General features: G+C 59.7%; 2 protein-coding genes across 3 annotated transcripts in view; one reads left to right on the plus strand and one right to left on the minus strand.

Moving 5' to 3' along the window:
- Positions 1 to 9083: 9083 nt before the first annotated feature.
- On the plus strand, positions 9084 to 35118 carry PRKCD (protein kinase C delta). 2 transcript variants are annotated; one of them, XM_012934216.2, is made up of 19 exons: positions 9084 to 9274; positions 12068 to 12181; positions 23952 to 24074; positions 24764 to 24963; positions 26551 to 26611; positions 26722 to 26887; positions 26984 to 27015; positions 27869 to 27954; positions 28183 to 28312; positions 28670 to 28770; positions 29337 to 29448; positions 29564 to 29685; positions 29814 to 29987; positions 30116 to 30207; positions 30751 to 30813; positions 32045 to 32183; positions 32308 to 32496; positions 32959 to 33087; positions 34415 to 35118. In XM_012934216.2, the coding sequence occupies exons 3-19, from the start codon at positions 23960 to 23962 to the stop codon at positions 34565 to 34567; spliced, it is 2064 nt and encodes a 687-aa protein (XP_012789670.1). In that variant the 5' UTR covers positions 9084 to 9274; positions 12068 to 12181; positions 23952 to 23959; the 3' UTR covers positions 34568 to 35118. The 2 variants fall into 2 exon arrangements, with proteins under 2 accessions (XP_012789670.1, XP_054991507.1); XM_055135532.1 differs by lacking the exon at positions 9084 to 9274 and adding an exon at positions 9735 to 9920.
- A 24523-nt stretch (positions 35119 to 59641) lies between these two features.
- TKT (transketolase) overlaps positions 59642 to 68001 on the minus strand; it is a 21716-nt gene continuing 13356 nt past the window's right edge. The window contains exons 5-14 of the mRNA XM_055136899.1: positions 66614 to 66805; positions 65473 to 65591; positions 64309 to 64502; positions 63762 to 63926; positions 63005 to 63161; positions 62792 to 62922; positions 62181 to 62264; positions 61998 to 62091; positions 60808 to 60930; positions 59642 to 59906 (exon numbers count right to left, since the gene is read on the minus strand). Coding sequence (XP_054992874.1) covers positions 59731 to 59906; positions 60808 to 60930; positions 61998 to 62091; positions 62181 to 62264; positions 62792 to 62922; positions 63005 to 63161; positions 63762 to 63926; positions 64309 to 64502; positions 65473 to 65591; positions 66614 to 66805 — 1435 coding nt within the window. The 3' untranslated portion in view covers positions 59642 to 59730. The remainder of the gene's footprint in view (positions 59907 to 60807; positions 60931 to 61997; positions 62092 to 62180; positions 62265 to 62791; positions 62923 to 63004; positions 63162 to 63761; positions 63927 to 64308; positions 64503 to 65472; positions 65592 to 66613; positions 66806 to 68001) is intronic.

The following is a 68001-nucleotide window of genomic DNA, read 5'->3' on the forward strand; positions in this document are numbered from 1 at the left end:
CAGAGAAGCAGAGCTGCTCGCTCAAGGCCACACCAGCTGGGAGCAGAACCTGCAGCCTGGAGTGCTGTATGGTCACCACCCCAGGTGGTGATCTGGCCTCGACTGCCCCAGGGTTTCATCCCTAAGGCCAGGAGGCTGCGCCCACAGAAGAGACCTGGGGTCTGGCCCTAGTGGACACTGCCTGAGCAGGGTCCTTCCCTGAACTCTAGGGCCACCCTCACTTTGCAGGCAGCCTGAAGTGTGAGAGGCTAGGTGTGGGGTGGGAGTGGGGGTCTTGTTCTTTATTAGGGGCCACTCCCAGCAGGGCTCTGCCTGCTTAGCTGTCAGTCACGCACTGGTAGTGCTCGGGGTGCCAGTGGGTGACACCCAGTGGAGTTGTGGGAGGAGTTGGGGAGCACGTGCATTGCTGGGGGGTTGAGTTCAAAGCTGTGCATGTGTGAAGCACACTCTCTTCGGCGTGAGTGATCTCCCAGCCCCAAGACATGCTGTTTATTGTAGGGGCAGGAGGGTTGCAGGTGGGGGAAGGCAGCTGGGGGGCTGCAGGTGGTGCTCAGGGACCATGCAGTGCCAAGGAGCAGCCACGGGCTCGTGCAGGTAAAGCCCGCGTTCCAGCCCACGGAGCCTTTGGCCCGGTCCCAGGAGAGGCTGCTTCAGTTGCTCAGCCTCTCCCTAGCAGAAGCCAGGATTCTTCTAGAGAACACTTCACAGGGGCCTGGAAAAATTCTACAGCCGGCCAGAGGCACGGCGCTCACCCAGTCCTCTCCTCATGCATGTCCATCCAGGCCCATGAGACCTTCATTTTGTCACATTCATAAACTCACTAGCCGGGCTGGAGCGATAGCACAGCGGGTAGGGCTTTTGCCTTGCATGCAGCCGATTCGGGTTCGATTCCCAGCTTCCCATATGGTCCCCCGAGCACCGCCAGGAGTAATTCCTGAGTTCATGAACCAGGAGTAACTAACCCCTGTGCATTGCCAGGTGTGACCCAAAAAAGCAAAAAATAAAAATAAAATAAAAAATAAATAAACTCACTAGCTCATGTCCACTCAGGCACACAGCAGCCCGGGATGAGCTTGAGGGATGAATCCTTCCAGAAGCCTCATCCCAGGTCTACTAGAAAGTAGATAGAAATTAGACAAGACCAAGGACACCAGCAGCCCCCTCCCCTCCCAGATTCTGAGTGTCTCAGAGCTCTGAGACCAGGCTCAGCAGCAGGTCCTGTGTATCTAGTCCCAGGGGAGGCAGATTGGGGGACCAGTGGATGAGATCAGCCCCCACAGAAGTGCCTACAAGGCAGGTGGGACCGGCTCCCAGAGGCATCCTGAGGTTCTTGGCTGCCCTATTCTCCCTCCCTCACCACACTAGACTCTACCTGATGTCTAATTCTCTCTAACCTCATGTAGGTAGGTCAGGGAAGGCTTCCTGGAGGAGGCAGTAACTGAAGCCCAGATCCATATGAAACCTGATAAGTTAGCTAGGCACAGTGTGCCATACTGAGGAACAGTACGGAAAAAGGCCCAGACGAAAGGCAGAATGTTGCCTGCTATGAACTAGAAGCTCCTCTCCCTGGAGCTGGGGAACAGACAGGAGGCTGGGAGGCTGGGAGTGGGAGCCTCAGGGCCGTGCATGGACTCTGCCCTTTATCCCGAGGGATCCGTGCTCAGCTTCAGGACTAAGCACTAAGCACTTTCTGACGCTCTTAGAGGACCGCGGCAAGCCGTGAGGTGGCAAGTTTACTCCCACACCATCCCACACAGGGAATGCGCGCCAGCACTCCGTATTCCTGCTCTCTGGTGCCAAAAAATGTGTGTGAACCACGCCCCCACCTCGCCCCAGTCACTGGAACAACAAAGAGAGAAGGAGTGGGGGAATGAGATATGTTTTAAAATGTTAAAACAAGAGAAGGAAAAGCCCCCTGTGGCTTGGGCAAGGACAGTGGCAGTGGGAATCAGAGAACGGAGTAGACACAGTGGGGAAACCGAGGCACTGAGAGGCCAAGCATCCGTTCCAGCATGTATAGTGTATGGGAACTAACTGGGCCCTCCCTGCTTTCTGTGGGTGATGTGGAAAGAGGGAACATGGGCATTTCCAGCACCCCCTTCCCTCCAACTAACCTCCGCCCCAACACACACACACACAGACACACACACACACACACACACACACACGCACCCCAACCTCAATTCCACCATTTCTGGTCCGGCACTCAGATCCACTCACTTCCCACTTCCCTCCAGGTTTCTCTCCTTCCCTCCAGAGATGTTGGTCACCCCCTCCCCTGGCCCTGCCCTCCGCCCTCAGGGAGCTCTCTGCCAGCTAGAGGTCAGACCAGTAGGCTTCCTGCAACACGGAGAAGGCCCAGCGCTGGGTCAGCCCCAAATCTCTGGGCTTCCAGGCTGTGAAGCCTCAGGCCAACTAGAAAATGGACTTCATCTTCTTCACCCCGGGCTGGCAGTACTGCTCTTGGTAACTGACACCGAGGCTGGGGCTTATTATCCAGCCCACCCTGGGGAGTGGTATGGGACCCCAGCGTTGGCCTAGGGTGGGGGAGCACATGGGCCCCTCCTAGAACCTTACTTCGGGACCTTCGGAGCCTTTGGATTGTGTACCCCAGCCCTTGACCCAGAAGCCGTCTCCTGCCCAGAAACTCCCGTCCTTCTCTCCCTTCCCTCCCTGCCCTGGGAACGCCGGGCTCGTGCCCACAGGCCCCGGGGACCTCCCCTGGGAACAGGCTGTGTTTCTGGCCCCGAGGACTCAACATTCCTGCTGCCCAAGCCTGCCCAGCCACCTGGCCCAATGCCTGGCCACTGTGGCCAAGATGGCCACAGTCTATGCCCACAAAAGGCTGTGGGCAGTGGCAGGGCTGGGCGAGTGAAGAGGATGGGGTGAAGAGCCCCTTGAGGGCGAGTCTCGGCTCCCTGCCCCCCCCGCCACCCTTTGCCCATGCAGGGGGCTGGGCACTGGGGAGGCTATGCACGTGGGCCGAGGGAGCGCCAGGCTGGGGAGATGGGCATGAACAGTCTGGTTGCCAGGTCTGAGATCTGGGCATCTGAACAGTCCAAGGGATGTGGGTGCACCACATGGGGAAACTGAGGCTCAGGGAGGGCTTACACAGACACAAGGTAACACAACCAAGCAGCATGGAGGTGCTGTTAGTTCTTCCCACCCTGGAGCCTCTGTACCCCTCGGTGGACGCCCCTTCAGAGATGGCCTGACAGTGGGGTGGGGTGAGGGTGGAGGGGTGGAGGGGGTGCGCCGTCAGAGGTGCCTGTGTGGGAGCACATGTTGGCACAGTGGCCTTGGGGATGCCCGAGAAAGAGCCTGACATAAGGTGATGCCGGGAGCAAGGTGCCCAAGGCCTGAGCTGAGCAGAGGGCCCTGAGGGGCGGCAGGGGGTCTGGGTGGTTAGAGGGGTGTCCCGAGGCTTCTCATCCCCCGAGAGGACCTGGTGGAAGCTGTTGGCTGCGCCTGTGCCCTCCTCAGGCTCCGCTGGTCCAACTGGCCCAACCACTTCTCTCTGGTTACTGCCCCCTGTCCCTGCTCACAGCCCTGCCCAGGACTGGCAAAGTCTGGGTGAGGAGCATAGGGTCCCCCCACCCTGATCTTAAGGCTGAGGAACTGAGCCCCAGACTAGGCCAGCCCCTCACGGCCCCCTCCTCCAGAAAGCCCACCTGCTTGTGCCCTCCAACAGAGCAATTCCTTTCTTCTTTGTTTTTCCAAACCCGACAGTGCTCAGGGCTTCCTCTGGCTCTATGCTTATAGATCACTCCTGGCATTCTCAGGGGGACCGTGCATAAAGGATGCCGGGAATCAAACTCTGGACAGCTGCATGCAAAGCAAGGGCCCTACCCCCTGCGTTTCTCTCTGCTACACCCTCTGGGTCCCGGGGCTGCTCCAGGCTCTGTTGGGAGGCAGAATATCACTCCCAGAAGTGCAGGGGACGAACCCCAGTGCTCCCGCAGCTCAACTGAGCCCCCAACAGAACAATGTCTAGGATCCAATAACACGGCAGGATAAGTCTGTTTGGGGAGAGGAAATGATCCCTACAATGATGTAGTATTTTTATCCCCCAACCCCCCCCCCAAAAAAAAAAAAAACTCACGTTGTCTATATTTGCTTTTGTGGAAATCTATGACTTTCCCATCCCATCAGAACAACCATTACGTGTCTAGGTTTTTGCGGCTCTCTCCCTGCTCCCCGCCCCCGGCTGCGGTCCCTCCGACGGACCCTCGCGTCCAGCCTCTCGGGGGCGAGCGCGGGGACGCGACGGCGCGGAGCCACCGCCCGGAGCCGGAGGCAGGTGGCGGCGGGGCCCGGGAATAGCGCCGGCTCCTTTATAGCCCCGCCCGGTCACGCGCCGGCCGCCGCCCCGCCCCGCTGCACCCGCTCCCCCCGGGCGGGCGGGGCGGAAGGGCGGGAGCGCGGCGCGGGGGGGGCTCCTGCTGGCCTCTCCCGCCCACTTGTGCCCCTGCAGTCACTCGTCCACCCCGTTCCCCACCCGCCAAGTGGGCTCCAGAGCAGCGCGCGGGGCCGGAGGCTGAGGGGAGGGCAGGGAAATGGGGATGAAAAAGCCTGATGAAAAAGCCCGGGGTCACACCTGGCAGAGCAAAGCAAAGGGGGTGACTGCCACTGCCCTGGGCTGGCGGGGGTGTGTGGGGAGCAGAGAGTTAAGGGGAAGGGGCTGTAGCTGTCACTGGCTAGTTTACACCCAGACCTCCATCTCCAGGCTGCTTCTGGGGGGCCTCAAGGTAGGGGGGCTGGCAAATGGGCCTCACCAGGCAGGCCCTGTGCTGTGTGACCTGCACGTGCCGTGCTTGGGGCAGCACAGGGGTGCAGCCCCCAGGGAGAGCCCCAGGACACCCTGTGTCCTGAATTCCCGAAGCAGGCATTCCTCATCTCACCCAAGAATCATGAGCTGGGGAGCCGTCACACCCACGGTGTTGGAGCTGTGCTCCGAGCGCCCCGCCAGCTCCATCTCGCCCGTCCTCTCCAGCCAGAGAGCCCTTCCACGGAAGCTGAGGCACAGTGCAGTCATCGGCGCAGGGCGGAGCCAGGATGTGAGGCAGGCCCCCTGCACACCCCTGGCCCCCTGCACCTGCCTTCCCTGTGCCGCCACCACAGTAGCATGCCCCCAAGGCCCCTGTCCTCCCTGTCCCTGACCCAGTGCCTGAGGCTGAAACTCCTGCTCCTGTCTTGCTGGCCTGAGGCATGGACAGGTTGAACCCCAGGTGCCAGGGCCCTTCCCACCTGCATCACCTCCCAGGCTGTGCCAGGCCCTGCCAGTTGCCCGTCTCCTCTCCCTGCTGGCCTGGTCTTCTGCTGCAGAAGCAGGAGGCTAAGCGGCTGGGCAAGGGAGTGCTCAGAGGGGACCTGGCTGCCAGGGCTGGGGAGAGGGTAGATGATTCAGAGACATGGAGAGCGGGAGCAAGAAGCAGGAAATCAGGGCAAGGACCAATTTTTCTTCTATTTTTGTTGCTTTGATCCACTCTGGGCGGTGCTTGGGGTGGGGGGTGGGGTGCGGGGCTACTCCTGGCTTGGTGCCAGGGAGCAAACCCGGACCTCCCACGTGGAAAGCATGCATGCCAGCCTTTTGAACTCTCTCCCTGGTCCCGAAGACCAATTTCTTGACAGGGATCAAGTGGGTGACAGCATTCTGCCCCTAACTGAGTGGACCTCGGGGATCGGGGGAGCTCCTGGCCTTTTGCAGGTTGCTTGGCTGAGTCTTGAATTTCCTGGGGGTGGAGGTCGGGGGATGTGTCTGGGAACCTCAAGGCTCCTGAGCGCTGGGCTGGCCAGTGACTGCAGGTGAGGCTGGCCCTCCCCTGGACCAGCCTTCAGAGGTGTGAGGCCCAACAGCTCTGCTGGAAGGTGGAGTCCAGACACGATCTCGTGCTGCTACTGGGGAACCTTAGTTTTTGGCTGCAGAACTAGAGGAGGAAGAAGGGAAAGTACCACTTCTGGGTGGCTGCTCTGGATCCAGCCCTGTTTGGTGACTTGCACCCCGTGTCGTGAGAGGCCATCCAAGGCTCTTCAAAGACTGACAGGCGGTGACTTGGCAACATGACCACACCTGTACTCCAGCTCATGTGGGCTGTGAGGGTGATCCACACCTCTCTCACCTAGGCCTCACTCAGTCCCTACACGCATCTGTCATGTCAGCCTCTTTCATAGGTGATCCATGCTCACCTGCGCTCACCTGCGTGTGACACAGCCTGCTCAGCCCCGGGGGATGGGGGGGACCCTTCTTAAGTGGTGCCAACCACAGGGACTGATCAAGCTCATCTGGATCCTGCCCTGGCCTCAGGGTCTGCTCCCTGCAAGCAGAGCAATCCAGCTGGACTTGGGCTGGACTCTCTGGGCCCCAAACAAACCTGTTCCTTTTGGGTCCCTGGTCTGAGCGCCTATTCTGGCACCAGTTTCTTAGATTCTAAGAAACTAAGAATCTTAGAATTCTAAGATTCTAAGCGACCAGTTTCTTAGATTCTCCAGGGGAGAAAGAATGTGTGGATGAGCAGCCCTCGAGCTCCTGGGGACCTCACCCAGAGTGCTTGGAGAGTGCTTCCTAGTGTCTTGTTGCTGCTGTTTTGTTTTTGGGCCACCCCAGGCGATGCTCATTGCACTCAGGACTCACTCCTGGCAGTGCTCAGGAGACCGTATGGAGGGCTGGGGACTGAACCTGGGTTGGGTATGTGCAGAGCAAATGCCCTGTCGGCTGGACTATCTCTCCGGCCCATTTCCTAATGTCCATTTGGACGTCCCTGGCTCCTGCAACACCAGCCCTGCTCCAGAGTAGTGGTTCTCAATAGGGTAAGTTTGTTCCCCCAGCTCTGTCCCCCCACCCCTCTACCAAGAGGGGATGTTTATCCGTTTCTCGGGAGAATTTTGGGTTGCCATAACTGAAGGCAGGGAAGTGAGCCTGGCATCAAGTGAAGAGAAGCAGGCACGCTGCCAACTAGTCTACAGTGCATGAAACAGCCTAAAGATCAGAATATGGGTACAAAGCATGGAGAGAGGCTCACCTGGGGCTCAGTCTGAATGCTGCTGCTGTTGACAGTGGCTCAGGGAACATCATGGATGGCCTCTCTGAGCTCAGTCTGTTTATCATCAAAAGTTCATCCCCAGTGGCCCTCCCCTTCCCAGGTTTTGGAGACTCATCTGACTATGCATGTGCAGTAGCGAGCAGAGGGGCCATCACAGGGTGATAGCCATTGTTCTTCCTAAGGTGAAGTTTAGGATGCGGGAGCAAAGGTCTGGTGGCTGGACCTCAAGCTTCCGAAGGATCAAGCTTCCTCCCTCCCGTGCCCACCCTCCAGGGATCTTTATTTGTTTTTGCTTTTTGGGTCACACCCAGCAATGCACAGGGGTTACTCCTGGCTCATGCACTCAGGAATTGCTCCTGGCGGTGCTCAGGGGACTATATGGGATGCTGGGAATCGAACCCAGGTCAGTCATGTGCAAGGCAAACACCCTACCAGCTGTGCTATCGCTCCAGCCCCTTCCCAGGGATCTTGGAGTAGGACAAGTCTATTGTGGTTGAAGGAGAGTTGCATTAGCCAGGGCAGACCTAGAGGGAGGGACCAGAAAGAAAGTTTGATCTTAAGCGGGCAAAGGTCATCTGAACCACACCTCATTCATCCTCTGGTCCAGCCCAACCCTAGGGAAGCCATGGAGTGGGGGTAGAAAGACTCAGGACACAAGGAACACTGCAGAACATGGTGTTAGCTGGTGGTGGTGGGGGGGAGTGTGCCATGGATTTGCAGCTGGGCAGTCAGAAGAGTGGTGTTTGAGTGGACACAGCCCAAACTAGTAGAGGTGTGGGAGTTCAAATGACGTTCAAAGATCTGATTGTGAGGAGTAAAGCGAAAGCAACGTTACCACTATGAAACAATTGGGGGGCAGAAGTGGGCTCCTGCAGGAAGTGTGGGTCTGCTTGGTGTAAGAAGTCACTTGGAGTGGAGTAGGGGGCAAACATGTGGGTTGGGAACCTGGACACTCACCAGGTTTCAAACCAGGTCCTCCTTGTTGAGTATAGGTGGCCCATCCCTGCCCTTCTGGAAGTGGCAGGTTCACTCACTGGTTTTTCTTTTTCCAGTTCAGACATTTTCATCACTCTTGGCAAAATAGAAATTCAGACATTTCTGTTGTCACAGCTACCACCTGCTCCAGGGACCTGTCTCTGCTAGTGCCCCTCGGTCCACTCAGGCCTCCTTAGGGATGGCTCCAATTTCATCCTCTTCTGCCCAAAGCTGACCAGACCCTCTCCCCTCCTCTCTGCTCCCCCCACCCCCTCCGGGAAGTCTGCTACCGGGAAGCTAATCTGGCTCTGGAAAGCGATATTCCTCTGGAGCCAGCGCTGGGTTCTTGGAGCCCGAAGGTCAGGGGAACCCCTTCCGAAGTGGCACTCCATCCCCAGATTTCAGGCCCAGGGGATACTCGGAATGAATGAATGAATGCTGGCTGCCTGACAATCAAGATCCAAGTTGGGAAAGGGAGCCATGGGGGAGATTCGCAAGGTGGCGGGGGCAGAGCTGAGGCCTGGGGATGAATGGGGTAGACGCAGCTCGGGAATCGGAAACCGGTGACCAGCCGCGCTGACCAGCTGGAGGCTCCCGCCCTGGAGTCCTCCCAGCCCCGTCTCGGGGCAGGGCCAGGAGCAGCCGGGCTGGCGGCAGGCACCGAGCCCGGTCGCGTTCGCGCTCCAGCCAACAGGAAGAGAACGAGTGAGGCCGGCCGAGGCGGGCCTGCTGGCTGCTGGGGAGTCCCGGGGCGTGGGCGCCTGGAGCTGGGGAACCCCCGCCGGGCGCCTCCCGGGCCAAGAGGAGGGCGGTGAGCGAGGGGGCGCTCGCCAGGGCCGCCGAGGCCTGCTCTGAAAAAAACGGGGTCCCCTCCGAGGGCTGCGGCGCGCGGCCCCGGGGACCGCAGGGCTGCTCAGGCGCGCAGGGACCCTGCCAGAACCCGAGCCGGAGCCGCAGGCGGGACCCCCGGCTCGAGGGCGGGGCCTGGCATAGGGGCGGGCCCGGGGGCGGGGCCCGGAGGGGGCGGGGCCGCCGGCACCTGGGTGAGGTCGCGCCGCCCCGCCCCCTCGCACTTCCGTGTGCGGCAGCGCGGGAGCGGGCGGCGGCGGCGCTCGGATCCCCTGAGCGACCCCCGGCGTCGGGCTGCCGCGCTCGGGCCGGGGCGGTCCCCGGTTCCCGCGCTCGCCCCGCCTGACCGCCCCCTCACGCTCCCGCCCGTCCACTGCGACCCCTGGCTCCTGGCCGCCCTGCGCCCGGAGGTGAGTGAGGCCGGGGCCCCGGGGTGGGGTCGCCCGGGACCCCTGGGGCGCGCCGCGCGCTCCCTTCCCCTCCCCCCGCCCCGCTCCGGTTCCCGTTTCCGAAACTGTGAAACTGAGCGGCGGCCAGCGAAAGTCTGCGCGCCCGAGCGCCGCTGCCCGGTCCCCCTGCCGTCCGTGTGCCCCGCCGCCGGGCAGGGGGCCGGGACCCTCCGGTGCGCGCCCGTGTGTGCCCCCGCGCGCCGTAGCGGGGCCTGGCTGGGCCCTCGGGCCGCCCCCTCTGTCCCCTGCCTCCTCCGCCGCCTCGCCCGCGTCGGGGTCCACGGGTCCCGCGCCCCCTGCGCGCCCCGCCCCCACCCCGCCCGCCGCCGCCGCCGCCCCCGGGATCCTGCGCGCGCGAGCCGCGCCCCCGGCCCACGCCCGCCGCCCCGGGTTCCTGCCCGGCCGGCCCGCGCGGCGCTCCTCCCGCGCCGTCTCTGCTCCCGGGCGCTCTCCCCGTCGGGCTCGGGCCGGGCGTGGCGTCCCCCGGCGCACCCGCGCCGGACCCCCGGCGCAAGCCCGCCCAGAGGGCTAGGGCTGATGGGGCCGGCCCCTGCCTCGGCAAATGCATCCTGTCTCCTTGCCCCGCGCCGCCGAGCCGGTCCCTCTCGTAGGTGTGGTGTGTGTCCACGGCCCCCTTGCCTGTTCTTTGTCACGGTGTCTGAGACACAGCCTGTGTGTTATTTTTCACATGTGTGACTTGCCTGTGTGTATGTGTGTGTGTGTCTAGGGGTGTCCTGAAGCTCTGTGAGCCGAGTCACTCCGTCAGCTGTGTTCTTGATCACGCGTGTGTGTGTGTGTTGTGTTGTGTTGTGTGTGAACACATACATTTGTGTGCCTGTGTGTATGTATTCCACTGCCTGGAGTATTTGGTGCTTCTCTCCCAGTGCTTCCTTGTGACCCTGTGGCCACACGTGTCCGTTGGAGTGGCCTGTTGTGGCAGCCCGTGGTGACCCGTGTGTGTGTGTGTGTGTGTGTGTGTGTGTGTGTGTGTGTGTGTGTTTGGGTGCCTACATGTTCTTTCTCTTCCTCTGCCGTCAAGCTGCTGTGACCAGGCTGACCTGGGCACCAGGGGAGGGGACTGGACTGGTCCTTGGGTTTCCTGGTTCCTGTGCTGGACAGGCGGTGGCAGACAGCTGTGGGGGGGGTGCACGCGGGGGTGAGGACTGCAGTGGGGGGAGGGAGGGATGAGAGCAGAGGGGAAGCATCTGACTGGTGGCACCCTCGTGGTCTGACTGTGCAGAACTGCAAGTGTGCGCGGGAGGAGTGGCGGGGACTAGGGAACCGAGAGTGGCAGCGGGCGGTAGTGAGGGGGGCTGCGCCCAGGTACCGGTGCTGGAAGGGTGTGCGTGTGCCCTGGCCCCGGAGAAGGAGGCCTCTGAGTTCTGCTTCTCACCCTCTCAGCGTTGACGTGCTTGGGGAGGCCAGGAGGGGGACGGCGCTTAGCCTTTGAGAGTCCTGGTGTGGTGACCAGACCTTGAGCCCTGGACCGGAGACAGACTCGGGCTCGGACACTTGCTGTACCCATTAAGAGTCAGGACAGATGAGACAGAGGCCTCCCTCAGGCTGTTTCCTTATCTGCGGAACCAGGAAAGTTGTTGGCAGGACCCGAGGACCAGGCTAGAGGCCCCGTGTCAAAGGTCCTTCTGCACGGCAGGGCCCTCAGGGAGAGCTGAGCTGTAGACCTCGTCTTCCTTGGTGGGCATTCACCCGCTCCCAGCCCTGAGACCCCCTCGCCTGGGAACTGGGGCTGGCCAAGGCCCAGAGCACCTGCCCCTCACGTCCCCAGCCAGCCAGGCTGCTCGTGGGACCGGCTGAGACCTCACCGGCATCCAGCCCTGTGTAGCCCAGTGGTTCACACCTGCAGCCCACCCCAGTTTCAGTACTGGATGTAGATCCCTGCTTTAGCCCCTCCGACACCCCCGAGTCACGGCAGCTGCCGGGGAGCTGGTGGGGTGAGTGGGAGCTCTGACTGCAGGGCACTGACACCATTTAGCTGGCCTGCCTAATTGGAGTTTAAATTAAAATCAGAAGTAATTTGAAGTATAAAGAGATAAAGTCTCAGCCCCCTCCCCCAGGGAGTGGCACGGGGGTGGGGGTGGGGGTCTTCTGTGGGAGGGGGGGACTCACGTCTGGGGAGGGGCATCTTTTTCTGGCTGCAGAAAAAAGTGGCTCAGAACTTTTAGGATCAGGGCACCTGCTTGCCGAGACTGCTCCTCCTGAGATCGCATTGGGCCTCAGTTTTGTCAACGCTGTAATGGGCACAACAGGGAGCCTAAGAAGCACCTGAACTAGAAGGGACTGAGCAAGGAATGGAAAGGTGTGATGACAGTTGGGGCTGGAGCCAGGCACCCATGTGGAGAGGTGGAGTCTCCCTACTTTAAAGATGACCCCGGGTTGGCTCTGAGGAATCACAGAGAGTATGGAGTGTGCCTGGGTCTGGGCCCCAGGACCCAGGAAGGAGGGCCAGTCCTCGTGCTGTGCTGTGTGTCCACCCCCTGCCCATCCTGAGGCTCTGCGCAGGCCAAGCCATGGCGTTCCCGCCCCGGGCATGCTGTGGACACTTTGCCGGTGTCCAGGGAGAGTGAGCCCCTCCCTCCCGGCCCCAGTTCACAGCAGAGAAGGCCGAGTCCGGAGAGGCTGAGGCCGCCGAGCCGGATGAGGCTGCACCAGGCCTGTGCGGGCTGTGCCGTGCTGGCTCACGGGGAGAGCCTGCTGGGCGGCTGCCAGCTCAGCTGTTTTCTCTTGTTCCTGCAGGTCTACCGGGAACTGGACTGGGTGAGGGCGGTGGGCCTACTTCTCCCCGAGGTTGGTGCGAGTTGGTGGCGGCGGCAGCCAGGATCTAGGGCGAAGGGGAACTGGGAGACCCAGGTAAGATGCAGACACAGACGGATATCCTAAGGGGTGGTCTTCTGGGCTGGGTTGGGGGTTGGGCGCAGTCTCGGTGTGGCGTGTGGGCATCCAAGGCGTGCAGCAGTTAGCCTGAGGACAGCCCAGGGGTGAGGGCCCCGGGTTGACTGTGAGGGTTCCATAGCTCTGAGGCCCCCCTCTGTGGGGATCTCCTGACTCTGCAGGACCCCAGACTCTGCGGGTTCCCTGTCTGAAGCTAGTTTCCGTCCACTGAGACCTTGGGGCCCCAAGGCCTGGGAGATTCTTGCTGGCCAGCTGGAGAAGGTGGTGTGTGAGTCTGGACACTCACCCTCTAGTGGTCCCTGTCTCTGCCTCTGTGTCACATGCTCAGGGACTTGCCCTGGCCCCCAGGATGGTTGCACACAGCTGCGGGTGGCTTGCAGCTTCCCAGCTCTTTGGCATGGCTGCACTCTCTTCATTCCTGTGCTCTTCCCCAGCCTCTCCGGGGCCAGAGCGGCCTTCTAAAGCCTCTTCCCTTGCCCCCTGGCTCAGAGCCTCCAGGGATGCTCAGGGAAGGCTTCTCTGAGCACCCCTCCACCTCAGCTGGCAATTCCTGGGGGCCAGCCTTGCCTGCTGCAGTCCCCTTTGTGATGAAAGCAGCCTGTGAATCACCCATTACCTCTCCAGAATCCAGAACTCAGAAAGCAGGCTTCTGGGGATCGGGTGGGGTGCTGAGGGCCCCTGGAAGTTCGGGAGTGACCTTGAGAAGGGGAGGCCAAGTTGGTCTTTCATCCAGGAGTCCTTCCACTTCTCCTGCCTGTTAGGCCCTCTTGGAACTTGGGGGTGAATCACCTGGTGGGGTCTTGGTTCCCTGGGCCACTTCTGGTGTGGATGAGGAGTCAGACCTTTGTCCCGGGGTGAGATCCATGGCTGGGCCTAAACCCCAGCAGGGCTTTCACTGTCTTTATTTTTTGTGGGGCCAGATTCAACGCCAGGGCCTCACGCTTAGGAGACGCTTGTTCTCCTACTGCGCCCATCCCTGGCCCCGTTACCAGTCCTTCCCTATAAACCACCTTCTCCTGACCTAGTGGCGGGGAAGTCACGTGTCTGGCTGGCGGGGAGCCTGGACTCCTGGAGGTCAGGGGCTCACCGGCTCCCACCACAGCTCATTCCCCTGGAAGTTCATTCATTAGCCTGACACCCAGTGCCCTCGCAACAGTGAGACACGCCCTCACAGGGATCTACCAACTGAGGCCGGCTTCCAGGTGTTGGCCACAGCTCCTCAGGGCCCTGCACACTCGGGGCTCACTTGCCCTCACACACGTGCTCACCCAGGGCAGGCGCACACATGCACACAAAGTGCTCCCATAAATACATGCTGCCATGCACTCATCCGCAGGCATACGTGCATATACACACACACGCGCGTGCTCACATTACTCAGCCACAAGCTCGCTCATGTATGTGCACACATGTGCTCTGTGCACTTGTCCACAGGCAGGCTCACACACATGCTCACATAGACTCACAGGCATGGGCACGTGCGCGCGCGCATACACACACACACACACACACACACACACACACACACACACAGATATTCGTCCAGACACTCAGGTGCCTGCCCACACACACCAGGTGATGCCCATTCTGGGTCATGAAGGAGCTCCTTGCCCGAGGTGGGCACAGGGGGTAAGGTGTGGGGCCGGTTGCTGGGAAGGCAGCATCTCTCCGTCCCACCTTCCCAGGCCCCTAGTCTGTTGGGGGCTCAGCCTTGGAGACGGGGTGCCTGGGTGTGTGGGGGGCGGGGGGCTGTATCAGCTGTGCTGGTCCTGTTTGTGGTTGCTGCCGCAGTGGAGGAAGTGGGCTGCCTGTGGTCGTGGGGCCAAGGTGTTCAGGCAGGTGGGGGTCTGATCGGCCTCTCTGTCCCCCACGGTGCCCAGGCCTCCGCGCCTGGTTGGGCTCTGGCAAGCTGACGGGACACTTCTGGGGTGGCCTGTGCACTCTCCAAGGGCCAGACCCCAGGGAGACGCCTGTCCACCCGTGGCGTTTCCGGAGGCGCACTTCCTCTGGGCTGCCCAGGAAGTGGTTTCTCAGTGGGACTGACCAGCCTCTGTCTGTGGCTTGCCCCGCCCCCGCCCCGCCTGCCTGGGGAGCGCGGCTGGCCAGTGGGTCAGGCTGGCTGACCAGGCTCTCCACTGCTGTGGCCGGACAGCATTAGCACTGTCCTACTTTAAAGGTGTGAGCAGGGTGAGGGGCTGAGACCATGAAGTCCCTGCAGCCCCCACCAACTGGCTCCTCTCCACCCAGGCGTGTAAGACAGTTTCCCCCCCCCACCCCCCGGCCCCCGGATCTCCCCTACCCCACTGTGTGCACGTGCCAGTTGCCAGCTGACTCTGGGGGCGAGGTGGGTAGCTGGACTACTCCCAGTTGCCATATGAATTAACCTGTCTAAGAGACTTGGGTGCTAGGGCCTCAGTTTCCCCTCTGACAGTAATAGCAACCACCTTTCTGTGATGGAAACAATAGCTAACATATGCAAAGTAGTCAGCACTGTTCCTGGCACATTGTCGGTGTTGAGCGAGCAGAAACCGTAGGTATAAAAAGCATGCAGCGCCCGCTTCGTGGTAACCGTCCGGAAAATGGCAAGTGGTACTGAGGGTGGTTCTTACTGAGGGCTTGGGCACCGACCCAGGGTCCTGGGGCCAGGTGGTGCCCAGCCGGGCCAGGCAGCCAGATCTCTGGCTCTCTCCCACCCCCTCTCCAGCCTCCGGGTGTGGGGAGAGTTCCAGGGCTCAATAGGTTTCAATCCTCCGCCCTAGGAGGTGGGGTGGTGCAGCTGGGCCCACTCAGCCCAGCCCCTCCTGCTCTCCTCCTCGTTCCCTTTCAGAGGCAGAAGATCTTGACAAATGGATGCGGGGAGGGAAAGGCAGGCCAGCTGCCTGCTGCCCCCTCACTTTTCCCCAGGCCCTCTCCCACGACATGGGAGAAGCTGAGGTTGGCAATGGGGGGTGGGATGGGGGCCCTTGCTGCCTGCTGGAGTCAGCCCTGGCCTGGGAGACAGGGCTGGAAGTCGACTTCTGTTTACGGACATTCTTTTTTGTTTGTTTTGGAGCTGTACCTGGCAGTGCTCAGGGCTTACTCCTGGCTCTGAGCTCAGGGATCACTCCTGGCGGGGCTCAGAGGACCATGTGTGATGCCAGGGTTTGAACCCAGGTTGGCTGTGTGCCAGCCCTACCTGCTGTCCGACTGGCCCCCGCTGTACCATTGCTCCAGCCCCAGTGTGCCTTCTTGTTTTGTCTTTGATTTTGGGGCCTCACCCAGCAAGTCTCAGGGGTTACTCCTGACTCAGCCGTGCTAAGGTGTCACTCCTGGTGGTGCTCGGGTGACTATATGGGGTGCCAGGGATAGAACCTGGGTCAACCGCTTGTTAGGCAAATAGCCCTCCCCATTGTCCTGTTGCTCCGGCTCCCCATCGAGCTTTCTGGCAGCAGCCAGTGACAGTCCCTAACCTGCCCTGTGGACACACAGATCAGCCCAGGGAAGCTCAGGCTAGGCTTTGGTCTCCACTGTTGAGGGCCAAGAGGCAGGGGTCTTAGGTGCCAAAGAGCGGCTGTAAAGCAGGGGCCTGCCAGGAAGGTGAGTGCGGGTACCCTGGGGGCCTGGGCTAGGGCCATAGGCCAGACAGCGGGGCCCACCGCCCTGACATTTGCTGTGTACTCAGTTTTGTTCTGTTTTGGGGCCTCCCAAGTGGCACTGAGGAGACTTGGACCCCACAGGCGGTCATCAGCCAACTGGGCCTGGGGACGCAGCACTGCATGGGCCCGACAGCTCCAGGGATTACCCCAGCCACCCTGGCGGTCTTTGGAGGCCTCCGGGCCACACTTGGCAGTGCTGGGGGCAGCGGTGGGGCTGCACCTGGAGGTGGTGATCTGGGAACCAAGTGATGCTGGGGATCGAGCCTGGATTGGCCGTGTGCTGGGCACGTGCTCTAGCCCCGCTGCACCGTCTCTTGAACCCTTAGTTTTTGGACCATGTCTGGTAGTGCTTGGGTGCTGCTCTCACCAAGGTGTTCAAGGGCTGTTCCTGGTGCTGCTCAGGGAGCCTGCGACACTAGGGACGGAACCCAGTCTCTGGCACGCAAAGCATATGCATTCGCCCTTTGACCCATGTCCCCAGCCTGAGACTGTGCCCTCCTGAGCCAAGCCTGGGCTGTTAGGAGCCTCAGTTGCCTCCTCTGGGGAGTGGGCAGATAGGTAGGAAGCCATCCTTCTGAGACCTGAGTGAGGAGTCGGGCCAGCTTGTATCCTGGGAGGAGGGCAGGAAGACAGAGAGGCAAGCCCAGAACTCAGAGAGAGGAAACTCGGCCCTTCAGAGAACTGAGAAGGCATCGTTGTGGCTGGGGCAGAGGGGAAAGGAGAGGGCAGGGCCAGGGAGGTCATGGAGGGCTGGCTGTGGGGGGCAGGCCAGGGACAGGAGTCTGGGTCTATCCGAGGGCCTGTGGACACACCGGAGCTTGGGCGGAGATGTGCTTGACTGCCTTCCAGGCCCCTTCCCTTGCTGGGGCAAGGGGACAGTTGGGGCCGGAGTAGGGGCTACGGGAGCTGGGGCGGGACTCTGCGGGGGGCTGCCATGTGGGGCTGGGCCAGGGCAGGATGTAAAGCACCCCCAGCTGCCTAGCTGAGTGGCTCGGAGACAGGGGCACCACATGGGGGAGGGCCCAGCCCGGGCTGGATAACTCACGTCCCTCTGGGGCAGGTGGGACCCTGGACCCAGGCTGCGTGGGGAGGCATCGCGGGAGGCCAGCGAGGAGAGGGCTCGGCAGGCCCCTGCGGGAGAGGCCCGAGAGGCCTGGGCTATGAGGCCAGCTGGCTGTCCCTCGAAGGTCCCTGCCCAGGTGCCCAGGAGGGCAGGCTTGTGGTGGCTGAGCCGCTGTTTTCACAACAGCCCCGGAAGCTTTGGATCATGCCCATGGCTGTGTTGGGTAAACAGGGCAGTGGAGGCGCCTGGGGCCAGGGCCCCGGGCTAGATCAGATGTCCACTCGGGTGTGGGCTGCAGTGGCCAGGCAGGGGGGAGGAGGGGAGCAGGGGCGTCTACTCTCTGCCGGGGCTGGAGAGTGTGCAGAGGGCGCCCTGGGGCCAGAGGCTGTGGGAGGGTGTCTGGGGGTCCGCCCGGGCACTCCTCGGGGCAGCGGCCGTTCACGGGTGGCACCTCTGGGTGAGACCTGGGCACGCCAGCTCCTCTGCTCGCTGCCCAAAGCTGGCACTCCCCACACCAACCCCACCCCGCCCCTCTGCCAGTCTCTCCATGGTGGCGGGGTGCTCGTCTCTCCCGGGGCATGGGGCCCCCTTCTGGCTCCTCTGGAGCACAAGATGGTCGTGACCCTCGGGAGAATCCCACGGCCCTCCGGTGGAGGAGGTCTTGTGGGTGCAGAGGGAAGTGATCAGTAGGCGTGGGGCTCGTCTCCAGGGGCTGGGGACACCTCAGGCACAGGCCCGTGTCCCGCTGGAGGCTGCCAGAAGGTCCCCGTGACGGTGCTGCCCCCTGGTTCTGTGTTTCGGGTGAAGTGCGCCCCTCCCTCAGTTTCTGTCCTGGGTGGGAGTGTGGGCCCAGCGGAGGTCGTGTGGGGGTAGCCTGTACTGCCCTTCACCTCCTACCTGGCTGCCCTTCCCTCTGCTCTCCCTCCCCTTCCTCTGGGACTTTGGAGGAACTTTCTCCAGCTCCCTCGCCCGGGCGTGCAGCGCCATTTCCCCAGCCCAGCCTCTGCCCTGGGGCTGCCCTTGGCCCTGGCTAGTGGTCAGCTGTGTGCGGGGCGGGGGTGGGGGGGCACCTTCCTTCCGGGCTCCTGTGTTTCTCTCCGAAGGTCCCTGGAATACCCATGCCCCCTCGGGAAAGTTCAGTGCTGGCACGTGGGGACTCTTGCCTGTAAGCTTGAGGGTGTGGCCGTTGCATGGGCCTCTGGGCCTGGGTGTGCCACTTTGTGAGCACTTCTCCGAGAGAGGCTCATGACCGCGGTTGGCTGTGTGTGCCCATGGTTTTGGGCTGGCGGGTGTGCCCGTGTGTGCACGTGTGTGGGTATTCCGGGAGAGGCACTGATGTGCCCCCGCCCTGGCCCGCACAGAGGCCCCCTTGTCCTCAGTCTGACCATGAAGGGGGCCTTGTTCCTCCCTGCAGGGGTACCTGGGTCCCTCCCTCGGACTGAGCGCGGGGCTAAGCGAGTGACTCAAGCCGGAGCCTGGCACGGGCTGTGCCCCTGTGTGCTGGCAGGGCTGGCATGAGCCTCGACAGATAGCAGGGACCAGGTCCTGCCCCTCGGGCCCTTCCATGCCTCTAGTGAGGTGGGCTGGCACCCTGGTTCCTGCTTCAGACTGAAGCCCTCCCTGGCCGCCGCAGCTGACCAGCCGTTCTCCGCCGGCCCCTCTGACCACCCGAGCAGCATGAGCCTTGCCCACTTCTGCAGCTGCACGGTCTGTGCCCGCCCCCCGCCGCCCCCTCTCCTCGTTGCCAGCCTTGGAGTTTCATGTGTGTCTTGTCACTGGGGCCCCCTGGCTGGCTGGGCCTGCTGACCTGGCTGGGGTGGACCTTGGGGCCTACAGCTGCTCCCTGTTCCATGTGAAACTCTCTTACCACATGTGGGGTAGGAAGAGAACTTGTCATTTTTTGGTTGTTTTTGGGTTACGCCTGGTGGAGCTCGAGGGACCCTGTCGGATGCCGGGGATGGAAGCTGGCTCGGCTGTGTGCATGGCAAGCTCCTGCCTGCTGGACTGTTTCTCTGGTCCCAGGGCTTGACGCCACTGGCTCTCGGGGTCTCGCCACCCCCGATTCCAGGGGCTTCCAGTGAGCTGGGCCTGGCGGTGGGATGGTCAGATGCGTGACCAGGGCTGAGAAGTGAATGGGGGGGCGCCCTGCAGATCCTTGGCCCAGCTCCTCTGTGGCTTGAGGCCCGGGGAGTGGGGAAGGATCCAGCTCTGGCCGGGGGCAGAGAACTCGGGGGGGCCATGCTGGCTGTGGCACAGCACAGGCAGAGCAGGGGGGCTCAGAGCAGGGTGCCGGCTCACCGCAGAGCTGAGGGCTGGCGGGTGCATCTCCGCTCCTCTCGGGGACAGGTGTGGGGGGAGTGGCTGGAGGCGGAGAGCAGGTGCCCCCGCTGGGACTCAGCCCTGAGCCGGGACCAGTCAGGGCTGGGCACCTGGGCGCCGGGGCCTGGGGTGGGGGTGCTGGGAAGGGCTGGCCTGCCGGTCTCCCCACCTCCTCTTCTTGCTGAGCCCGTTTTCTGGGTTGTGAAACCCCTGCCGCCTCTTGGATTTGTTTCCGGGACGACCACGTGGTAGTGGGGTGGGGGGAAGGGGTTGCCAGCCGGCTTCCCGCCTGGCTTGGCCCTTCGCCACGCCCAACACCCTTGCCCTGTTGCAACCCTGCCCCGGCTGGGCTGGCGGCTGGCGCTCCTCCTTCCTCTTCTGGCCCTCCCCCTGCAAGGCTGCCTGCTCCTCCACCCTCCTTCATTCACCACCAAAGGCGCCTGTAACGGGCCCCCAAGCTCTGCAGATGGGTCTGCACCCTTTAGAGGTGTAGACAGGTCAACCCCTCACCCTGGCTTTGTAGCCACTGCCGTCCCCCCTTCTACACTGGAGTCTTGGGCAGGTGGCAGGACACAGGCCCACAGCTGGGCAGGTGTGCTGGGTGGGGGAGGGGGTGCTGGAGGGGTGAATTCTGCTCCCTTGTTGGCGGGGGGGTGGGGGTCTGTTTAGGAGACTTTTCTCAGAGGTTCTCCAGGGACCCGTTCCTGCCTTCACCTCTGCTAGGGAGTGGGCCCACCTGTGCCACCTCAGCCTGGGATGTGGTTTGAGGTCCCAGGAGGCCCTCCTGTTGGCCCCCGACTTCAGGTGCGCCTGGGGGGAAGGGGCGTTGTGTCTGGCACCTTCTCGCAGACCCGCTCGCTCGCCCGCCCGCTGGGGTTGCCGGTTACCTGTTGGCCCTGCTGGGCCACCAACCCCAGGCTTCATGCAAGCAGGGCCGGTCTCCCAGGCCCAGGTTGGGTTTTATTTTTCACTCTTCCTGACTTTGGTTCTTGGCCACATCTGTGCTTGGGGCTGAATCCTGGCTCTGTGCTCGGGGATCACGCCCGGTGGGGTTCAGGGAACCGTCTGAGAGGCCAGGGATCGAACCCAGTTGGGCTGTGTGCAAGGCAAGCGCCCTCCCCACCACGCTGTCACTGGCCCCCGAGGGAACTCTGCTGCCTGGTCTTGGTGGTGCTGGGGGTGGGACTGGGGTCTCCCGCCTCTGAGGCAAGAGCTCTGCCACTGTGCCCCGGCCCCGTGTTTTTCACCTTTAATAAACGTTGTCCTCAAACAAGTTGCAGGTGACTGTTGGGGACCCAAATTAGAAAGTACATTTCTCTTTCTGACGGCCCCCTCAGGCTGCACTGTGCCCACGCCTCCTTTTCTGGAACACGCTCCAGCAGGCGAGTGCACGGCTTCACAGCGCTGAGGCCTGCATCCCCCTGGCCAGCCCCGCCCACTGCTCTGCATTGGCAGGAGCCGGTTTCCCCCAGAGGAGGAGGAGGAGGAGGGGGAGGGGGAGGGGAGGGGGAGGGGAGGGGGTGTCCTCCCTCTGAGGACCGCTGGCCTGGGGCAGGGTGGGGCGCCGCTTTGCCTGGGTCTCTTCCTCCCGCTGGCTGTCTGGGAAAGACTCGAGGCAGCCCGAGGCAGGGCTTGATTCCTTGGTCCCTCTGTGGGGCTGGTGAGCAAGCTCAGGGCCTGGTGCTCCCTCGCTGAGCTGCCTCCCCCATCCTTTTTCGGTGGGTGAGGCCTCCTGGGCGTGGCGAGGAGGCGTGAGGGTGTGGAGCTGCGCCTCCACTCTGGGCTATACCCCTCGATGCTTGGGGGACCATGTGGACCTGGGAATTGAACCAGAGTTGGCCCTGTGCAGGGACACCACTTCACTGCGTACTCTCTCCCCAGCCTAACTTGGGGCAGGCCAGGGTTGGGGATGGGGGCCCGCCGCCGGCTGTGCTCAGGGGCTCTTCCTGGCTCTTTGCTCCGGGGGATCAAGCCAGGGCCGTCCAAAGGGCAAGCATCTACTCTCCATGCGGCCTCTCTGATTCATCTTTCGTTTGGGGGGCTCACTTGAGTCGATGCTGAGGGGGCCATTGGTGGTGCCAGGGTTCAGACCTGGGCCGCCTTTGCAGCTCATGTCAGGCAAGCACCTTAACCTTTGAACTGTGTCTTGTGGAACCGGGCGGCGGCCACACTGGTGCCTGGCCGGGCAGGATGGGGACGCACGAAGGGGACTTAGAACTCTACGCACAAGAGCGTGTGCTCTGCCCCCCGAGCTGCCTTCCCAGCCCAGACCCTTCCTGAACTGCTTCCTGACGGGACCGGCTGCTGTATGATGCTGAGCAAGTCACTTGTCCCTCTGGGCCTGATTCTTCCCGGGACAATGGCCATCTCCCAGGCCCACAAAGGGTACTGCAGCTAGGGTGCCTGGGACCCTGGGACCCTGGGATGGTCAGCTGTGTGTGTGTCGACCACCGAAGAGGATGCTGGTGCTTATTGGTGGGAGCTGAGGGTCTAGCTCAGGCCCTTTGACTCTGAGCCCAGTGCTCTCTGTTTCATCGGGGTACACGCCCCGACCCCCCATCTGTGGTAAGAGAAGCTAGAGAACAGGGTCCTGTTTGGGGGAGGGGGTGGGCGGGCCGCCTGGCCCCTCCTGGCTATGTTCAGCAGCCCCGGGCTGATTTGCATGGGGGCTATAAATAGCAGCTCCCCCACTTGTTTTGTGCATTTCTTTACCCCAATGGTTCAGGTACCCAGGCACCTCCCTACACCGGGCCTCACAGTGGTGGGAGTTGCCTGCTGGGGCTGGGGGCTCTGTCCCTCCTGGGCCCCAGAGAGGCACGGGCGTCCAGTCCAGCGGGGACCCAGGCACGCTCTAGTTTTATTCCCAGGAATTTGGGGCCCAGCGAGTGACCTGATCCCTGGATGACTGCCCGCTAGCCGCAGGACCTGCCTGGGGCCCGGTGGCCTGATTTGGCTCGTGTGCAGGGGCCTCCTGTGGCTTCCCAGGCGGCTGCTCCCTGCAGCCCTGTCAGGACCGGCTACCTGGGACTGGGATGGGGGAGCGTGCGGGGGAGGGGGTACTGAGAGCAGGAAGGGGTGAATGGACGAAGGCCTGATTTGGCTCCTGTCCTGCCCCTCCCAGGCTGAGGGCTGGCTGTCCTGTCCCCAGTCCCTCGTGCAGGTTTCATCCGGCAGCCCCCGGGGCTCCAGGGCCTCTGACCGGGGGTCACGCCTGCCGCAGAGCTGTGGGCAGGCCACTGTGTCCCTTTCTCTGGAGGATCCGGGGCACTCCCTGGCCAGCCAGGTGTGCTCCTGCCCCTGGCTTCAGCCACCCCTCATACAGCCTGTGTCCCCTCCACCCACTGTCCCACCTCCTGCTCCTCCCGCCTGCCCTCAGACCACTCACCCTGTGGGCTGGATACCCCCATGCCCACCCCCCAGCCCCCGCTTCTGCTCTGACTCCCTGTGGGAGTTCCCTTGGGAGCAGGAGGTGCTCAGGGTGGGGGTGTGTCTGCCAGTGTGCGACCCAGGCTGGGAGGGCACGTGCGCCCACACAGGCCCTGTCAGCGTCCCTCAGCCCTGCTTTGGGAGGGGCCAGAGCAACGGAGCAATAGTACAGCAGGGAGGGCATTTGCCCTGCACCAGGCCGACCTGGGTTTGATCCCGGTGCTCCATGTGGTCTCCCAAGCACTGCCAAGAGTGATTCCTTTTTTCTTTCTTTCTTTTTTTTTTCTTTTTGGCTTTTTGGGTCACATCCACCGTTGCACAGGGGTTACTCCTGGCTCTGAACTCAGGAGTTACTCCTGGCGGTGCGATGCTGGGAATCAAACCTGTGTTGGCTGCGTGCAAGGCAAGTAACCATTGAGTGTCACTGGATGTGGCCCAGAACCCAAACAAAACAAAACCCAAACCAAAACAAAAGTGCTTTGGGAGACCAGACCCAGAATCATTGCCCCTGGAAGGCTGGGGGTGGAGTAGGGGCATATGCATGATGTCCACCCAGAAGACCCCCTCACTGACACCCTTACTGGGAGGGGCTGCGGGACCCGCAGGGCTGGCTGTGCTTAGGGGATGCTCAGTGTGGGACCAGACCCGAGGGCATATGCATGATGTCCACCCAGAAGACCCCCTCACTGACACCCTTACTGGGAGGGGCTGCGGGACCCGCAGGGCTGGCTGTGCTTAGGGGATGTTCAGTGTGGGACCAGACCCGATTCCTATTGGCAGTGGGAGGGGACGTGTGTCGGGGAGGGCTGGCAGCTTGCCAGGTGGGTGATCGACCTGACCCCCAGGGTTCAGAAGGTCAGGCAGGCCCAGGGTGGGTAGGACTGACCGGTGGTGCTTCGTGCTGGAGTGGAGCCCCCACTCAGAGTCGGGCTTCGCCTGGGGGCTAGTGTCCCCAGGTGTCGTCCTGCCGCTGTGTGTCTGTCTTCGCAGTCGGAGCCGGAGACACACTTGAAACCCAGGAGGGGCGTCGTGTGGGGTTTGGGGCCGGGGCGCCCGTCCAGCCTCCTTTGGCCAACATGGAAGTGCCGGGGCCCCCGAACATCCCAGGGACCTGGCCCAGAGGCGGGGCAGCAGACGGGTCTTAGAGGGGTCATAGGGCGCCCCTAGCCCTGGTGCCCATGGCATCCGGGCCTGGCAGGGTCCAGACTGAGGTCAGGTGTGTCCTCTAACACTGGCTGCCCGGGGTGCTGCATTCACCCTGCGGCGCCCCCCCCCACCCCTGCAGGCCCCATCATGGCGCCCTTCCTGCGCATCGCCTTCAACTCCTACGAGCTGGGGACCCTGGAGCCCGCGGAGGATGCCAGCCCTCCCTTCTGTGCCGTGAAGATGAAGGAAGCGCTCACCACAGGTCTGTGGGGACTGCTCGCCGGGAAACCCTGCTGTGGCACTGCCCACGCAGCTGGGGGCGCAGGACAGCAGGGGCCTCCAAGGGCACTTTCCACGCGTCCTGTGCCAGACCCTGTCCTCATGGTACTGGGGCCTGGCAGGGAGGCTCAGCAAAGGCCCCGTCTATCTGGGGTCCGGAGGGCTTCCTGGAAGCGGCCGTCTTCTTATGTACCATGTCCTCTTGCTTCTGCCCTCCCCCGGCCCATCCACTGGGTCCTGGGTGAGCTGTCCCTTCCCCCCAGGAAACCATCCCTGACCCTGAGATCAGGGCTGGCCCCTGACCATGGTTGGGTCTAGAGCTGGGCCTGCCCCTTACCTTGAGTGTCATCACAGCTGGATTGGCCCCCTGCTGGAAGGCTGGGCTGCTGTGGCTGGCAGCTCTCCATCCTTCCGGCTTGCACTCAGGCGCTCGGCCCACATGCACGGCCTTTGCCTTCCTGTTAGCTCCTGGCCCCCAGCACTGGGGCTGGAAGGAGAGGGAGCAGCAGGAGCAAAGGCCCCGGGTGGGTCCTGGTAGGGCTCCCTAGGGAGAGAGACCCTGTGTCTGGAGCAGTGGTGAGCCCGGGAAGACTCGGGCCTGAGGCTGCTGGGGGAGCCCAGGGAGGGAGTGACAGGCCGTGACCCAACCTGGCCCACTGTGCCCCCTCGCAGAGCGTGGGAAGACCCTGGTGCAGAATAAGCCCACCATGTACCCCGAGTGGAAGTCCTCCTTCGATGCCCACATCTACGAGGGCCGAGTGATCCAGATCGTGCTGATGCGGGCGGCCGAGGACCCCATGTCCGAGGTGACGGTGGGCGTGTCGGTGCTGGCGGAGCGCTGCAAGAAGAACAACGGCAAGGCCGAGTTCTGGGTGAGCCGAGGCCGTGTGCCTGCCTGCCTGCCTGCCTGCCTGCAGAGCTGGGTGGGAGGCTGCGTGCGTGCTGTATGCGTGTGTGTCTGTGTACGTGCTGTGTGTGTGTGCTGTGCCGTGTATGCTGTGTCTGTGGGGGGGGGTGTGTGCTGTGCCTCTGTGTGTCTGTGTGTAATCTGTATGTGTGTGTGTGTTCTATATGTGCGTATGCTGTGCCTGTGTATGCTATGTCAGTCTGTGAGTCTGTGTGTGTGCTGTGCCTGTGTGTGCTGTCTGTGTATGTGCTGTGTGTATGTACTGAGCCTGTGTTTGTGTGTGCTGTGTGTCTGTGTATATACTGTTTTTGTGTGTATGTGTGGTGCCCATGTGTGTGCTGTGTGTGCATGCTGTGTGTGTGTGTACATTCTGTGTTTGTATATGTGGTACCTGTGTGTGTGCTGTGTGTGTACGCATGCTGTGTGTGCACATTCTATGCATGTGTGTGCGGTGCCTGTGTGTGTGTGCTGTGTGTTGTGTGTCTGTGTGTGCGGTGCCTGAGGGGAGGGGCTGTCTGCAGGAGCTCCCTCTGCTCTGGCCGTGGTAGCTGCTCTCCAGTTAGCAGCTCAGGCCCAGGCCCCTTGCTCTCTCATGGCTCCCACTCCGGCCTTTCTGTGCTCCCTTTTCTGCCTCGGTGAAAGGGGTCACTGAAGATCTCGCCTCTGGGCCGGCCGTGCAGATGAAGTACACAGCTGGACGGAGGGGCTGGTGGCAGGCCTGGCCCGAGGGTGTGAGAGCTGTGCTGTAACCCGAGGGGGGTATCAGACGCTGGGGGGGTGTGGCCCCTCCTGCAGATGCCTGTTCCTCCCCTTCTCTGGATTCTTCTGGATTCTTCAGGCCCAGACAGGCACTGGGGAGCAACAGGGAAGACGGGGACCCCCTCACCTGCCCACTCGGCATCACACGTGGTGGCTCTGTCCCTGGTGGCCTGGGCTCCTGCTGCCTAGGTGTCCCCTCTGACAGACCGTGTGTGCCAGCCCCAGGCACACATCTGCCACACTCAGTCTGCTCCCCCGAGAGACAGTCTGGGCCCTGGGGGAGGGTCCCGTCTGTGGGGCACACGGACAGTGTCAGCAAGGTGCAGCTGCGTATGTGTGTCCTGTGTGTGTGTATGTGTATGTGTGTATGTGTCCATGTGCATGTGTCCATGTGCATCCTGTGTGTGTGCCCATGTGTGTGTACACATTCGTGTGTCGTGTGTGCATGTGTCCGCGTGCATGCCTGCATGCGGGCGTGTGCCCGTGTAGTCGGGGGCAGGGATCCTGGGGAAGGGGGCAGCCGGATGTTTTCCTTGCCCTTCTGTTCCCAGCCCCTGTCAGGCTGGGTGTGGGCTAGAGTCTCTCACTTCCCCAAATGTAACAATCCCAGGGAGGGGGCGGGGCCAGGGCGGGGCCAGCTCTCCCTGGCCTCTCTGACCACACTGTCCCCTGGCTTAGGGCCTGACACCTGGGCCCTGGGGCTTGGGGGACCAGCCATGGGGGCGGGACCAGCCGTGGGGGCGGGCCCGCCCCTTACTGATCCCTCTCCCTTCGCCTGTCCTCACCCCGACAGCTGGACTTGCAGCCACAGGCCAAGGTGTTAATGTCTGTGCAGTATTTCTTGGAAGACACAGGTAAGAGCCTCCCGGGGCTGGCAGCCAGGAGCGGGGTTCAGGGAGGCAGCGCGCTGGCAGGCCTGTCCAGGGCCTCTCTGGAATTCACCATCCTGCACATTGGCCCCTAGACTGGAAGCAGTCGATTCGGAGTGGAGCCGACGCCATGTGTCCATCCACGATGAACCGCCGGGGGGCTATCAAGCAGGCCAAAATCCACTACATCAAGAACCACGAGTTCATTGCCACCTTCTTCGGGCAGCCCACCTTCTGTTCCGTGTGCAAGGATTTTGTGTGGTGAGGCCTGGTTGTGTCCTCTGGGGCGGGGGAGGGGCGGGGGTCCCCATGCTGCGCTCCCCACACTCACCCTCCTTTGGGAATTTTGCCTTTTAGGGGTCTCAACAAGCAAGGTTACAAGTGTAGGCGTAAGTGTCACCACCGCCCTGTCTGCATTCGGGAAGGCTTGTATCCCCGTGGGCCTGGGGAGGGTCCCGTGGCAAGTGCTGGGGGCTCCAGCCACCAGAAACCAAGCCTGTGTCTCTCCGGTGGCCCTGTGGCCAGTGACTTCAGGCTGGGAATCTGATGGGTCATGGCGACAGAATATGGCCATGGGAGTCAGCTAGTGCCCACCTGCGGGCTCTTTCCCAGGGAGGCCAGCAGGCATTCCCGTGTGTGTGTGTGTGTTGGGGAGGAGCTGGCACACCTTCCCACTGGTCATGTGCTCAGGTCCCAGAAGCATGGGGCGTGGGCTTGGGTCCACTCTCCCGCTGGACACTGTGCTCTTGGCTTCCTCGTCTGTCACAGATAACAGTCTGCCACGATCACATGGGCGCACAGCGCTCGCTCTCCTTCCAGGGTGCCAGTCCCACCTGTGGCCGCAGGGTGTGCTTTGTCCCCTTGTGTTGGAGTGTGTCTGTCTGTCTGAGAGCACTCTGGAGCTCGCGCCTGTCCTGGGCATGGATGAGAGGGCCAGGGGCTCCCCTACTGCTTGTTCTCCCAGATACCCCACCCCTGGTTTCTGCCCCAGGACGCCGGGCGCCTCCCCTAACCCCCACTGCTTTCCACATCGCCCCCACAGTCCTCTCCAGCCTGCCGGGAGGGGCCCGGGGAGAGGACGACCCGGGCTCTGCTGGGGCTCGGGGTGAGGGTGTGGGCTGCCGGGGAGAATGGCAGCTTTGTCCTGGAGGCTGCATTGCGCCCTCGGGTGCCAGCTCACAGCCTCTGCCCCTCCCTCCCGGTGTCTTCCCAACCCCCCTCCCCAATTTGCACCACCTCAAGAATGCAACGCTGCTATCCACAAGAAATGCATCGACAAGATCATCGGCCGGTGCACTGGCACGGCCGCCAACAGCCGCGACACCCTGGTGAGGCTGGGCCCGGGACTCGGGAGGGGTGAGCTGCTGGGAGGGGTCTGGCCCTTCCCGTTTTTCTTCGTTCTTCTTCACATCCCCGCTGGCCTCCTTGGGCCCTTGCATTTCCTGAGCTCTGGGGGTGCCATCTGGGGCGTCCTGCTGTGCTCGGGGCGGTGGGGGGTGGCAGAGGAGGGGCCTGGAGCAGGCCTGTGACCCTCTGCGTGGGAATCCTCACCCCAGTTCCAGAAAGAACGTTTCAAGATTGACATGCCGCACCGGTTCAAGGTCTACAACTACATGAGCCCCACCTTCTGCGACCACTGCGGCAGCCTGCTCTGGGGGCTGGTGAAGCAGGGGCTGAAGTGTGAAGGTAGGCGTGCCCGCCCCCACCCCACGCCGTGCCGTCCCAGGCGGCCAGTCCCGTCCCTGCCTTTGCCATGGTGGGGGGCGCACGTGGGCTGGGTGCACCCCTGCCCTGGCCCTGAGGCTCTGCCCGAGACCCCTGGAGGACAAGACTCTTTAGCGGGTATAGAACTGGGTTCCTGTCTTCTGCCTCGGTTGCTGGAAGGTTTGACAGCATCAGCCAGCCTCAGATACTTTTCCTCAGGGACAGGAAACCCTGCAGACCCACCCAGGCCGTCCCACTGCTCCCCTCAGCTGGGCCCGGGACTCAGTGCTGCTGCTGGCTGTGCCTAGTAGGGCCCTGACCTCAGCCCCCTTTGCCCAGACTGTTCCATGAACGTGCACCACAAGTGCCAGAAGAAGGTGGCCAACCTGTGCGGCATCAACCAGAAGCTGCTGGCCGAGGCCTTGAACCAAGTCAGCCAGGTGGGCAAACATGGGTCCCTGGTGAGAGGGTGGTGGGCTGGGGCAGCCCGGTGGAGCATGTCCCCAACACCTCCTCCTGGAAGGCCTCGTTCGGTGATTAGGCAGTAGACTGTGGGTTGGTTTTCACATGTGTGTGTCTTATCTGCATGCATCTATGTGTATCAGTGTGTGCACGCATCTGGGTGTGTCTGCACATCTGTGTGGTGTGTGTCATTGGTCTGTTTGTCTGTTTGCATGCATTTGTGCGTGTATGCATCTGTTTCAGTGTCCGTGCATGCGTCTCTGTGTGCATGTGTATCTGTGTGTGTATGCGTATTTGTGTGTCTGTATGCACACATCTCTTAGTGGCTTGTCAGAGTGTGCACACATCTGTGTGTGTCATTGTACACGCATGCATCTGTGTTGGTAGGTTGTCAGTGTGTGCATGCACCTGTGTGGTCAGAGTACGTGTATCTGTGTGTCGGTGTGTGTGTCGTGCCCACTGCCTATGGGTCCTAGCCTACCTGTTACGGTGCTGAGGGTGGGGTTCTTCACCTGACATCTTTCCCCAACCTCGTCCCCTGCAGAGAACCAGCATCCGAAAGGAATTGGAACACTCTCCGGGGAGCCAGCATTCTGTTGTTGGGGTCTACCAGCCTTTCGAGAAGAAGCCAGGGGTCTCTGGAGATGATGGCCCGGGTAAGACTGGGCCCACTTCCCTCCAGGAAACCCGAATCGCCCCTACTGAGGCCTCCACTGTGGAAAGGAACTGGTAGACCCCAAGGAGCAGGCTCTCAAGCTCTGTCTCCCACAGACCACGGGGCCTACGACCGGCTCTGGGAGTCCACGGGGCTGTTGAGGCCGTCTTCTGGGTTGAAGTGCACCATCGATAAGTTCGTCTTCCACAAGGTCCTGGGCAAAGGCAGCTTCGGAAAGGTGAGGGGCTGCCCCCGGAAGCCGGGCTCGGGTCCCTGCATCCTGCTGGCATCTGCAGGTGGGGCTGTTGTGTCCTGGCTGGGGCCAGGCTCCCCGGCCCTTTCGCTCAGACCCCTTCTCCTGGTCAGGTGCTCCTGGCAGAGCTCAAGGACAAGAAGGAGTTCTTTGCCATCAAGGCGCTCAAGAAGGACGTGGTCCTGATCGACGACGATGTGGAGTGCACCATGGTGGAGAAGCGGGTGCTGGCGCTCGCCTGGGAGAACCCCTTTCTCACCCACCTCTACTGCACTTTCCAGACCAAGGTGCCCAGCCCCCTCCCCTCCTCCGCCCCCAGGGCCATTGTCCCCACCCCATGCCCTCAAGGGCACGGTGGGCCCCTAGGAACTTGGGTCTGGACTCACCACCCTGCCCTCAACCCCCCACCCCCCAGGAGCACCTGTTCTTTGTGATGGAGTTCCTCAACGGGGGTGACCTGATGTACCACATCCAGGACAAGGGCCGCTTTGAGCTGTACCGCGCCACGTATGTGAGGGCCACTGCCCAGTCCCCTCCCACAGACGCTGCCTGCCCAGGGCGGGGCTTGGGAAGCTCTTGGGGGCTCTGGGGCTGTCCCCCAATGGGAAGCCAGACAGCGGGGCGCTCTGATGGGGGCACAGTACAGACAGGCTTCTGCACTGGAGTGTGACCTCCAGACTGGGTGGACCCCCAACTGTGCCTGTGTGCGTGTACACGTGTGTGCATGCATGTGCGTGCATGCTTGTGTATATACGTATGTGCATTTGCATGTGTGTGCTTATGTGCGTGTGTGCAGGTGTGTGCATGTGTGCAAATGTGAGCTGGAGTAAGTGCATACACTCCCGTGGCAGAACCATGTCACCTAGAGCTTTTCCTTCACCGCTCCCTGGGCTGCCAGCCCCCTCTGGCCTGGGACATGACATGCTTGACCAGGCCTGGTTGTCCCTGGTGTTCTTGGCAGCTTTTCCTGCCCCGGCGTGAGTGTGAGGGCCCCAGGGCAATTGGGGCTGGTGGGCAGAACTCCCAGGACACCGTGTCTCCCTCCTCCAGCTTTTATGGCGCCGAGATCATCTGTGGCCTGCAGTTCCTACACAGCAAAGGGATCATTTACAGGTACTGGGGGGGGGCTCTGGGCAGTGTGTGGGGGGGAGTTTTGACTCATTCTGTTCTCTGACATGTTCTGAGCCAGGCCTGTACTCAGCGTCTGTCTTTAGCGCTTGGGATTTGCCTAAACCACCTACTCCATTGCTGGCATTCTTTGTGGCCCCTCAGCTAGGTGGCCCTATGCCAGCTCCGGGAACTCGCTGCCCGTGCATGGACTTGGCAGGGTCACAGTCCGGCCAGTCTACTTGCCCTTCTGGGAGCAAGCCTCTTGCTCTGAACCCTCTGACCTGCCCCTAGTTCTTCCCTGAATAATGGTGGTCCGGGCCAGAGAGAGAGTGTATGCCAGGTAGCCTCTTGCCTTGCGCGCAGCCAGCCCAGGTCCAATCCCTGGCATCCCATACGGTCCCCCAAGTACTGCAAGGGTTCTCCTGAGCTCAGAGACAGGAATAACCCCTGAGCACCACCAGGTGTGGCCCAAAGACCAAGTTAGTAAATACTGTTAGGGTTCAGGCTGTTGGGGGGGGGGGCGAGATGCTATTGCCGGGTGCTTGGTGCCCCTTGCCCCGCCCTCCCTCCGTTCCTTCCTGCTTTGGGGCCACACCTGGGGGTGCTCAGAGGCTGTTCCCAGCTCAGTGCTTGGGGGTCGTTCCTGGTGGCCCAGGGGGAGCAGAAGGTGGTGATGGTCACGCCCAAGTCTCCTGCGTGCAAAGCCTGCGCTTGGCCTTTGGAGCCATTTCCTCGTCGCCCAGGTGCCCATTTCTCATTCCGATTTGCCCGTGTCTAAGTCATCTGCAGTCCCCGCTCTGGGCATCAGATTGACCTGAGCTCAGGGGTCACTTCCCATGTTCCCCAGCTTGGGGGGCCTGGGCAGGTGATGTCACCTCTGAGCCTCGCTTTGGGCATGTGCCTGGCGCCAAAGGAGCTCGCCGGAGGCCCCTCTTTCCTTCTCTGCTTCCTTTTCCTGTCTTGAGCCTTTTACTCCTGAAAGCTTTGGGCCCTGCCTATTGGTGCTCAGGTTTCACTCCCAGCTTAGTGCTTGGGGGCCTTGCCTGGAGGTTCCGGGTGGCGGTGGGGGGTGTGTCATGGGTGCCCGTGGTGATTGAATTCAGGTCTCCAGCTCAGCCCTTTGAATTCTCTCCCTGGCCCGGTGGCCTCGTCCTTGAGGGTTCAAAACCAACACGGGGGCTGGGGGTACAGGGCCCGGGTTTCCTGATGCCTTCTCTCCCATCGCCTGCCCCAGGGACCTCAAGCTGGACAACGTGATGCTGAACAGCGCAGGTCACATCAAGATTGCTGACTTTGGCATGTGCAAAGAGAACGTGACTGGGGACAAGCTGGCCAGCACCTTCTGCGGCACCCCTGACTACATCGCCCCCGAGGTGAGCGGCTGCTCCCAGCTGTCGGACCCGCCCAGCCACTCCCAGCTGGAGCCACAGGGAGGCTGGGGGTGTCCTGGCCAGGGCGCCTGCTGTGGGCCCTTCTCAGCCCCTTCTCCCGCCCCAGATCCTGCAGGGTCTGAAGTACTCCTTCTCGGTGGACTGGTGGTCCTTTGGCGTCCTTCTCTATGAGATGCTCATTGGCCAGTCCCCCTTCCATGGCGACGACGAGGACGAGCTCTTCGAGTCCATCCGCGTGGACAACCCGTATTTTCCCCGCTGGATCACCAAGGAGTCCAAGGACATTCTGGAGAAGGTGGGAGGCTGGGCAAGGTTGGCTGGGACAGGGTGTGGGTGAGTGGGTGTCAGGAGTGCAGGAGCCCACCCGTCCCCGGCCTGGGCAGCCGCTGTTGTGAGCCCCGGAGAGCGGGGAGAGACGTTCTGCCGGTCTTGCTGTGCACCCGAGTCCCTGCCTGACCGCCGTGCCTGGAGTCAGCCTGGGGATTCCCAGCTTGGGGTCGGGGGACAGGCAGACCTGAGGCCCCAATTCCCGCTTCCGTCTTCCCAGTGGAAGTGCTGGGCGAGGCCAGTCCATGGAACTGTGGGGCCGGAAGCCAGGATGGACCCGCGGGGCCGGCCTGCCACCTCTCTCTCTCCCTGGGCCAGCCGTCCAGAGTCCCTGCCCGCTGGCCCGCTGGCAGGGCCCAGGGAACACCGTGGCTGCCGGCCCAGTGTCGCCGGCCCTGCGGGTGCTGACCAGGGCCCTTGTGGATTGCAGCTGCTGGAGAGGGACCCGAGCAAGCGGCTGGGAGTGGTCGGGCTGATCCGGACACACCCGTTCTTCAAGACCATCAACTGGACTCTGCTGGAGAAGTGTGAGCTGGAGCCACCCTTCAAGCCCAAAGTGGTACGTGAGCCGCGTCAGGCGCTTCGCCGTCTCCCCGCTGCCCCTCCCCCCCGACAAGTGGCTCTCAGCCCCTCTCTCTGCTTCTCCCCCTCCCCCTCCCCCCGGTCCACCGCTCACCAGCCCACTGGACCCTGGGTGCGCGCTGAGTGCGGGGAACCGTGCTTTGGGGATCGAACTGAAGGGCTCCCCCGCCCCTTCCCCGTTGGCGGTCCACTAACCTGGGAAATGCTGAGCACTGGATGAGCAGAGCCCAGTGGAGGCAGCCCCGGAGTCGGAGCCCTGCCTAGCTGGAGCCATCAGGAGCTTGTGCCGAGGGTCACGTGTGACGCAGGGGTTGTTCACTCGGCCATGCCTATTGGTGGCCCTGGGCCATGGGGACGGCCTGTGCCCAGAAGCCCTGGACGCAGGGAAGGGGTGGGTCCGAGAAGAGGTGGGTGCAGGCTGGGCTGGGGAGACAAGCCAGGTAGCGGAAGGGCGTTTGCACAGGGGCCCTCCTGTGTCCCTCCTCCTCGCCCTGCACCCCTCTCCCCCACACACACAGACACAAGGTGGGGCACTACCTCAGTCTTTCTCTGTACCCCTGTGGCCGGCAGCCCTGCTTGGGACATGGCCGGACCTGTGGTGGGTCAGCACGAGTGGACATGCCAAGAAATAGGCCCAAAGCTGCTCCATTCGGCCAGTATTTCAAACAAGCCAGAAATTTGAATTTTTGTGTCAATAAAAAAATGTGGGCAGAAGGAAGTACCGTGGAACCCAGCGACGGGGGTGGGGGAAGCCTGCCTGCCCGGGAGCCCTGGGTTTGGGGTCCCAGGTGCATTCACGCCTCTGTTCCGGGTGGGGACCACACCCTGTGGCTCTGGGGGCCCATGCGGCTTGGGTGATAGAACCTGGGGCCGCCGCATGTGAAGTGTGCCCCCAGCCCCAGGAGCCGCCACCCCAGCCTCTTGCCATTTCTTTGTGTCCCGGGAAGCTGAGAGTTGGCCCATTTCCCCCAGGAACAGCCCCATAGTAAATCTCTGAGGCTTTGCCAGCCAGCCAGTCCCCAAGTGACCCTGGATGACATGTCCGTGGGTGGGCGTGGCTGGGCACAGGCCGACTCCACGGAAGACCTGGAATTTGACTTGCGTTTAGTTTTCATTTCGTCTGCGATGCCTGGAGTGAATTGCGGGGGCAGGGACAGCATCCACTTCCTGCTCTGGGGCTCCTGACTGTTGAAGGCTGTCCCCTCTCTGCTTCTAGGACTGCCCTGGCCTGGCCCTGGGGTGGGGGGCGGGGGGCTGGGAGGGTCCCGCAGGCGCCACTCACCCGCACTGGCTTCTCCTCGCAGAAGTCCCCCGGAGACTACAGCAACTTTGACCAGGAGTTCCTGGGCGAGAAGCCGCGGCTCTCCTACAGCGACAAGAACCTCATCGACTCCATGGACCAGTCCGCCTTCGCCGGCTTCTCCTTCGTGAACTCCAAGTTTGAGAAGCTCTTGTGATAGTGTCGTTACGAACGTAACCCCCACTCCCCCCAGCCAGGCAGCCTGGGGCCAGCTAGCATGGCCTGTCCATCCTCCCCGGGCGGGGGCTGGGCACCCCTACAGCACCAGCCCGCCCCCCAGCATCAGCCCTCGTGTGACTTGTGATTGCTGCTGCCGCCCCCTCCACCACCCCGCAGGGGACCCCGGGCTCCGGCTGGGCTCTTACGGTACTTCCTCTGTGAACTCTGTGAATCTGCTTTTCCTCTGCCCGCAGAGGGAATTGTAAATCCTGTGTTTCATTACTTGAATGTAGTTACCTATTGAAAAAAATATATGCGGGCACAAGTGCACGTATATATAATAGGCTGTATATATTGCTCGGTAGAGAAAACAATAATGGGAACTGGCGGTGTGTTTATCTTTTTAAAAAAGTATGTATGTATAAAAATATATATGTATATGTATATATACATATATATATGTATAGCCAAAAAAACAAAAACTGCAAACTGAACTACTACCAGGTTCTTTTATTTGTGAGTCTGAATAAACGCTCGATGGTACTGAGACCTGGCTGCAAGACGTGTGTGTCCCAGGACGCTGTTGCTCCCGTAGCTCTTTACCCCGCACATGCGTGCGGCTGTGCCCTCGGAGATAGCCCATGGGCCCAGACTTGGGCCTGTGGTTGCAGTCCCTCCAGCTCCAGCCTGGAGCACAGGCTTTGCTGGGCGGCAGAGGGGAGCGCCGGCGGGCCCTGCAGCCCGTCTCTCTGAGGGAGGGGGGAGTCGCAGAGCTCCGGACCCTCCGCCCGAGTCTCCGCATCTGGAGACGGCTCGAGGCCGGGCCATGTGTGGTGGTTGAGCCCTGCCTTGCCCTGCAGCCTGTATGAGTGGTGGGGCCTATTCTAGAGCCCTCCCTCCTGTCCTGGGCAAGGGCATGGGGAGGGGGCTGGGTGGGGAGCCTGGCCCCAGGGCACCCGAGGCAGGAGGGAGGCGCCCTGGAGGTGGTGAGCCGCTGACCCCGCCCCTCCCAGCCTCTCCCACTCTGCAGCGGCCCCTTTGGACTGCTGCTTCCCATCCTGTTCCCCTCGCCCAGTGTTCTGGGGCACCTTCCAGCCTGAGCCCTTAGCCCTTAGTCCCTGAGGTGGGACAGGTGCCCCCTGCACCCACCAGGCTGGCCCAGGCCAGGAGAGCCAGACCGCTGACGTCTGGCAAGTTCGTGTTTCTGTACTGAAGTGCAGGTTGCTGGGGCTGGGGCAGGATGGGTCGCGGTGGGGCTGGGGGGCTCAGGGAAGCCAAGAGACCAAGAGTCCCGCTCACCCTGGCTTCTCTCAGGAAACCCTTGCCAGCCCCTGCTCTGCAGAGCGAAGACCCCAACAGACACCCCTGTCAGCCCCTCAGACTCCTGTTCTGGGTCAGCTGTTCCTTGGGACTCTGAAGCGGGGGACGCTGTAGCGGTGCCCAGGGACCCCTGCTTCTGCCACACCAACAGTCCCCAAGGGATGGGGCTGTCCAGAGGGCAGGCCTCCTGGGTGACATTTGCAGAGCTGCCTGCTTCTGTGCAGGTGGGGGCCACCGTGTGCGGAGCCTGGAGTCCATCATGGGAGGGGCGACATCACGGTTCCCAGCCAGGGCAGCGGGTCGGGGGAGAACGTGGCCCCTGCCCTCAGGATCCCGCGTTGGAGTGCTGTACCCCCACACGCCTCCGACTACGGTAGCCCTCATTTGGGAGAGGGGTTGGTTTGTGGGTCATCCGGCAGTGCTCAGGGCTTGCTCCTGGCTCTGTGCTCAGGGGTCACTCCTGGGGGGGGCTCTGAACTTGGGGGAGCCCCTGAGAGACAAGCTTGCTACCCGCAGCGCTGGGCAGAGCTGCCAGGGCTACTGCCAGGCGTGTGCAAGGGGTGGAGAAGCCTGTGGCTCCGACAGCCGCAGGAAACGCCTGTCAAGACCGGCCCAGGCTGCACGTCACGGGATCTGGGGTGTCCAGGCAGGTGGGCTGCCCCCCACCCCACGCACTGACCGGGTAAGTGGGCCAGTGGCAGCAGGCCCTGCCCTCTGTGCGGGGTGAGGGTGGGGACCGGAGGGGGCTCCACTGCCGGACCCACAGACCCCGGCCAGCCCCCAGCCCAGCGCTGGGAAGGGAACAAGCAAAGGCCCTGTGGCAGTATTTCCCCCCTGCAGGAAGGGGGCAGGGGTGCAGGGTCGAGAGATCCCAGAGAGGCAGGGGTTCAGAGAGAGCGCAGGGCGGGGCTGCAGGGGCACCCCCCCCCCCCATCCAGCCCAGCTGTACTTTGGAACCGGAAGCAGAGGCTGCCACGGCTCATTCAGAGACAATCGCGGCCCCGATGCCCACCTGCTGTTTCAGGGGTGCCAGGGCGACCACATCAAGGTTGACAACTGGGTGGCACCCAAGTTGTGCCCAGTCGTTGGGGTGAAGCCTGGCAGTGCTGCGCTGTGCAGGTCACGCCCTGGAATGCCAAGTCACACCCGTGTCGGGGATGCACACCCCCTGCTGGGTGGAGGGGGGGAGGGGCGGGGAACCCAGTGCCCCAGAGCTAGCACAGGCCGTTTGTGGGCCAAGAGGCCTGACCACGGCGCCCTCTGCTGGCCGTCGAGCTCGCCAATGCTGCGGACGGTGCGCCAGGCGGGACCTGCACCCCCATTTCCCTGGGGAACTATTCCAGCCGGGAGGCATGTGGGTCAGTGGAGCCAGAGAGAGAGTACAGGGGCTTTAGGACCTCTCCATGTTCCCCTGAGCACTTCAGGCTGCAGACCTGAGCCCCCAGCCCCCTGTATGTGGTGTGTGACCCCGTGACACCTCCAGGGCGGCCTGGGTAACCTTGCGCTGAGCAGCTGGCCTGGTTGGCCAGGACGGCAGGCGGGATCCCGGGCACTCTGAGTGCCGCTGGGGTGGGCTGGAGGAGTGCAGGGGATAAGACAGCTTGCCTTGCAAGGCACTTGTGATCCTCCCCCTTACCCCAAAATAGGAGCCACTGGCAGAGCGGAGAGTCCTTATTGCCCACAGGTTTGGACGGGAGGAGCAGGTGATGGGGCTTCCCGGCTGGACAAGCCAGTGGGCCCCGGGACCCCCGCCGCTGGCCTGGGTTCCCACCTAGCCCCTGGGGGAATGACCCGCATTTTCCCTTTTAAAAAAAGGAACCAATAAAGTTTGTAGCGACGTGTAATTTCTGGCTGTACTTTCCCTGGACTTTATACAGAAATTCAAAGCCGCGAGGCCGCTGCCATGGCCGCGCAACCTATTGTCATTTAATCATCACCAATATGAAATGGTTCCTTTTTAATGGGTCGGACTTTGGTGGGAAATCCTAACAAGAATAGTAAATCTTGTGCTGAAATATTGAAGGCTACCAAAGTGGTAGCCATCTCTATAGACTGAACTAAGCCATATCCCCACGCCGGCTGAGAAGAAATATCCTTCTTTCTCGGGAAGAAACACGGCGTGGCGTTAACCATAGTATGATGTCCATTAAGCTGACACGGACCTGGTGGCGTGGGAATGGGATACAAGGGAATAAATTATTATGTACTTGGAACAGCAGGACGCTGGTGGAATCTCGAGCCGGGGCCGATACCAGCGTATTACTTTTGGTTCCAGAAACTGCTTGCAGACATTCTACCAGACTATCAACTAAGCCAGAGCCCCACGCCGGCTGATGACGGGAAATAACCATCTTTTTTGGTTTGTTTTCCCTTTGTCAGGCAGCGTGGTGATTACTAAACAGGCGTGATCTCGGTGGCGCGGGACGAGGGGGGAAAAAAATAGAAAAGTTATGTAACAAACAGCGGGACTTAATATCTCTACATTCTCAGCAATGGAGAGCCATCAAATGCTTCCTTGACAGTGGGACTGTCTTCTTTTTTGGGGGGAAACCCTAGCAACAATAGTGAGTTATGTGTTGAAACATGGACTGTAACCAAGATAAAGCGTAAACGAAGTGAAACTTATCACTTAACAAGGGCGGGGACTGGGGGGGGCGGGAGGTATAATGGGGTGGTTGGTGATGGAATATGGGCACGGGTGAAGGGAAGGGTGTTTGAGTATTGTATAACTGACATAATCCTGAGAACTATGTAACCCTCCACATGGTGATTCAATAAAATTTAAATTTAAAAAAGAAAAAATAAATAAAAATAAAAATAAAAAAAGGAACCAAGAAGGAGGCGGCATAAAAGAGCCCCAAAGGTGGGAGTGAGGATTGGGGTACTGGGTCTCTCCTGATTGAGTCCAGCACCCAGACATGCTGGGCAGGCTGTCGGCTTCAGAAGGACCCCCGCCCATCTCTTCCCTCCCCTGCTGTGACAGACCCTCATCAGTCCGAGCCCAGCAGCCCTGGCAGAAGGTCCTGCCTCCTGTTGGGGACGACAGGTGGGTCTCTGCAGTGTTCACCAGTGGTGAGGAGGGGGGTGGGCAGCTGCCAGGGGTCTCTAGTCCCCCTCCCCTCCCCTTCATGGCAAGGGCACCCGCTCTGGGTTTTTTCTTTCTTTATTTTTTGTTTTGCTTTTTGGGTCATGCTCAATGATGCTCAGGGGTTACTCCTGACTCTGCACTCAGGAATTACTCCTGGCAGTGCTCGGGGACCACATGGGCTGCCGGGGATCGAACCCGGGTCAGCTGTGTGCAAAGGCAAACACCCTATCCGCTGTGCTATCGCTCTGGTCCCGGGCACCCACTGTTTTGTCCCACAGTCGGTGATGCTCAGTGGCTGCCCCTTGTTTGGTGCTCAGGGGACCATGTGGTGCCGGGGCTGGAGCCCAGAGCTCTTGCCAGCCAAGCCAGTGCTCAGCCCATGAGTTCTTGTTCCGGCCCCCCAGTGGGTCTCACCCCTTGGTCCTCTCTCCACACGCATGATCTGCCACTTGTGCTCGGGCACAGAGACTGGGCCCAGCCCCCGGCCAGTGCCTTCACCGTACTGGCAACTGCCACCAGGCCTCACAGTGGTCACAGAGGAGATGATGTGGGTCTACCCACTTTGTAGATCGGCAAACCGAGGATTGAGGGGTTGAGGAATTTGCCTGCCTTGTGGCTGTGAACCAGGGCTGGGCTCCACAGCTCCACTCCTGCAGAGACCAGCAGTCTGTGCCCTTGTCAGGGTTTGCGGGTCCCAGAGGAAGGGGACAGCGGCCTGGTGGCAGGTGGGGACAGCAGAGGGCAGCCAGGAGAAGACACCCCCAGACTGGCTGGGAAGGACCCCTGGGAGGCACGGGCCGCTGGTGGGAGCTGCAGATCCACCGTGGAGAACGGAGGTCAGAGGAGGCGTGGCCGGGTCGGGCTCATGCAGGGACAGGAAGGGGAGAGGGGAGGCCCAGTGTGTCCCCAGCATTCTTCCTCCTCTACAGCAGGAGCCAGCTCTTTCCTGTCCCCCTGGAGGTCACCTGCACCTGGTGGACAGTCCGGAGAGGTGGAGAACGAGGCGGCGGCCGCACCAGAGGCGGGCACGAGAGAGCAGAGCCCGCTGAGCGCGGCTGCACCCCCGCCCAGGCCCGGCCTTCTCTGCACCTCTGCCCCTGTTTTGGCCGGAGGATATTGGGAGCAGATGGAAGCTGGGGTGACTTGCTGGCTGGGCACCAGAAATCTGGGTCCAACACACCACCTGGGGGCCAGGAGCCGGCTCAGACAGACAAGCGATCTGGCTTCCTGGGCTCACCAGCACGGGCAGAAACAGCTACCGGCAACCTCCGCAGAGGCCGACGCTGAGTTAAGCGTGGACCCCGGAGCCAGGGAGAGCTCGCGGGGCTGGAGCATCTGCTCTGCATCGAGACTGGGCGCTGGGCATCGGCCCCCTGCACCCACAGACAGCGGCCTTGCTGGCTGGCTTGCTCCCGACTGCCCTCTGCAGAAACGGAATAGGTTTGGTTTTGCCTTGGGACCCCACTGGGCAGTGCTCAGGGCTTACTCCTGGCAGGGCTCAGGGGCCATATGAGGTGCCAGAGGTCAAACCTGAGTCAGCCATGCTCAAGGCAAGCTCCCTACCCGCTTTGCTCTCTTTCTGGCCCAATCTTTTTTTTTTCTTGGGGGGGGGCTCACTTAACAGTACTCAGGGACTACTCCTGCAGTGCTCAGGGCTTATGCATGCAAAGCTTCTGTACTCCTTTTTTTTTTTTCCTTTTTTGGGTCACACCTGGCGATGCACAGGGGTTACTCCTGGCTCTGCACTCAGGAATTACCCCTGGCGGTGCTCGGAACCATATGGGATGCTGGGGATCGAACCCGGGTCGGCCGCGTGCAAGGTAAATGCCCTACTTGCTGTGCTATTGCTCCAGCCCCCTGTACTCGCCTTTTGAGCTCTCCGCAGCCCCCAGAGGCCCCTGTCTTTGCTCCAGGAACATGTCACAGCCTCCAGCAGACCTGCCCCATAACAGTGCCATAGGTGTAAGGCCTGGCTGGGCCCAGCTCTCGAGAGAAGGGTTTCGTGTTCCTGGGATGAAGCGCCTTGGCTTTCGGGTGGGTCCCAGACCCCGAGGTAGCTGGCCCCTTCCCCCCCACACCCGTGCTCTGCGCCCTCACCCAGAGGGCAGCAGGAGCATGAGCACCAAGGCCCGCCAGAAGGAGCTGAGTCTCCTGTGGTTTCCCACGATGGCAAGGAACACGGGAACGTCACACACCCCACTTCTGGCACACGCTGAGACCCAAAGCTGCGAAAGGCCGTCATTAGCCCGTCATGGAGCCCTATGGCGTTGCAGCAGCTGCTAAAAGAGCGACTGGGCCTGGCATTCTGGCCCTGGCGCCCTCGTCGCCCCCACAGCCCCTGCTGGAACTGCTCCCTCCCCCGCAGCACCCCCCCCCACCTTCCAGCTTGTTCTGGGCCGGAGCAGAGCACTCATGGGACTGCCACAGGACTGTCTGCGGCTCGTGGATTCACATTGTTTCTTGAGCGTTTCTGAGGGGGCGCCTGGCTGCAGGCTTCTCTGGTACCCTCCTGAGATGAAGGCCGGACTCGTCCCTCCACCCTGAGTATCTAGGTTGTCTGTCTGCCCCGCTGCGGCTTGACAGGACAGCAGAGGGGCGGGAGAGGGGGGCAGGTGTGGGCTGAACTCCCGGAGACGCAGGTCTGTTAGCAGAAATGGGATATGGGGGGGGGTAATGTGGCGTGGGGGCAAGGGCACCCATGAGCCTGGCTGTGGGGAGAGGAGTGTCTGTGGGAGGGCAGGACAGGAAGGCTTCCTGGAAGAGGAAATCTCCAAAGAATGTTTAGGTCTCATGCTTGGCCCCCTTGGAAGTGCAGATGATGTAGAACTTTTCTTTTTTCTTTTTGGTGGGGCAAGGTTTCACACCTGGTGGTGCTCCTGATTCAGTGCTCAGGCTTTGCACCTGCAAGTGCTCTGGGTTCCATGTGGTGCTAGCAGTTCAACTTGGGCCTCTCACAGGAAAAGCCTTTTGAGCCAGTTCTGCACTTTCTTTTTTGTTTTTTTCCGCTTTTCGGGTCACACCCGGCGATGCATAAGGGTCACTCCTGGCTCTGCACTCAGGAATTACTCCTGGCAGTGCTCGGGGGACCATATGGGATGCTGGGAATCGAACCCGGGTTGGTCGTGTGCAAGCAAATGCCCTCCCCGCTGTGCTATCACTCCAGCCCCAGTTCTGCACTTTCAAGGCTGGAGAGGGTCCTGGTGGTGGCATCACGAGGGACATGGGGCGGGGGGGCTAGGAGAACATTCCCGGCCATGTTGTTTTGTGGAAGCGCAAGGGTGGAACCAGTCTGAAGGGCTTCCCTGGAAGACTAGAAGTGAGCCGGAAGTGAGTTCCTGCGTTTTCCTCTGCTTCCGTGGTGGGGGGGCTGCCTGCCCCCACTGCAGTAGAACCCCAAACCCACGTGACCTGACATGCTCAGCCTGTGGGTGAGAACCAGAACACAGGCTGAGAAAAGCATTAGAGAGAGATCTGACTCTGCCCCCTCCCCTCTCTCTCTCTGCCTCCCTCCCTCTCTCTCCCCCCTCTCTCCCCTTTCACTCTCTCCCCCACCCCTTCCTGCTTTTAGTTGTGTGGGACATTTCTTGGCACCAGAGGAGCTTGGGCAATGAGGAGTTGAGACCCGGGTGGGTCTGGGTCTGCTCCCAGGCGGAGGGCCAGCCTGAGGTGCTGGCCGAGGCCCGTGGCGGGCGGGACCCAAGATGCCGCTGTGCTGTGCTGGCAGTCACCCTGCTCTGGCCCGCGTGGGCTGTGGCTCTCCTCCCTGCCAGGCTGGGGGGCCCAACCCACTCACTGCCAGCCCCAGTGAGGGGGGAAGGGGTTCTCGCTGGCCTGTGGTGGAGGAGATGACAGGCCTGGCTAGTGACTTAAGCCCCCCCTCCCCCGACCCCATGCAATCGTGGGTCACGAGTTCAAACCCTCACCTGCTCCAAAGACAGTCCCGGCAGCTCTGCTGTGCTCTCAGGCAGTGGTGCCGTGCCCACGCGGCTGGGTGACAGGGTGGAACCACTCCCTGAGGTGCCGCCAGGGTCCCCAAACTCCTGCAGGCTGGGCGGGGCAAGGGAAAGCCAGGGGGTGTTTCCCTCCCGGAGAGGCGGGTGGAACCTGCTCCAGTGGGGAAAGCTGCTGGGTGGCACCAGGAGCAGCAGAGCTGCAGGGGGTCTCTGGAGGCGCCGGGCTGACATCCACAGGGGGATGCAGAGCCGAGTGTGACAGCTCTGATGGGGAGAGAAAAGCACAGACTAACGCCTCGACTAAGAATGGAACCACTGGAGCAATAGCACAGCAGGAAGGGCATTTGCCTTGCACGAGGCCGACCTGGGTTCAATTCCCAGAATCCCATATGGTCCCCGGAGCACCGCCAGGGGTAATTCCTGAGTGCAGAGCCAGGAGTGACCCAAAAAACAAAAAAAGAAAGAAAGAAAGAAAGAAAGAAAGAAAGGAAGGAAGGAAGGAAGGAAGGAAGGAAGGAAGGAAGGAAGAAAGAAAGAAAGAAAGAAAGAAAGAAAGGAAGGAAGGAAGGAAGGAAGGAAGGAAGGAAGGAAGGAAGGAAGGAAGGAAGAAAGAAAGAAAGAAATGAACCACAGAGCTGGAGCGATAGCACAGCGGGTAGGGCGTTTGCCTTGCACGCGGCCAACCCGGGTTTGAGTTTCAGCATCCCATATGGTCCCCTGAGCACCGTCAGGAGTAATTCCTAAGTGCATTAGAACCAGGAGTAACCTTCTGTGCATCACCAGGTGTGACCCAAAAAGCAAAAAAACGAACAAACAAACAAAAAAACCAAAAAAACCCCACAAACAAACAAAACAAAAAAAACTAAAGAAAGAAATGAACTGCAGTGGAGTGAATCCTCCTGTCCCCCTCCATCTTACCTGCCTCTTCCTGGAAGGAATGGGCACCTACTGCTAGTGGGTGGCCCTATCCCTGCACTGGAGGCCAGAGCACCCTCCCTCCATGTTCTCATCTAAAGGGGCCTTCTTGGGCTCTTCCCTCCTCCGCCCTAGCCTCCCTGCGTCCTTGTAGTTGATGTGGTGGTGGTGGGGGGGGCTTGCACAGAACGTGGCTGGATGGGCTGGTGTGCCAGGTGGCAGGGCTCGTATGCTCAGTGCTCCACTCATGGACTCTACATTGTTTTATTGTGCTGTCAGCACACATGCTCTCCAGAGGATGCACTTCCTGGGATTTTTTTTTTTTTTGAAAGGCGGGATGCCCACACTGGCTGATGCTCAGGGCTTACTCCTGGCTCTGTATTAGGGATTTCTCCTGGCGGGGATCAGGGGACCCTATGGAGAAGCCAGGGATCAAACCTGGGTTGGCTGCATGCAAGGCAAGTGCCCAATCCACTGTCCTATTGCTCTGGCCCCACAGTGCATATTTTCAGTTGCAGTGTTCACTGGGTCATGTCCCACTTGTGGTGCTCACATATACCTGACTGCAGCGTGGCCCAAGGGCGTGTGGAGGGCCCAAGGGTGCAGCAGAGCTGCCAGGGCTTTCTGTGCGTGAGACATCAGGGGGTTGAATCCGTGAGTGGTGACTGTGGATAACGCTCTAAATCATTGTGCTATTCCTCTGCCTCATGGTGTGAAGATCTGGATTCGAACAAGACAAAGATGAAAGATCTGTAACTTACCTTTCCTTGTTTTGAGGCCAGTGATGCTCAAGGGTTCCTCTTGCTGGGCTCAGGGAACCACGTAGGATACTGGGGGTCAAACCTAGGACAGTCTCTCTTGCAAGGCAGATGCCCTACCCTCTGGACTATCTCTCTGACCCCAGGTAATTTACCTTCCTGGCTGAAAAAACCAAACTAAACTAAACTTAAAAAAATAAAATAGAATTGGGCAAGAGCAACAGTACAGCAGCTAGGGCGCTTGCTGACCCTAGTACAGTCCCCAGCATCCCATATGGCCCCCCAAGCACTGCCAGGAGTGATTCCTGAGTGTAGAGCCAGGAGTCAGCCCTGAGCATCAGCGGGTGTGGCCCCAAAACAAACCAAAAAGCAAGACCATAGGGGATGCTGGGAATCGAACCTGGGCCAGCCACATGCAAGGCAAATGCCCTAGCTGCTGTGGTACCGCCCCAGCCCCACTGGAACCTTTCTGACCATGTTTCCTTCCCATGCTCCCTGCCCTGCGGGCTGCGGCCCCTCCATCCTGCAGTTTTCACCTCCACCCCCCCCTTGGAATATCCTGGAGGCCCATACGACCCCGTTTGAGAAATGCTTCCAAGACCTCAGAGAGTGCTGCTGCCTAGGACCAAGCTTCAGAACATTTTTAAACTAGATTAATCCACGGGCTGGAGAGATAGTACAGAGGTAGGGAGTTTGCCTTGTGTGCGGCCGACCCAGGTTTGATCCCCGGCATCCCATATGGTCCCCCAAGCACCACCAGGAGTAACTCCTGAGTGCAGAGCCAAGAGTAACCCCTGAGCATCGCTGGATCGAAAAAGAAAAAAAAATATTTTTAAAAAAAAGTTGGTTGTGGGGCTACAGAGATGGTGCAGAAGTTAACAGAATGGTCTCTGAGCACAGAGCCAGGAGTAAGCTCTGAGCACTGCTGGATGGGTCCCTAAAAGCAACAACAGTGATGAAAATTTATCACTGTTTTTTGTCATCTCTCTGGGCCAGAGAGATGGTACAGGAGTTAAGGCACTTGTCTTTTTTTCCTTTCTCGCTCTCTTTTTTAAAATTTAATTTAATTTTTATGAAGTTGTTCATAATAATTTCTTACATTCAATATAACAACAATCCCACCATCATTATACCTTCCCATCACCATAGTTTGAATGTTTCCCCCCTGATCTCCAAAGCCTGCCCTCAAAGCAGGACCTAAATAATTTATTTTGTATTGCTTGTTATGACTATTCCACTAAAAATGATCCAAAAAAGTTTCCTTAGAGGGAAGTGTGTGAAGGTTGTTGTACTTCTCCCTGGAGCGGGTAAGCCTTGTCTTGGCGCATCAGTGGTGTAGAGTGTGAGATGTTGCGTGGCCACAAGTGTGACTGTGCACTCCAGGAATTCTACAATTTTAAATATGTGATACAGTTGAGATTAATTTGATTTTTTCTTTTAAACTGGATGGTGACTTTGGGGCCCGGAGTCTGTGTTGCTTTATTCCAAGAGATTTATTTCTGAGTCTCTGGATCATGGCCATTAACGAGCTTATATGGAGCCAGAGGCAGTGCGTGGGCGTGACTGCCAGGCTGCTGGCTGGCAGCACAGAGAGATGGGGAGAGGTTGCCCATTTTTGACTCTGAAGGCACTTGTCTTGCTAACACCCAATGATTAAATCCTTGGCACCACATACAGTTCTTTGAGCACTTCCAGGAGTAATCCCAAGTACTGTTAAGTATGGCCCAATTGGAAAAAAAAAACCATTTAGCTAAGCATGGCCGAATCTAGGGGCCAGAGAGATAGAACAGGAAAAGGCTCTGGCCTTGCTGGGGGCTGATGCTGCTTCAATCTTCGGCACCACATGTGGTCCCCTGGCACCAGAAGAAGAATGACCGCATCTTATTTGTTATTTGTTGACAACTTCTGTTTTTTTTTAAGTTTAATTTTTATTAAGTTCACAATAATTTATTGCATTCAATATTCCAACACCAATCCCACCACCATTATATCTTCTCACCACCAATATTTTGAATTTTCTTGACCACCATCCAAACCTGCCCCAATAGCAGGCCCTAAATAGTTTATTTTCTATTGCATGTTATGAATAATAGGCTAAAAATGATTTTTAAAAAAGTTTCCTTAGAAGAAAGTGTGTAAAGATTGTTGTATCTCTGCCTGTAACCATCAAACCCTTGTATAGGAGATTACTAACATGTTGCTACAGGTTAAGTCTTGTATGCTTATATATGTATATGTATATATATATATATATTTCTTTTTTTAATCAAGATCGGCAACTTCTATTTAAACTCTTAAAATTTCTTCTTCTATCCCTCACCTTCTATTACTTTACCATGTTTAAAAAGGGAGGGAGAGAGAGAGAGAGAGAAGGGGAGAGGACAGAGAAGAGAAAGGAAAAATGAAGGAGAATACAGAGAATGGGACTTAAGAAATAGAATAGGGGCTGGAGCGACAGCACAGCGGGTAGGGTGCTTGCCTTGCACGAGGCCAACCTGGGTTTGATTCCCAGCATCCTATATGGTCCCCTGAGCACTGCCAGGGGTAATTCCTGAGTGCAGAGCCAGGAGTGACCCCTGTGCATCGCCGGGTGTGACCCAAAAAGCAAAGAAATATAATAGGGCACTTGCCTTGCATGTGACCCATCCAGGTTTGATCCCAGCACCCCATATGGCCCCCGAGCTGTCAGGAGTGAGTCCTGAGCAGAGAATCAGGAGTAAGCCCTGAGCACTGCTGGGTGTATGCACCCCCACCTCCAAAAAGAAACAGAAAAAAAAAACCCACACTGAATGGACCGACAGGCTGGACAGTGAAGTCGCAAAGTGGAGGGAGAACCCAGTTTTCATCCCCTGGATGCAAGGATGGTCTCTCCAGGCCAGGTAACAGGGTGGGGGCACCCAGGAAAGATTCCCGTGCTGGGAGCTGCAGGTTCTCAGCTGCCGGGTGAGATGTGAACAGAAAGACACGTTCTACTCCACTTCAGTGCGAAGTCTGGTTAACTTTATCCTCCAAGTCCATGAAGTTATTTCCTTTCTGTTCTCTCGCGGGCGAGTAAGCTTTTTCGGGAGAATGCTTGCCTGTCTCTCATGGCTAAGCAAAGCCAGGGCAAGCCTGGTTCGAAACCTGGGTCATCTCACATGTGGGAATCTCACTAACAGGGTGGGGAAATTGGTGTCTGCAGCGTGTGTGTTTGGAGTTTACACTTCTCTGGACACAGGATCTGGCCATGGAAAACACTAAAACATTGTCTGGTGAGGCAAAGTATCTGAATATATCTAACCTGATTCAATGCTACCCTATGGTATCTGAGTAGATCTAAACCATATGATTCAGTGCTACCGTATCATGGGCCCAAATGACAATACTCACACTTTAAAATGTAACTGCCAAGGAGTTGAGATATGGAGAGGGAGGAGTCTCGGGGGAGGGACGAACACAGGCTTGAAGATAGGGTGGTTTGGGTAGGAGAGCAGCGTATGCCTGAAACCCATCGGAAAAACCATGTAAATCATGGTACCTCAATGAAATCAAAATGAAAACCAAAAAAAGTTTTGAGGAGAAAGAGCAAGAGGTTCCTCTTCTTTTCTGGGTACAGCCGGGGCATAAGTGAACGAATTCAGAGTTCAAGCAGCTTCATTCTACCCACTCCACCTCACACGTAGCTTCCAGTTGAGCTAAACACTCGCAGTTTCCCACAAGGCTTGTCCCACACACGTGTGCGCGCACACACACACACACACACACACACACACACACGCATGCACATATACACGCACACGTCACCTTCACTCTCAGCCCAAACCCTGAAGGCCTGTCCTAGCGACCAGCGCCCCTGCTGTGGCTGACACCCGTCTCCTCACGCCCCAGCTCTCTCCTCCCCTCATCACTGCCCGTTTATGTCAGGTTGTCAACCTGACCCAACTTTTCCTCAATCAGGGGCTGGAGTAGGGCGTTTGCCTTGCACTCGGCCAACCCGGGTTCGATTCCCAGCATCCCATATGGTCCCCTGAGCACCGCCAGGGGTAATTCCTGAGTGCAGAGCCAGGAGTAACCCCTGTGCATTGCTGGGTGTGACCCAAAAAGCAAAAAAAAAAAAAAAAAACAAAAAAAAACCAACCAAAAACAAACTCTTCCTCAGCCCTCAGCATTCAGGCCCCACAGCAGACTGAGGAGAGGGTGGCGGAAAGGAACTGGTGGAGACCAGGAGGAGCTGGGCCAGGCTGGGGCTGAGCAAGAGGGGGCAGAAGGAGGCCCCTCGCCCTAGGCTGGCATCCGGGCTGGTGGGCTGCATCTGGTGGAATCACGAGGCAGAGGGGAGTGTTGGAGGGAGAGACTTGTTCTAAAGGGTCCTGGCGGCTGCTGTGCAGACAGTGAGCTGGAGAAGTGGGCGCTCACTCTCTGAGGCCCAGGAAAGGAGGAGGAATGTGGAGCCGGCTGAAGGCAGGGGACACTGTCGGGATCAGCCAGGAAGTGAAGTCCACGGGCCTGGAGTTGAAAGAAGCCTCACTTCCCCTTGCCAAGGAGAAAGGAAGTCTCCTCTCTCCAGATGTTCCCTCTCTCCCCCCTCAGTCTGACACATTCCACCCCCAAGGTTCCGTCTCAGCAGCATTCCAGCTTCCCGGGAACATAAAACTCTGCCCTGGCGTCTAGGCTGACAGAAAAGCCGAGATAATGGGCAATCCTGAGGTCTAGGCGGATGGGGAAATAAAAGCAATTGGCAACCGGGCCTGGAAGCTTTGCTTCACTTTGCAGTGAAGAGGGAAGCCACAGTTCCTCTTGCCACCTCCCCCTCGCCAGCCCCCAAACAAGTTCATTCCCAAAGCATTGCCCCAACATTTCTAGAGACTTCTAGGACCATAAACTTCTGTCCTGGAGCCAACGCCGACAGGGAGACTAAGATAAGAGGCAAGAATGTCCAGAGAGATTCAGACCAGCTAGACGCCCTTGTGATTTTCTGGCATCTTTTGTAAACACTTGCCAGCAGGGGCCCTTAAAAAGGCCTACACAGGGGCTCCAGCGAGATAGCACAGTGGGTAGGGCGTTTGTTTTGCATGCGACCGACCCGGGTTTGATTCCCAGCATCCCACAGGGTCCCCCGAGCACCGCCAGGAGTGATTCCTGAGTGCATGAGCCAGGAGTAACCCCTGTGCATTGCTGGGTGTGACCCAAAAAAGCAAAAAAAAAAAAAAAAAAAAAAAAAAAAAAGGCCTACACAAAACTCCCTTACCTAACTTAGTTCTATACAAAGTCCCTCCCCTCAATATTCCCCTGGTGTTGGAATATTGAATTACCTTCAATATTCCAGCACCTTACCCACCACCATTACACCAGTATTTCGAATTTTACCAACCACCACCCAAGCCTGCCGCCAATCACTGTATCACTGTATCACTGTCATCCCATTGCTCATCGATTTGTTTGAGCGGGCACCAGCAATGTCTCTCATTGTGAGACTTATTGTTACTGTTTTTGGCATATCGAATACGCCACGGGTAGCTTGCCAGGCTCTGCCGTGCGGGCTCGATACTCTTGGTAGCTTGCCGGGCTCTCCAAGAGGAGCGGAGGAATTGAACACGGGTCGGCTGCATGAAAAGTGAACGCCCTACCGCTGTGCTATCACTCCAGCCCCCCTGCCCCAATAGCAGGCCCTAAATAATTTATTTTGTATTACTTGTTATGATAATTCCCTAAAAAACTATCAAAAAAGCTTTCCTTAGAAGACAGTGGGTGACACGTAGCTCACCCTGCAGCCACTGAGCCCTTGCATAAGAGATTCCTAACATATCGTTACAGGTTGAGCCTTGTGTGCTAATGTTTTTTAATGGAGGTTGGTTGCGACTGGCTGCTGTAAGCGATAACCATCCACCCTCAGAGGACTGGGAAATGTGCTGTCAAAGTTCTGGCAGATTCTCCCTGGTGAGTCTGGTTTCTAGTTGCCTCCCCACCTGGCTTTCCCTTGCTGTGCTGCAGGAGAGAGGGCCCGTCTCTTCCTCTTCTGTTTGACTGTGTGGACCAGTCCCTGCAGTGCTCAGGAGTCACTCCTGTCTCTATCTCAGGGATGGCTCTGGGACCATACGTGGTGCCGGGAACCGAATGGGGTCAGCTGCATGTAACAAGCATCTTACCCACTGGACTGTCTCTTCAACCTTGACACTTTTTTTTAAATCAAATATTAAGGCCCTGTGATTTACATAGTTTTTCACAGGTGAGTTTCAGGAGTACAATATTCCAACATCAATCCCACCACTGGTGACGGTTTCTCTTCACCAGTATTCACAACTGACACAGGGAATTTTATTTTTTTCAGGAATAATTCCTGAGTGTAGAGCCAGGAGTAACCCTTGAGCATTGCCATGTATGGCCCCAAAGCAAAAATAAAAAGTAAAAATAAAAATACCCCTGTCGGCATACAAAGGTATAAAACAAAGGTTTGGGATTTGTAGTACAAAAATATTTTTGCCATTAAAAAACATGCTTTAAAGGTATTTCCTAAAGTACACTACACTCCCATCTCCAGCCCTGCTGGGGCAATCCAGGGTTGGGGGTGGGAGGGGGATTGTTTTTGTGGTTTGCTTAGCAGGGGCTCTAGGTGAATTTCCCTTCTCTTCCCTGAGAAAAGTTGGCCAAATAAGTGGAGATTTTGTTTCCAATACTCAACTATTCTTTTTTTTTTTTTTCTTTTTGGGTCACACCCGGCAATGCACAGGGGTTACTCCTGGTTCTACACTCAGGAATTACTCCTGGCGGTGCTCAGGGGACCATATGGGATGCTGGGATTCGAACCCGGGTCGGCCGCGTGCAAGGCAAACGCCCTACCCGCTGTGCTATCGCTCCAGCCCCTACTCAACTATTCTTGTTTACAATAGGCAGTTGAAGACCTCTGGAACCCAGTCACAGCCATGCTCAAGGCCACTCTCCACACGTTCGGAGGAGCCTCACACATGAAGGAACCAGCAGAGGAACCCAGGCGTGCGGGACTAGGGACTGAGATCTTCAAGACTGCTTGGACTGGGTCTGGGCCTCTTCCACACAGATCCCCCATTTTCCAGTAGCTTGGCTGTCCCACTCAGAAACTGCCCCCAGCATCGTGTAATCCCATCAATGGCCAACATCCAGGGACTATAAAACCAAGCTCCCGGAAGACACCTGATAGCCTAGTTCTCCCTCTCCGAGAACCTGGCAAGCTACTGAGAGTTTCCTGCCCCCATGGGAGAGCCTGGCAAGCTCCTGTGGCATATTCATATGCCAAATACAGTAACATTGATGGGTCTCATTCCCCTGACCCTGAAGAGCCCAATCTCAGGGCTAGGATGAATAGAGACATTACTGGGCCTGCTTGAGCAAATCGATGATCAACGGGATGACACTGATACAGTGATACAGTGATACCTTTAAGAACTTTAATTGGATTTGTTCCATGGCATATGAAAGTAAACAAGAATAGTTGAGTATTGGAAACAAAATCTCCACTTATTTGGCCCACTCTTCTCAGGGGAGAGAGGGGAAAGTCACCCAGAGCCCCTGCTAAGCAAACCACAAAAACAATCCCCCTCCCACCCCCAACCCTGGATCGCCCCAGCAGGCACTGGAGATGGGAGTCTAGTGTACTTTAGGAAACAACTTTAAAGCATGTTTTTTAATGGCAAAGATATTTTTGTACTACAAATCCCAAACCTTTGTTTTACACTTTTGTATGCCGACAGGGGTATTTTTATTTTTACTTTTCATTTTTGTTTTGGGGCCATACATGGCAATGCTCAAGGGTTACTCCAGGCTCTACACTCAGGAATTATTCCTGAAATGCTGAACCTGGGTCAGTGGCTTGCAAGGCAAGCACCTTACCTGCTGTACTATCTCTCCAGCCCCTGAAGAGAGAGGTTTTTTGTTTTGTTTTGTTTTGTTTTGCTTTGCTTTATGAGTCACACCCAATGATGCTCAGGGGTTACTCCTGGCTCTGCACTCAGGAATTACTTCTGGCAGTGCTTGGGGAACCATATGGGATGCTGGGAACTGAACCCAGGTCAGCCGCGTGCAAGGCAAACTCCCTACCCGCTGTATTATCATTCCGGCTTCTGCAGAGGGAGTTTTTAAAAATGAATTTCCCTTTCCCATCCTTCTGGGGGACTTTTTTTTAAAAAATTTTTTTTGCTTTTTTGGGTCACACCCAGTGATGCTCAGGGGGTTACTCCTGGCTTTGCATTCAGGAATTACTCCTGGTGGTGCTTGGGGGACCATATGGGATGCCGGGGATCGAACCCGGGTCGGCCGCGTGCAAGGCAAACGCCCTGCCCACTGTGCTATCACCCCGGCCCCCCTCTGGGGGACTCTAGCTGGCAGCAGCAAGGCTCGCACATGGCAAGACGGGTAGTGGTGTTTGGGAATCCCAGCTGTGTCTGCAGGCCTGGAGGGGAGGCCCTCAGCCCGACCCACAGCCTTAGGGTCCTTGGATTTTGGTGGAACACAAGCATTCAGTGCACACGGTTCAATGAGAAAAAGCCCAACTGAAAACCAGGTAGCACCGGGATGGGTCAGCGGTGGAGCCCCTGCTCACCAAGCGCAAGACAGCGAGTTCACCTCCGCAGGACCACCACCCCCCTCCACACTGGGATCCAAGTCCCGCTGCAGCCGGGCCCCTGGGTCACCCCGGTACGCTATCTCCTGTGTAGCAAAGGTCTGTGTGTGGGAATGGCAGCTAAGTGAGTGGCCGGCCCCACAGCGAGTGCGAAATGCGCCACCTTTGCCCAATCATCTCAACAACGAAAGGGAGGGAGGGAGAGAGGAAAAAAAATATATTTAAATAGGCAAAGGGGGCCAGAGTGACAGTACAGGGGGTAGGCAGTTTGTCTTGGATGTGTGGTCGACCCCAGCCTTCCGTATGGTCCCCACCAGGACTGATTCCTGAGTGCAGAGCCAGGAGTAACCCCTGAGCATCACCAAGTGTGACCCAGAAAAGACAAAAGCAAAAAAAAAAAAAAAAAAAAAAGAGGCAAAGAGGGCTGTAAAGAAAGTACAGCTGGCAAGGTGCTTGCTTTGCGTGTAGCAGACCCCAGTTTGATCCCTGGCACTGCACTCAGTCCCTAAAGCCCTGCCAAGAAGAGCAGGGCCAGGAATTAGCTCCGAGCACCACCAGGTGTGACTCCAAAACAAAAACTTGGCAAAGGGAAATACCAGGTGAGCATTCTAATGGAGCAAGCACCCAGTGGGGGCAGCTTGAAGCCTGGTGGGAGGATGCCAGAACCCCAGCCGGAAGCCCAAACCCCAGCCCCAGAGAAGTCCTGGTGGTCAGTGGTCTGCTCCAGCTCTCCAGCACTGTCCCCAGCCCTGCCAATTAGCAGGGCGAAACCATTAAGAGCATTCTTTGTTGTTGTTTGGGGGCTATACCCAGCAGTGCTCAGGAGTTACTCCTGACTCTGCACTCAGGACTTATTCTCAGCAGACCATATGGGATGCGGGGGGTTGAACTTGGGTCAGCCATGTGCAAGGTAAACTACCATATCTGCAGTACTGTCACTCCAGCCCCTCATTAAGATCATTCTTATGGAACTTAGTCCTATACTAAGTTCCTCCCCACTTACTGTAGGACTCCGGTTTTTTCCCTTCCTACTTTCCAATAAACTTTTCTATTTTCTTAGAGAGAGAGAGAGAGAGAGAGAGAGAGAGAGAGAGAGAGAGAGAGCGAGCGAGCGCATTCTTATGGGTGAATTTTTGTTGCTCACTCATCTTATGAATGGGAGTGAACAACAAAAATTCACCCAGAGAACAGCAGAAACAACGGGGAAACTTCCTTCAGAAAAGCTTACCCAGGCCAAGTAGTGACGATAATAGCCCAGAACTCTCACAGCTCCAACCAGCTCTAACCAGACTTTCGGGACACTGCGACGCAAATGTTTAATGAGCTCAAAGAAACAGTGGTACAGGTCTAAGAATGTGGGAGAGCAGAAATAAGAAAACTATAATTAGAAGTGACAGAACTGGGGAGGTGAAATGAAACTCAATGAAAGGTCTCAACAGAGGAAATAATTGGTGAGTTCCAAGATGGGATGTAATAAATGTTCATAAATCAATAGATGATGGAAGACTGAAAAGAAATGAACAGCATGAAAAGAACTAAGGCAAGAGGAATAATATAAGAACCATCAGGGGCCAGAACAATAGCAGAGTGGGTAGGGCACTTGCTTTGCACACGGCTGACCTGGGTTCCATCCCTGGCACCCCATATGGTCCTCTGAGCACCGCCAGAAATAATTCCTGAGTGCAGAGCCAGGAATAACCCCTGCGCTGATATCACTGGGTATCACCAGAGACCATGATGAATAGCACTGTAGCACTATTGTCCATTGTTCATGGATTTGCTCGAGTGGGCACTAGTAACGTCTCCCTTCTGAGACTTGTTGTTACTGTCTGGCATATTGAATACACCACGGGGAGCTTGCCAGGCTCTGCCATGCAGGCTGGATACTCTTGGTAGCTTGCTGGGTGTAGGAAGCCATATTTCAATCCTGGCTCTTATCTTCAAGTAAGAGAGAGCCTGGCAATCTTGGCTTTTATTAGACAACAAATTCAGCAACTAGAAGCCAAGACTATACAGGTTCATTATCATTGGCTTTGATTTGCAGAACACTGACGCCTCTGTTCAGATTCATACCTCAACTTCCCCCAGTTCTTTGCCTTGAGGATGCCGGGCTCCCAAGGATTTCTTCTAGTGGATCAGGTTGCCAGGCAAAGCACTGCAAGGGAGGGCTGATACCCGGGCCCGGCTCCCTGTGAGGTATTCTGGTATAGCATAGAGGTTACTCCAAGACTAGGGACTGATGGGGCCTGTGAGGAGCCCCCTGCATAGACCCGATCATCCCTTCCCTCCTCTCCCTGCAAAAATGGAGTTTTTTTGTCACAAGGGATACCGGACAATGCCTCCCCTGACCACAGTTAATTTAAAACAAAACAGGGGGAGATGTAGGAAGCCATATTTCAATCCTGGCTCTTATCTTCAAGTAAGAGAGAGCCTGGCACTTCTCAAACAGGGGCCTAATTAAAACTTCTCTAACAAGGTCGCCGTTACTGACCTTACTGACCTTACCATTCCACTAGCCGATACCCGTGCCTGACATGATAGATGAACATGTCACAATCTGTGATTGACTACTGTTTGTACGGGGTCCGGGCACACATACCACTACCTGCCTCACAGCAGGCAAGTATAAAATGCTGTAGCTGCCAGTGAATAAAGCTCTCTCTCTCCTTTTCTCCTCCTCCCTCTGTCTCTGCATCTGTTCATTCGGCTGCGTCCCCTCCTCAGCCCCACAAAGGGTCCTACCTGCTGGACAGGGCGGGGCCCTCACAGCTGGGCTCTCCGAGAGGGATGAAGAAATCGAACCCGGGTTGGCTTCATACCCACTATTTATAAACCTCCTCCCTGATGAATAGGAAGGAGAATTCAAAGAATAACAAGTAGTCCAAGAAATCCTAGAAAAGAGTTCCCTGGTGCTTGGGTAGGGCGCTAGCCTTACATGCACCCGACCTGGGTTCCATCCCCGGCATCCCATACGGTTCCCTGAGCCTGCCAGGAGTAATTCCTGAGTGCAGAGCCAGGAGTAAGCCCAGAGCACTGCTGGGTGGACCTAAAAAAAAAAAAAACCAGAAAAGAATGTCCTAGGATTGAGGAGTGCATATGCTGCGAGGTCCAAATGCCCAAAGAGCCAACGCCAAGAGGAAACCAAATAGTTACTGACGTAACTAGACACTTTGATCTAAGGCATACTTAGTAATCAAAGGTTCGGGGCTGGAGCACAGCAGGTTGGGTGTTTGCCTTGCATGCGGCTGACCCGGGTTTGATCCCCAGCATCCCATATGGTCCCCCAAGCACCGCCAGGAGTAATTCCTGAGTGCAGAGCCAGGAGTAACCCCTGAGCATCGCTGGGTGTGACCCAAAAAGCAAAAAATTTTTTTTTTTTAATTAAGTAATCAAAAGTTCAATTACAAGCATACTTGTAACCAAAATGACAAAATTCCGGGGCAGTTCCCATTCTATATCCCTTCCTCCTTGGTGAGGTAAGTGGTTGTCCTGGATATTATTTGAATCTTAGTTCAGCCTCATCTGTAAAGCCGAAAACAGGACAAACTCAGATCAAAGAAGGACTCAGCATTAATTAAACCCCACACAGTCACAACAGATTCATTAAACGAGACTCCACAGGCCAGAAAAGAATGGTGGATAGAGGCTGGAGAGATAGCACAGCAGGTAGGGCGTTTGCCTTGCACGCGGCCAACACGGGTTCAAATCCCAGCATCCCATATGGTCCCCTGAGCACCGCCAGGGGTAATTCCTGAGTGCAGAGCCAGGAGTAACCCCTGAGCATCGCCGGGTGTGACCCAAAAAGCAAAAAAAAAAAAAGAATGGTGGATATACTTAAAAAAAAAAAAGGGTTAAATGAAATGAACTTTTGACCAAGAATACTGGAGCCCAGCTGGATTATTATTCAGTTTTGAAGGAATGAGACAAAACTTCATGGACAAGCCACGCTTCAGAGCTGCTGTATATACCGTCTCTCACGCCGGCTCTGGGAGGTTTGGTGAGTGGCCTCAGCCTGTGTGTCCTGCTCGGGCCAGCTGGCTGCACCTCCCGTGCGCTGAGAAGCCGCCAGTGTCCCTCCCCCTACAGCGCGTCACCTAGGAGGCGGGTGGGGAGAAGGGGTCTCTGGGCCACCTGCTCCTCTGCCCAGTCAGGCCAAGGAGCCTCAGCACAGGCTTCGTCCTTGCTGGGGGAGTGAGGGAGCAACGGCAGGTCTCCCACGGGAACCCAGTGGGTGGGCTTCTGGCACACTCGACACCATGGACATTGCTCTGAAATCCTCGTGAGAAAGAGGAAGCAGAGTCTTCGGGGCTTCTCACACTTCTCAGTCCCTTGGTTCTCAACCCCCCACCCCCTTTCCTAGCCCAGGAGTGGGCCTGCGGGCTGGGGGACACTGCCCTCTTCCCCCCATATCCTGCCCAGGCCTTTGTCTTCTAAGTTGTTAGGGGCTGCGGGGGGCAGCAGGGGACTGTGGGGAGCTGCAGGGGGGCAGTGGGAGACTGTGCGGGGGCTGTGGATGGGCTGGCTGGGCAGTGGAGGCAGGCCTGGGCCTCAGCTCACTGCTTTGCTGCCCTGGCCCGGCTTCAGAGACTCGGGGGCTGTGAGTGCCCACTCACCCTCCCCACAGGCCAATGTCCTGCAGAACTCAGGGCCCTTCTTCAGGGGCAAGAAGGGACAGCATGGGACAGAGGCTGAGGTCCCTGGCTTCCAGTTCCCACCCTGCCCCTTACTCACCGACGGGGTAAGTGGTCGCTCCTGAATTGTATTTTAGCCTCATCTGTGACAATGATGTGAGCCGAGATCAGAGGGTGCACGTCCAGCACTGGCCCAGGGGCGGGGGGCGGGGGGGTGTCAGCCTTCATATGCAGTACCTGAGATAGCCACCAGGTGGCAGCCATGCCCAGCTCCTACCCCTGCAGAGCGCCAGTGGTGGCTGCTCACCTTTGCAGTTTGCTGTTTTCGTTTTTTCAAAGTAAAATAGATTTTATTTGGAGGTTTTTGAAGGGAAGGAGGAAGAGAAATGTGGGAGAGTGGAGAGTAACGTGCTCAAGAGAGAACCCCTACACACATGTCAGCATTAGACAGGAAAGCATGAAGGGCCCCATCTCCAGCGGGGAGGTGCGGGCCACGTGTGCTGGTGCGGGCAGCACCCGCGCCTTAGTTTTAGAGCACACGAGAAGGAGCATCCTAACTGAGCCAGGACCCGCGGTCCAGGGCAGGATCCGTGCCACTGGTCCCAGGAAGGAGGACTTCCTCCCAAGTCCCGCACGGTCCCTCTGCCGTTGGGATTGCCAAACAGGCGCGGGGTTCCTAGTGGTCACACCTGGGCCAGCGGCAGTTGTGGGCAGCTTTGCAAACTGCCTCCTTCCGCCTGGACTGTCAGATTAGCGGGCCTACAGAGGCCTCCTCCTCCCCAAGGCTCTGGGGATTCCCCAGGGCCCCACCAGCAGCGGGGGCGGGGCCCCTCTCCCAGCTGACTGCTGTGAACTGGCAGGTCTGTCCATCAGCACTTCCAAGGGGGCTGCTGATGAAATGGCATCAGTGGGGCCCCAGGAAGGATGAGGTGGCGAGGGCCATGGCTACAGAGAGACCATCAGGGGTCTATGTGGGGACAGGGAGAGCTCAGAGGGTGCAAGAGCTCAAATTTGATCTTCAGCACTGCACCCCCCACCTCCACCCCTGGGGGCCCCGGGCCCCAAGCACAGCTGGGGAGGCTGACAGATGTCTGATTGGCTACAAGCAGAGCCATGTGCAGGCAGCAGGGGCTGGGGTCCATGCAGCCCCCCTTGTGTTCTATCACCTACCCCAGGGCTACCCATGTGCTCTATTACCTATCACTGACCCCAGGGTCTCTCACGTGCTCTATCACCTACCCCAGGCCCTCCCACATGCCTATATCCTACCTCAGGGCCTCCCATGTGCCCTATCACCTACCCCAGGGCCCCCCACGTGCCCCATCATCAATCACTGACCCTCACCTGTGCTCAATTACTGACCCCAGGCACCTCCTTTCAGAGCCAGGGAAGGTAGTTTGCACCTGGAGATGGATCCAAGCCCTGCTTTCTGCTGCCCCCTGCCCTGGTGCCCCCCCAGCTGCCCCTGACCACCCGGGAAGGAGAGGGGACAGTGAGGGATGTAGCTGTCAGGAAACGGACTGGCTGGGCCACCTCCAGGGGAGACAGAAGTTCTGGGGTGACCACAAAAGGCCCCAGGACTTGGGCCTGAGACAAGTGTACAGCAGGCAGGGCACTTGCCTTGCACGCACCTGACCTGGGTTCGATCCCGGCATCCCATACGGTCCCGAGCCCTGCTGGGAGAGATCCCTGAGTGCAGAGCCAAGAGCAAGCCCTGAGCAGCGCCAGGGGTGACCCCAAAGCAAACAAACAAAGGGCCCCAGGACACCCAGGGGAGGGCCCACCGCCCCGGGCCGGCCCCACCCCGCCTTCCAAGAATAAACACTCGGGGCCACTGGGTTTTCTCCAAACATATATTTACCCTCCCAGACCTTTGCAAGCACCGTTGCCAGAACCCCTGGAATGTGTGGCCGCGGCACCCGCCCTAGGCCTTTGAGACCAGGCCCCGCACGGCCTTGGCGATGGCGTCCTTGTCGATGCCGAACATGGCCAGCAGCTCCGCCGGCTTCCCGCTGCGCGGCACCTGGCTCACGGCCAGGCGGGTGACGGTGACACCAGGCTCGCCCACCACGGCGGAGCACACGGCCTCGCCGATGCCACCTGGCAGAGGAAGGGGAGTCAGTGAGAGAGCTTCAGGGGGCAGGGCGGGGCCTGAGCAGCCACCCCCGAGACAGGGAGGGGAGCGCTGGGTATTTCTTTGGGGGTCACACACGGTGATGCTCAGGGGTTAGCCCTGGCTCTGCACTCAGGCATCACTCCTGGCGGTGCTCGGGGGACTAACTGGGATTCCGGGGATGGAACCCTGCTGCATGCAAGACAAACACCGACTTGCTGTACTGTTGTTCCAGCCTCTGGATCTTATTTTTTTTGTTTTGTTTTTGGGTCACACCCAGCGATGCACAGGGGTTACTCCTGGCTCATGCACTCAGGAATTACTCCTGGTGGTACTCGGGGGACCATATGGGATGCTGGGATTTGAACCCGGGTCGGCTGTGTGCAAAGCAAACGCCCTAACCCACTGTACTATTGCTCCAGCCCCTCTGGATCTTATTTTTTCTTTTTAAAGAGGGGAGCCCTTGGAGTGATAGCATAGCGGGTAGGGCGTTTGCCTTGCACACGGCTGACCTGGGTTCTATTCCCAGCATCCCATATGGTCCCTCGAGCACTGCCAGGAGTAATTGCTGAGTGTAGAGCTAGGAGTAACCCCTGAGCATTGCCGGGTGTGACCCAAAAAAGCGAAAAAAGAGGGGAGCCTTCCCAGTAGGAGAGGGGGCTAACCGGGGAGAGGAGGCGGTGAAGCTCGCAGCCTTGCATGGGCCTGGCAGACGCCCCACAGGCCTGAATCTCTAACACCAGCCTGGGTGGGGACCCGAACCTACTCCCTCCTCCTCTCGAAGGCACCATGCTCTCTCAGCTGGGCACTCGGAGTCCGGCCCCTCCCTCGGCCCCACACACCTGCCCCCGGCAGGCTGCTGAGGACACCCCACCCGAGGGGCCGCACCTTCGTAGTAGTGGTCCTCCACCGTGAGGATTCGGCCCTTGGTGGCGCGGGCGCTCTCGAGAATGAGCTTCTTGTCCAGGGGCTTGATGGTGAAGGGGTCCAGCACGCGGATGTTGATCTTCTCTGGAGGGGAAGAAGGACGGGCGTGCCAGAGGGTTAGGGGGTAGATGCTGGGGGTCTGCTCCCGTCCCCCCGTGTGCTGGACGTCATGAGCACCAGCACACAGCCCAGCTGCGGTCTGTCCCTGGCCTGGGCAGGGCCCCTGGTCTGCTCAGGCCTGCAGCTGGGCTCCAGTTGGCCAGCCCCAGGGGCCCACCGCCTCCCCTGCTCAGTCCTGGGCCACCTCCTCCCCTGCTCAGTCCGGGCCCACTGCTTCCCCTGCTCAGGGCTGGCCCACCTCCTCCCCTGCTCACGGCTGGCCCACCTCCTCCCCTGCTCACGGCTGGCCCACTGCCTCCCCTGCTCAGTCCTGGCCCACCGCCTCCCCTGCTCAGTGCTGGCCCATCTCCTCCCCTACTCAGTCCTGGCCCACCTCCTCCCCTGCTCAGGGCTGGCCCACTGCCTCCCCTGCTCAGTCCTGGCCCACCACTCCCTCCAGGACTTGCCTGGCTCCTGCTCTCGGGGGCCACCAGAGCAGGTCCCACCCCACCCTGCCAGAATGTGCCAAGGGTCTGCCAGAATGAGCAAGGAGACAAATGGCACGACCCTCCCTGCAGCATGAAGGGAGGGCCAGCAGGGGCCGTGGTCAGAAAGGCCAAAGCCAGGGCTGTGGCCAGCTGTCAGGCCTGCTTCACGCTAGCCCGCCTCGCCCTCCCCACGCCTAGCTCCCCGCCTTCCTGCCGCTGCCCCCACTCCTCAGAGCTGCTCCTCTGCCCCATCACATCAGAGCTGCAACTCAGGACCTTCAGCCCTTCCAGGGGCCAGCACAGCGCGGCTAGACGGGGATACGTCTGGGCCGCTGGCCCGGCCACCTGGCGGCGGTGACTCCCGCCCACCCCCAGGACAGGCAGCCGGTAGGCGCGGCCCAGCCTCAGGACAGCCCTAAGAAGGAATCGAGGCCCCCCCCCCAAGGAACCACCCAGACCAGCCGTGTGGGGACTGCGGCTCCCGCGCCCACGGTCTGGCCCCGCGGCTGGGCGCCCTCCGGGTTCAGGAGGGAGCCGTGCCCAACACGGCGCCCGGAAGCCCACCTGTCTTCAGCATCTCGGCAGCGGCCAGCGCCTCGTGCAGAGTCACTCCGGCACCGATCACAGTCACCTGGTCATCCTTGTTCTTCAGGACCACCTGGGGGCGGCGGGAGGGCGTGGTGAGGCTCAGGGCACCCGGGGACTCGGGGGGCGCGCGCCGGCCCCAGGGGCAGCCCCCGCACTGACCTTGGCCTGGCCGACACGGAACTCCTCGTTGTTGTTGTAGATGATGGCGTTCTCCGGGCGGCTGGTGCGGATGAAGCAGATGCCCTGGCAGAGTGCACGGGGCGAGGGGGTGAGGACACGCCTGCCCGAGAGCCCAGGGACCTCGGCCAGCGTCCTCTGGAGGGACCATGACCTTGGACCGGACCCCCAGCCCACCCACCAGAACCCAGCAGGGCCTGTGGAAACGAGGGGGCTCTTGTTCTTCGCGCACATGCGCGTGCATGCGCACGTGTGTGTGTGTGTGTGTGTGTGTGTGTGTGTGTGTAGCTCATATGTGTATGTAGCTCAGGGTGTGTGTGTAGCTCAGGGATTCCAAAGGGCGGTGCGTTTTGTGTGTGTGTGTGTGTGTGTGTGTGTGTGTGTGTGTGTCTCGGGGATCCCAAAGGGCGTTGCGGTGCGTAGTGCTGGGGACTCAGTTCACGACCACATGCCCACCAGCGGGCACTTCTACCATGCAGCCACTTGAGGTGCCCAGTGGGCCGCTGCGCTGCTCCTCCTGCTCCCCGCTGAGCCACGCGGCGCCCCTCCTGGCCCCAGCCAGAGCGAGCCCCGCCCGGGGCCCGGGGACCAACCTTCGTGTTGGCGGCCAGCTCCACGGCCTTCTCCGTGGACACGCCATCGCTCGGGTAGAAGACGGTGGCCCCGGGGATGGAGCGGAACATGGCCAGGTCCTCCAGCGCCATCTGCGAGGGCCCGTCTTCCCCTGGGCCGGGAGAGGATGGAGGAGGGGTGAGCCCCGCCCCGGGGAATGGAGCCGGCCCTCCCCGCCCAGACCCCGTGCTCACCGATGGACACGCCGCAGTGCGAGCCGCACAGGTTGATGTTGCTGTCGGAGATGGCGGCCATGCGGATCTGGTCGAAGGCGCGCGTGAAGAAGGCGGCGAAGGTGCTGCAGAAGGGGACGGTCCTGTTGCGTGTGGCGCAGCCCACGGCGATGCTCACCTGGGGGTGACAATGGGGACCCTGTCACGCCCGCGTCCCCGCCCACTGCACCCACACAGCCACCCACCCACGCACCGCCTGCTTCCACCTGAAGTGCCCGTCCTCACGTCTCGGGAATGAGAGACCCTGAAGCAATAAGCAAACACCCCCCTGCTCCCCGAAGAGCCCCCCAAGGTGCTGGCCAGCAGGGCAGCTCGGAGCCTAGTGCCCACTGGAACCCTCCCCCTACCACCAATCATACCCACACCCACACACGCATGCACATACGCATGCACATACGCATGCACACACATGAACGCTCTGCCAGTTGCCTGGGCCCTCCAACTACTGAGCTGAGAGCCTCGGGAGCACCTAAGTGGGCAACGCAGTGGGCAATGGAGCGGAGGCTCCCTGGAGGGGGCTGGAGAGCACCTGGGGCCTCCAGGCTGGGGTTGGGGGGAGCAGGAACACGGTCCTCGTCTCCCAGCCCAGAGTTCCCACACCCCGTGTCTCCCTGGGGTGAGCTGAGGGCCAGGGGGCGGCCGCTCCATCCCTGGTTCCGGGTCCCTCGGGCCTCTGCCCACCAGCTGGACCGCGCGGCCGCCCCGCCCCCGCACGCACCATGTTCTGCTCGGCGATGTAGCACTCGATGAAGCGGGAGGGGTGCTCCTTCTTGAAGAGGTCGGAGAAGGTGGAGTTCTTCGTGTCCCCGTCCAGGGCGATGATGTGCTCGCTGGCGTGGCCCAGCTTGGCCAGTGCCTGCCCGTACGCCTTGCGGGTGGCGATCTGGGGGGGAGGGGGGTGTACAGCTGAGGTCGCTTGGGGGAGGGAGAGGAGGGAGAAGGGTGGACAGAAGCAGCCCACGGAGACTGACTGCCATGATCACCGGGGCTCCGCAGCCTCCCGTGATGGGTGTGTGGGCCCACCACCACACCAGGGCAGCCCCCCAGGGCAGACATGGGGCAGTCCCGAGCTCGGGATAAGGGGGCCTGAATGGACCAGGGACCCTGGGCGTTGGCCCCCTTGCTGTGTGGCTATGGGCAAGTCGCTGACCCTCCCTGAGCCCTGCGAGTCAGCCCAGAGCTGGATGGCGCCCACTGAGGAAGGAAACAGCCCCCGGGAAGCCCAGCTACGCCTTGGAGCAGCGCGGCGGGCCCCGTTTGCGTACCTTGTCCCCGACTTTGTAGCTGGGCGGGGTGGGCATGCGGATGTTCGCAATGTTCACGGAGGGCGCGTCCTCCTGGGGCGGCGTGGCCAGGATCTTCTTCTTGCTCTGGATCTGGCTGAAGATCTCCTGGATGGTCTGTTCCGCCATGTTCTTGGGCAGGGGCTTCCCGTGCCAGGCCTCCTTGTCTTCGACCCCTGGGGGTGAGACAGAGGCGTCCGGCGTGAGGCCAGTGCCCGGGTCAGGGACCCCGTTCACCCACAGCCGGCCTCATGCCCTCCGATGGTGGCCGTGTCCCAGAGTCTCTCCCCGATGTCCGCCCAACCCGGAAGGCTCCCAGGGGCAGGGGGATGGCCACAACATGTGGCCCAGCCAACCCCTCAGCCCCACCACTGCAGATCCTCCCAAAGAGCAGGCATGCCCCGACAACCTGCAGTCCCAGCGCTCAAGGGGTGAGGCCCTGCCTGGCCCTGGAACCCAGAGCCACACCTGGGAGCCGGGACTGTCTACACTAACACCTGGGAGCTGGGACTGTCTACACTAACACTGGGAGCCGGGACCGTTCACATTAACACTGGGAGCTGGGATTGTCTACACTAACTCCTGGGAGCCAGGACCGTCTACACTAACACCAGGAGCTGGGATTGTCTACACTAACACTGGGAGCCGGGACCGTCCACACTAACACCGGGAGCCAGGACCGTCTACACTAACACCTGGGAGCTGGAACCGTCCACACTAACACCGGAGCTGGAACTGTTTACACTAACATCTGGGAGCTGGAACTGTCCACACTAACACCAGGAGCTGGAACTGTCTACACTAACACGGGGAGCTGGGACCCCCTACACTAACACCCGGGAGCTGGGACTCTAGGACTAACCACACGGTGCCAGGTGTGCAGACTCTCCCGCCCTGCAGGCCTCGTCACACCATCTATCCGGGGGGCCTCACTTGAGGGGGCCCCAGGTTCCCCCAGGGGCGTCTGGGCAAGCCGCCCTTCAGCTCGGGGCGGGCCCTGGAGCAGACAAAGTGCGCGCAGATGGGGAGGTCTCAGGTGTCCCTTCTCCCTCCCTCCGGGCTGCCCCTGCCCCACCCTTCCCTCTCCTCCACACGGCCCTGGCTCCGCCACGCTGACCGCTGAGCCGCCCCGGGGTGGGCACAGACCTGAGATGCCCCGGCCCTTGAAGGTCTTGGCGATGATGGCGGTCGGCTGGTGCTTGGCCTGGCCGAAGGCCTTGCAGAGCTCCTCCACGCTGTGCCCGTCCACGATGATGGCGTGCCAGCTGGGAACAGAGCGCGGGGGGCAGGGTCCGTCAGGGGTCCCCCGAGAGCCCACCCGCCCCCACCACACAGGGGTGAGGAGCCTGGACAGCCCCAGGCCAGCCTGGGGTCTGGCGTCTCTGTCCTCCACTTCCCGCCTTCCGGGGAACTGAGGGACAAACCCTCGCCCTGCCCTGGCTGTCACTCCGCTGGGAGCCGCGCAGGGGAGGACTGTGGCTCTGGGCGGCTTCCACTCAGGGGCGCTGCGGAGCCACGCCCGGTGGGGTTCAGGGGCCACTCCTGCCCGGTACGGGGGTGCTCGGGGCCCGGAGACCAACCTGCGTCTCCCCACAAGCAGAGCAAGTGCTCCCGCCCACTGAGCAGTCGCCTGGCCCCGGGGACGCAGTCTGTGCTGACGGTCCCCCCGTCCGTGCTCAGGACCATCAGCTACGAACCCCGCTCTGCGGCCCCGCGGCCCCACTACCTTTGGGCCCAGAATCGCTCAGAGAATGAGCCACTGTCGAGCTTAGGGGGGGTGCTGGGGTGGGCAACCTTTCAGGGCAACCCCTTTGGGGGACTCCCTGGGGGGTCCCCACAGCCCCACGGAGCAGGCGCCTTGGGGGCCCCGACAGGGTCCCAGGGAATGGTGAGCCGAGCGCTGGAGTTCCCCAGGGAGGAAGGAGGGCGCAGGGGCCTGCCCTGTCTGCCTCCACCTCCACCTGCTGGGGGCCAGCCCAGGGGCCTGGGGTCCCAGAGCCTAGGTCACCCAGGCCCCGCCTTCTGCAGCCGGAGTCCAGGGAAGCCCCCTCTGATGGCCACCGGGGTCTGTCTGCAATCTCCCCGGGAGGAACCTCAGATCCCCCCTCCCCACCGGGGCTGGCCCACTTCTACTCCCCAGGCTGGTGGGGCTGGGCAGGAGGGGCCGCCCAGATGGCCTCAGCCCCCGAAGGTCCCTGTCCCTCAGCCTCCGAGAACCGCAGGTCAGCGGGGAGGGGCCCTGTGCCCTGCCCGCGTGCGAGACCCCCACGGTCTGCCCTGCACGCACCCAAAGGCCTCGCAGCGCTTCTGGTAGACGTCCACCTGGTGCTGCAGCGGGGCGGGATCGCTCTGGCCCAGGCGGTTGATGTCCAGGATGGCGACAAGGTTGTCCAGCTTGTAGATGCCTGCGAAGGCCATGGCCTCCCACACGGAGCCCTCCGACAGCTCCCCGTCACCCAGCATGCAGTAGACACGGTAGCTGCAGGGGGCACAGGGAGGTCAGTCACCTGTGCCAGCCCGCAGCTCCCAGCATCAGGGCCCTGGGGGGTCACGGCAGGGCCCGCTACACAAAGGCAAACAGGGATGAGGGTGGGCGGCTGGCAGGACCGTGAGTGCCCACTGCGGGGGCCAGGGGGGTACTGTGCTACACCCCCGGAGCAGGAATGCTGAGTGGCCCTGGGGACCGGGACAGGTGGCCCAGATGCATCTAGGGGGAGGCCCCAGGGGGAAGGACGTGAGCCAGGGCTGGGGCTGGGACAGGCCCCCCTCCCAGGGCGGCCCCTGCCTGAGCCTGGCCCTTCTCCCGGCCAGGGGTCAATTGAGAGCACTGACAGGGGGATTACCGGGAGGGGAGTCACTGAGGGGTGCTGAGGGACAGCAGGCCGGGCTGCAACCACAAGCCCCTTCCCTTCCCCTCCCTTGGGAGGCACGGGGTCCCTCCCCCAGGCAAGCGCTCGGAGCAGAGGGCAAGGCTTAGGCCCAAGACTCGGTAGTGGGGGAGATTCGCTGTTGGCCCCTGGCGAGGCTGGGGTCTGCAGGGCTGGGGGGCCACTCGGCAGCAAGGCCAAGGTTGGGGGTGCTGGAGCAGAGGTGGGAGAGCAGGACTGGGCCGGAGCACAGGTCTCAGGGGTCCCCCACCCCAGCCCCGTGGGGAAGGTTGGCTGCCTGCCCAGTCCCACCCACTACAGGGAATGCCAGGAACGTGTCCTGGGGTCCCTATGGGCTCCCCTGCCTGAAGCCGTTAGGTTTAGGGGGGCTGAAATACCCATTTAGGAGTAACCCGGACCAAAGGGGCCCTGAAGGAGGGCAAGTGCCCGCAGCAGCTGCCTGGGGGTTTCAACACACACAGGCCACACGGCACCGCACAGAACCTGCGGGTTGTTTGGTTTGGGGCCTGGCAGTGTGTGTGTGGGGACCATGCGGTACTAGGGTCCAGGTCCAGAGCCCCCGCCTGCGAAGCCTGTGTGTGCTCCAGCCCTTGCAGCCACCTCCCTGGCATCATGCAAGCTGGCTCAGGACAGAGGCTGGCACAGGAAAATGCTCAGATGTTTAATCCTAAAGAATTTGGTACGGGGGGCTGGATCTATAGCACAGCGGGTAGGGTGTTTGCCTTGCACACGGCCGACCCAGGTTCAATTCCCAGCATCCCATACGGTCCCCCGAGTACCTCGAGGA

This window comes from Sorex araneus, chromosome 4 (assembly GCF_027595985.1).
Source record: "Sorex araneus isolate mSorAra2 chromosome 4, mSorAra2.pri, whole genome shotgun sequence".
Lineage (NCBI taxonomy): Eukaryota > Metazoa > Chordata > Mammalia > Eulipotyphla > Soricidae > Sorex > Sorex araneus.

What these genes read in the sequence shown, in the direction of transcription:
- PRKCD (XM_012934216.2), top strand. Translation starts at nt 23,960, where the DNA reads ATGGCGCCCTTCCTGCGCATCGCCTTCAACTCCTACGAGCTGGGGACC. An exon ending in CCAACAGCCGCGACACCCTG is followed by an intron (nt 27,955 to 28,182) that starts GTGAGGCTGGGC and finishes TCCTCACCCCAG; the next exon opens with TTCCAGAAAGAACGTTTCAA. An exon ending in CCAAGGACATTCTGGAGAAG is followed by an intron (nt 32,497 to 32,958) that starts GTGGGAGGCTGG and finishes TGTGGATTGCAG; the next exon opens with CTGCTGGAGAGGGACCCGAG.